Genomic DNA, 61284 nt, shown 5'->3' with positions numbered 1-61284 from the left:
CCCGCAGCAAAGCATCACTTGTGCACTTGGCAGAAGCAGAGGATCAAAATTGAGCCAACGGGCGTGTGCAGAGGTCAGATAGACAGAGCAATGCTCACAGACCAAGTACAAAAGTAGGCCTATAAATATAAAATAACTACAGATTTTACACGAGTGCCCTCAGTAAATGTTTTCCTGACTATTAAAATTGAAATATTTGAATATATTGTTTGCGGTAATATTTTTCAAAATATTTTGTTTCTTCACATTTTAGAAGATTTTCTCAAGTACACCCTGGAGATGGCTTTTTCACCTCCTCTCCTACACCCACTCCTGCCTGTGTGTGCACCTTTGCTGTGACTTCTGTTGCAGAGACAGCTTCCCCACTCTCATTTATGGCACAATTGAGTGGGAAAAGTCGCTAAATGCTACCAAAGCAATAGCAATAATCGGTGACAAAACTCCACAAAGGCACTGAAAAGTAGATGCATTTGTCGCTTGCCTCTACCAAATAAAGTCGCTGGAGGGGTCTGAACTCAATCCAAAGTCACCCAATTGGAAACACTGGTGACCGTTGGTCAGACTGAGGCATGCTCATGTTTTAAATGTTGATAACGTGTATAATTGCACCGGAGTCAGAACCTATAATGGCATTTTAAGTCAGAACCGTCCAGAGTAGTGATGCTAGTCGGGCGGGCGGGTGCGGGCAGCGATCGGTTGAAGAGCATGCATTTAGTTTTACTAGCATTTAAGAGCAGTTGGAGGCCACGGAAGAAGTGTTGTATGGCATTGAAGCTCGTTTGGAGGTTTGTTAACACAGTGTCCAAAGAAGTGCCAGACGTATACAGAATGGTGTCTTCTGCGTAGAGGTGGATCAAAGAATCACCCGCAGCAAGAGCGACATCATTGACATATACAGAGAAAAGAGTCGGCCCGAGAATTGAACCCTGTGGCACTCCCATAGAGACTGCTAGAGGTCCGGACAACAGGCCCTACAATTTGACACACTAAACTCTACCTGAGAAGTAGTTAGTGAACCAGGCGAGGCAGTCATTAGAGAAACCAAGGCTGTTGAGTCTGCCGATAAGAATACGGTGATTGACAGAGTCGAAAGCCTTGGCCAGGTCGATGAAGACGGCTGCACAGTACTGTCTTTTATCGATGGCGATTATGATATCGTTTAGGACCTTGAGTGTGGCTGAGGTGCACCTGTGACCAGCACAGAAACCGGATTGCATAGCAGAGAAGGTACAGTGGGATTCTAAATGGTCGGTGATCTGTTTGTTAACTTGGCTTTCGAAGACTTTAGAAAGGCAGAATAGGATGGATGTAGGTCTGTAACAGTTTGGGTCTAGAGGGTCTCCTCCTTTGAAGAGGGGGATGACCGCGGCCGCTTTCCAATGTTTAGTAATCTCAGAAGAGCAGTTTCGCTAGCCAACAGGCAACAGCACTTCTACAATAACAGTATTAGTAAAGAGAGTACAGTATGAAGATGGGCTAAAACTGCTTTTCCAATAGAAATCCCTGATCACACTTGTGGGCGATATCATGTCAATGTTGGCTAGCTAATGCTCAAAACAACTGGGAACTTGGAAATCTCAGACTTCAGTGCCTTCAAGATAACTGGGAACTCGGATATAAAAAATAAAAAAAACCCTCCGACTGGGGAAAATAGTTTTAAAAGGTCATCAAACTCGGGAACTCTGGCCTCTTTTTAGAGCTCGTACTTTCCCGACCTGATGATCACTGACATCATGATTGACCACGTATTTTTCAGAGTTCCCAGTGGTCTAGAACACACCATAAGCTCAAGTGTGGAAATACGTCATTGTGTCTAACAGTAGTGTAGCCCTGAGCTGCACATGTGCAGGCCGTCAAATCAAAGGCACTCCTTCAATATAAAGTTGTTTTTGACGTGTCAGTTTGTCACATTCGCAAGGTTGGAGTAATAACATGTTCAACTACATAAGACATTGGCTCGAATATAGGTTGTGCCTTTAGATTCAGAGAAAATTAACAACTAAGGAAGAATTCTTCCCTTCTCTCATTGACTTCTCAAACCTTGGCCTGGTTCCCGAAAGGCTTGCGTTGTTCAGTGTTATAAAGTACTTAATTAAGTAAAAAGTCATTTTTTGGTGGTGTCTGTACTTTACTATTTATATTTTTGACAACTTTTACTTTTACTCCACTACATTCCTTAAGAAAATAATGTACTTATTACTCCATACATTTTCCCTGACAAAAGTAGTTGTTACATTTCAAATGCTTAGTAGGACAAGAAATTTGTCCAATTTGTTCAAATTTGTCCAATTCACACACTCACACGCATCCCTGGTCATCCCTACTGCCTTTGATCTGGCAGACTCACTAAGTACAAATGTTTTGTTTGTAAAATATGTCTAAGTGTTGGAGTGTGCCCTGGCTACTTGTACATTTATTTTTGTATTAATAAAATCATTCCATAATATAAGGATTTTGAAATTATTTATACTTTAGAATGCTATTTGGCCCTAAACACTGAGTGCACAGTGGCAGAATACCTGACCACTGTGACTGACACAAAAATAAGGAAAGCTTTGACTATGTACAGACTCTGAACATAGCCTTGCTATTGAGAAAGACTGCCATAGGCAGACCTGGCTGTCAAGTAAGTCAGTAGCTAAATTTGGTGAAAACTGAGGTGCACTTCATAACACTTCATAACCTCCTGCATAACCTCCTGCCAAATGTATGACCATATTAAAGACATATTTCCTTCTGATTATACAGACCCAACAAATCCAATTTTGACAAACTCTCATATCAATTGGGGGAAATACCCGTGTGCAATCACAGCAGACCTGTTGCCACAATAAAAGGGCAACCAGTGAAGAACAAACAGCATTGTAAATACAACCCATATTTATGTTTTTTTATTTTCCCTTTTGTACTCAAACTATTTGCACATCGTTACAACACTGTATATAGACATAATATGACATCTTTATTCTTTTGGAACTTTTGTGAGTGTAACGCTGTTACATTTTTATTGATAATTTCACTTTTGTTTATTATCTATTTCCCTTGCTTTGCCAATGTAAACATGTTTCCCATGACCCTAAAGCCCCTTATATTGATTTAATTGATAATCGGAGATTTCCGAGTTCCCAATTGTTTTGAAGACTAATGTGGTTAGCTGATACGTAAAATAACTATCCAAGCGTCGTAGCTAAGATATGGCATGTAACAGCAACGCCTGGGCAGAGGAACGCAGTTTGGTTTTGACCTTCCAAAGATGGCGTATTTATAATTTCGGCCTTTGCAATTGACGCAATGACGTCCCCCACCGTACAATCAATTCGCGTATGAAAACAATAAACAACCCTGAAAAACGGTGAAACGCGAGATATGCAAGAGGACCTGTCGCCAAGTTTAGACAGAAATACCGTTAAAAGAGGAACTGAAAAAACAAGTATAACGTCTTGTAAAACGACGTTGGACTCATCGGTCCTGATACAAAGGATTTCCGAGAGAAGGGTTTCCCCCTTCCTTAGCCCCCTACTAGGCTCTAACGTTAGCTAGCTAGCCAGTCCTGTAGCTCGTACTTCGTTAGTACACTTTGTTTGATTTGTTATGCAGTTGTCGGAGGACTATTTTCGCATTCGTTTTCCTCCATCGCCTCATCGCTCCCTCACCCTGAACTCGCTGGCCCTATGTCTCGCTGGCTTTTCCCCTGGTCAGGCTCAATCAAGAAGCGGGCCTGTCGGTACCTCTTACAGCATTACCTCGGTCACTTCTTTCAAGAACGACTGAGTTTGGAACAGCTGAGTTTGGACCTGTACAATGGTAGTGGTGTCATCAAAGAAATCAACATCGATGTTTGGGTGAGTTAGTCAATGTAGTAAGGCAGTTTAACTGTCAAGGAACAACGGGTCCCTTTTGTGTGTTCCCATGCACTCCGACCCTCAACTTTTTTGCAGTTTCAAGACTTGAGTATAACAACAATATCAACGCCTCTCGTGAGTTCAAGGAACAGCAGTTTCGATAAATATTTTTGTCAGCATCTGATTGGAAAATAACTCTCCTCATCCAGTGTCCCTGCAGTTCAGTTGACATATACTGTATATGACTTAGCTCTCGCCAACTCACTCACTTTCAATCTGCACATCAGACAAAACCATTGCCTGACGCCATTTCCACCAGCTGTTTATTGTAGGACAAGGTGTTTCTTTTTCCAACATCTTCCACTCATCTCTATTCATATCTCATCGCCCATTTCCTTCCTTCCCTCCCCCCAGGCGGTCAACGAGCTCTTGGAGTCTCTTGGGGCTCCACTTGAGATTGTGGATGGGTTTGTGAGCAGCATAGAGGTGACAATTCCCTGGTCAGCTCTTGTCACTGACCACTGCACCCTCGTCATCTCAGGCCTTCAGATAACATGCAGACCCAAGTACAGGACCAGTAAGTCTCAGTCTGACAGCCAGTCTTACCTTGTTATTGATCCAGCTCCTGTTCCTGTCACTGCCTCAGGCCTATCAGGTTCAGGAAGGAAGTTGTGGTAACCATTGATTAGCTAGCTACCTTTTAGAATGTCATTGTCAACTAAGACAAATACAGTTGTCTAGTACTAGCTAACTCTTTGTTGTAAACCAATGTCAGAGCTCAAGAGAAGATGCGTTGCACTATCCCAGGCCCAACATTTTTCAGAGCCAGCTACAAACCAATTAACAAAATGACTGTTGCTCAGTCATACAGTACAGTATGTCCATGAGTCATCACTTAGCATTGATTACAGTCACTGAATTATGCCTTGTTTTTTTTCCGTTTACGTGTAGGTGGGGGTTTGGACTCCCAGGGCTGGTCCACATGCATGACCTCCAGCATGCAGCTGGCCCAGGAGTGCCTAAAGGACCCCCCTGAGGCGTCCGAGGAGCCGCCCGCTCCACTGGAGGGCTTGGAGATGTTTGCACAAACTATTGAGACTGGTGAGTCAATGTGTAGGCCTTGTTTGCACGTGTGCATGGCAGTGAAAAGCACTGTGCCTTTTTGAAGATGACCTATTTGTTCAGTTGTTTTCAAACTGCTGAGTCAGTTGTGTACCATCAAGTCCAAGCTTGTGAAATAAGGACTCATATCACATCACTGGTGTCCCTTGTTAGTGTCTTTGTGACCAATATGCTTAGTGATAATGGATGTCCCTTTTTGTGTTGTGTTGCAGTCCTGCGTCGGATAAAAGTCACCCTCCTGGACACCATCGTCCGAATCGAGCACCAGCCCCTGGACATGGAGACGGGCATTGCCTTAGAGGTGCACATTAAACGGTATGTTGGTTCTCACCACACTGACACTCACACTTCCTGTGGTGGTCTGTTCACCTTTGACCGGTTTAGAAGTCAGGATGGAAAGGAGATAAGGAAACACTTGATTCAAACTTGCAATGCCAAACAGTCACTGGATTTGTCTGTACATCCAAAGAGAACCTTTGAACCTCGGAGAAGCTTCACTATCTTTGGTAGAGCCTGTATGGTGAATGTGTGTGTGGTGGGTGATTTGGCTGAGGTTGAAGGTTATATAGCGTTATTGTGCTGAGTGCTCATCTCTGCCCCCGGTGGCTGTGTGGTGCGCTGTAGGCTGGAGTACTGTGACGAGGCGGTAAGGGACCCCAGCCAGACGGTGCCTGTGGACATCCACCAGCCCCCTGCCTTCCTGCACAAGATCCTCCAGCTCAGCTCTGTTCAACTGCTGTACGAGACCACCGGAGGGCCCCAGGTAGCATACAGTTTCACATTGACCATGGCACTTATCAACCCCCTCATGTACACTGTCACTCTCACGTGCATATACTCACATTGGGTCCCAATATAACACACAGCTCTTATAGAGACTAAATATTAACTTAGAAACGACTCACATACACTCATACAGTATTTCCTCTCGCTCTCCTTCTAGTGTGAGAGGTAATATGAGACTTGGGGCTGACAGACTATCCAGCAGTGGTGCTAAGGGTTAACCCTGGTAATCTTTCTCTCCTCAGGGTCCTTTAAGAGCTGACACCCCTGGCTCAGCCTCAGCCAGCGACGAGGAGGAGGAGGAGACTGACCCTCCAGCTGCCCCCACCTCCCTCCCTCCGGCCACCCAACGGCCCCTCCTCATCGGCAGCTGCTCTGGCTTCATGGAGACCATGGTCAAGATCAAACAGAACGACATGCTGCCTGGACCTAAGGTGTGTGTGTGTCTGTCTGTCAGTGTGTTTGCATTGGGTTTGGTTCACTTCCTTCCTGTGTGCTTAACCTAGTTTTTAAGAACACAGTTTTGCTTTTGTCTTGTTCTGTCTCTGTTATTACAGCGAATTGTCTCTCCTTATCTTTCAGTTGGAGCTGGATGGGAAGGTGGGCTGCCTCCACCTGCTGCTCTCTCCAGACCAGATCACTCACCTGACCGACCTTCTGTCTGCCCTCTGCATCGACACAGGTGAGGAAAGACTGTGGTTTACTTGTACCTCCCCACCTGCATTCCACCTACACTGAGTATACAAAACCTTAGGAACTGTTATTTTCATGACATAGCTCTCACCTGAATTGACATGGTCAGTCTATGAGCCCTTATTGATGCCCCTTGTTAAATCCACTTCAAGCAGTGTAGATGAAGGGGAGGAGACCGGTTAAAGAAGGATTTTTAAGCCTTGAGACAATTGAGACAGGGATTGTGTATGTGCCATTCAGACGGTGAATGGGCAAGGTAAAATATTTGAAGTGTCTTTGAACTGGGTTTGGTAGTAGGTGCCAGACGCAGCGATTTGTGTCAAGAACTGCAACGCTGCTGGGTTTTTCATGCTCAACAGTTTCCATGTGTATCAAAGAATGGTCCACAACCCAAATGACATCCAGCCAACTTGACACAACTGTGAGAAGCATTGGAGTCAACATGGGCCAACATCCCTGTGGAACACTTTCGACACCTTGTAGAGTCCATGCTCTGATGAATAGAGCATGGCCTCTACAACGAGGGGGGGGTGAAACATAATATTAGGAAGGTGTTCTTAATGTTTTATACAGTTAGTGTATGTGTCTTAGTTCCACATCCTAATGTCATTGACAGTGAAACAAAACTGCCTTTTAACCATGCACATCTTCATCCACACTGTGTACTGCAGAGTCTGTATGATTCCTTCCTGTCTATCCTACCAGAGCCTGTATGATTCCTTCCTGTCTATCCTACCACAGCCTGTATGATTCCTTCCTGTCTATCCTACCACAGCCTGTATGATTTCTTCCTGTCTATCCTACCACAGCCTGTATGATTCCTTCCTGTCTATCCTACCACAGCCTGTATGATTCCTTCCTGTCTATCCTACCACAGCCTGTATGATTCCTTCCTGTCTATCCTACCACAGCCTGTATGATTCCTTCCTGTCTATCCTACCACAGCCTGTATGATTCCTTCCTGTCTATCCTACCACAGCCTGTATGATTCCTTCCTGTCTATCCTACCAGAGCCTGTATGATTCCTTCCTGTCTATCCTACCAGAGCCTGTATGATTCCTCCCTGTCTATCCTACCAGAGCCTGTATGATTCGTCCCTGTCTATCCTACCAGAGCCTGTTTGATTCCTTCCTGTCTATCCTACCAGAGCCTGTATGATTCCTTCCTGTCTATCCTACCAGAGCCTGTATGATTCCTTCCTGTCTATCCTACCAGAGCCCGTATGATTCCTTCCTGTCTATCCTACCAGAGCCCGTATGATTCCTTCCTGTCTATCCCACCAGAGCCTGTATGATTCCTTCCTGTCTATCCCATCAGAGCCTGTATGATTCCTTCCTGTCTATCCTACCAGAGCCTGTATGATTCCTTCCTGTCTATCCTACCAGAGCCTGTATGATTCCTCCCTGTCTATCCTACCAGAGCCTGTATGATTCCTCCCTGTCTATCCTACCACAGCCTGTATGATTCCTTCCTGTCTATCCTACCACAGCCTGTATGATTCCTTCCTGTCTATCCTACCACAGCCTGTATGATTCCTTCCTGTCTATCCTACCACAGCCTGTATGATTCCTTCCTGTCTATCCTACCACAGCCTGTATGATTCCTTCCTGTCTATCCTACCACAGCCTGTATGATTCCTTCCTGTCTATCCTACCACAGCCTGTATGATTCCTTCCTGTCTATCCTACCACAGCCTGTATGATTCCTTCCTGTCTATCCTACCACAGCCTGTATGATTCCTTCCTGTCTATCCTACCACAGCCTGTATGATTCCTTCCTGTCTATCCTACCACAGCCTGTTTGATTCATCCCTGTCTATCCTACCAGAGCCTGTATGATTCCTTCCTGTCTATCCTACCAGAGCCTGTATGATTCCTTCCTGTCTATCCCACCAGAGCCTGTATGATTCCTTCCTGTCAATCCTACCAGAGCCTGTATGATTCCTCCCTGTCTATCCTACCAGAGCCTGTATGATTCCTCCCTGTCTATCCTACCAGAGCCTGTATGATTCCTCCCTGTCTATCCTACCAGAGCCTGTATGATTCCTCCCTGTCTATCCTACCAGAGCCTGTATGATTCCTCCCTGTCTATCCTACCAGAGCCTGTATGATTCCTCCCTGTCTATCCTACCAGAGCCTGTATGATTCCTCCCTGTCTATCCTACCAGAGCCTGTATGATTCCTCCCTGTCTATCCTACCAGAGCCTGTATGATTCCTCCCTGTCTATCCTACCAGAGCCTGTATGATTCCTCCCTGTCTATCCTACCAGAGCCTGTATGATTCCTCCCTGTCTATCCTACCAGAGCCTGTATGATTCCTCCCTGTCTATCCTACCAGAGCCTGTATGATTCCTCCCTGTCTATCCTACCAGAGCCTGTATGATTCCTCCCTGTCTATCCTACCAGAGCCTGAAGCCAGTGGTGCTGGGGTTCACAGCCGTCCCCTGGACTCTGAGGACCTGCGTCTGATAGAGGAGGACTTGAGCAAACAGTTGAGCTCCAGCCCCGGAGATAGAGATCCGGACTGGGATGAAGAGCCTGACATGGAGCCCTACCTCACCGGTCTGGAGAACGGGGGTACGTGGGTTAGTGGAGGGAAGCTATAGTTGGAATGCAATATGGAGGCTAGTGAATTTGAGGTCACATTAGCTTTTGTTTGCTGATGCATAATTTGCGCTCTTGGCATTTCTGTGAGAGATTAGTTGAACTAGACATGTGAAGCATAATGCACATTTTCTCTGTTTACACTCTCTGTCTTTCAGATATGTTCTTCTCCATGGGTCCTGGTATGACTAGCAGTGCGACGTCAGCGCTCTCTGGCAGCTCTCTCTCCGACAGCATGGCGTCGTCTACACACAGCCAGGCTAGCTACGCCCAGGGCCTTCCACAGGGTCCCAGGTGTTATCCTGTACCAGGATCACTATCCAGCCTGCCCCAGTGTAGCAGAATACCAGGTAACTCTCACAGCATCTTACTACATTGTTTTGTACACATTTCACAGATAACAAAAACTATATTATACAACCTATCTTCCTGATTCATCTTATTAACCCCTCCTCGTCCAGGGCGAAGTAGCCAATCTGAGCCCCTGAAACCAGAGGCATTGCTCCGCCTCTCGCTTGGCGGGCTCACCCTAACCCTACTGGAGCAGGAACCACACCCCGGGCCGGACGGAGTGTCCTCATTGACCCAGGTGTCTCAGGTGTTCTTCCGGGAGCTGGCCTTCTTCAAAGACAGCATGTTCAGCGAGAGAGACTTCCACCACCTCAGAGCTAGCTTCGCTAAAGCATGCCCGCACTCACACTTAAGGTACAAACACACAATAGTCTCTTCAACATTGACCATCACTCCTCAGATATACCAACAAACCTGCCTGCCCTACATACCCTTAAATAGTCATTTGCTCTATCTCTCAGGATGACTGGAGCAGCGGTACAGGTGGCGTGTGAGATGCGCAGTGCGGGTCGCCACTCCCGTGCTGTGACCTCTGACCTATCCTTCAGTAGGCTAGAGCTGCTTGAGTGTGTCTGGGAGCCAGGAAAGCCCCAATACACTGAGGTAGGACAGGGGCTGTTATTTGAGATCATCTGAGTATTTCTACACACCATTCAACAGAACAGTGTGCTACAGCATGGGCTAGCATTGCCAGGATATAACTCCTCACTCCTCTTTCCTCCTCCTCTAGTTGCTCCAGTTCCAGCGTGCTGGGATGTTCACAGTGGGAGATATAGCCAGACCCTGTGCACAGCTACACTACAGTCTCACAGAGAAACACCTGCGCAAGGTTAACCATGACAGTGTCCATGTTGTGTGTTGGCGTCATGTTCAAAAGCTAATATATCATTAATTCAGTCTGTTTTGGTTTCCTCCGTTAACCTGCTACCCCCTCCTCCTGATATGTCAATGTCTCTGTATTGCAGGGGAGGCAGCGTGTGCAGCGTAGAGACAGTGTAGTGAGGGTAGAGTTGGGAGAGCTGAGTGCTGAGTTGGACCTGGACATACTGAGTCGACTGGAGCCTCTGAGCAGAGCCTGCAGCCACTGTCCCACACAGACCGGAGGAGGACTCGTCCACACACAGGTAAACACTTAGCAAGCCACCAGCCACTAAGAGGACCCGTCCACACACAGGTAAACACTTAGCCAGCCACTAAGAGGACCCGTCCACACACAGGTAAACACTTAGCCAGCCACTAAGAGGACCCGTCCACACACAGGTAAACACTTAGCCAGCCACTAAGAGGACCCGTCCACACACAGGTAAACACTTAGCCAGCCACTAAGAGGACCCGTCCACACACAGGTAAACACTTAGCCAGCCACTAAGAGGACCCGTCCACACACAGGTAAACACTTAGCCAGCCACTAAGAGGACCCGTCCACACACAGGTAAACACTTAGCAGGCCACCAGCCACTAAGAGGACCCGTCCACACACAGGTAAACACTTAGCCAGCCACTAAGAGGACCCGTCCACACACAGGTAAACACTTAGCAAGCCACCAGCCACTAAGAGGACCCGTCCACACACAGGTAAACACTTAGCAAGCCACCAGCCACTAAGAAGACCCGTCCACACACAGGTAAACACTTAGCCAGCCACTAAGAGGACCCGTCCACACACAGGTAAACACTTAGCAAGCCACCAGCCACTAAGAGGACCCGTCCACACACAGGTAAACACTTAGCCAGCCACTAAGAGGACCTGTCCACACACAGGTAAACACTTAGCAGGCCACCAGCCACTAAGAGGACCCGTCAGAAAGCCACTAGCCACTAAGAGGACCTGTCCACACACAGGTAAACACTTAGCAGGCCACCAGCCACTAAGAGGACCCGTCCACACACAGGTAAACACTTAGCAAGCCACCAGCCACTAAGAAGACCCGTCCACACACAGGTAAACACTTAGCCAGCCACTAAGAGGACCCGTCCACACACAGGTAAACACTTAGCCAGCCACTAAGAGGACCTGTCCACACACAGGTAAACACTTAGCAAGCCACCAGCCACTAAGAGGACCCGTCCACACACAGGTAAACACTTAGCAAGCCACCAGCCACTAAGAGGACCCGTCCACACACAGGTAAACACTTAGCAGGCCACCAGCCACTAAGAGGACCCGTCAGAAAGCCACTAGCCACTAAGATGAGCCATTTGATAATGGTTGATAAGGATTTTGATATGCCTGCCTCACAATTGAAGTTAAATTGCAGGTTTTCTTTGTTTACATTTTTTATTGGAATATTCTCCCCTCTTTTTCCTCCAACTCTTCTCCCATCCCTCTCTCAGACCCAGAGCAGTGAGCTGCACTCCTCTCTCTCCCTCCTCTCGCCCCACGCCATCCTTAAGCTCCGCTTCCCCATCCCGGACCTCCGGCCGCTCCCCTTCCGACGCCCGCCTTCCCAGAAAGCCATGCGGCAGGAGACCCTGGTACTGGAGCTGTGTGACCTGGATATCTGCTCCCAGGAGGGCCTTGACCTCCAGCCAGATCACCATGCACCCCCTGTCCCCTCCCACAGCTCCCTCACACAGCTATTGGAGGCCAGCTTCAGTGACATGCACGGTGAGGAACACACACACACAGTCGAATATACATACACACACAGTAACGGTCACATTTTGAGCAATTGTTTGTTCATTGTCTCTCTCAGGAACGTATGAGGGCTGGGAGGGAGGCTCCTTCCCCTGTATCAGAGTCAAGAAGAGTCAAGACTCCATGGCCAAGTGAGTGTGTTTCTGGAACATTTGTTTTAGGAGAGTTTGTTTCACTTGCTGTGTCACTTGAATTGAATGTCTTTCATCAAAAACCTACTGTACACCAATTCCACAGCTGTATAGTATACATCTCCCTGTCTTTCTTTGTCTACCTCCCTCCCTCTCTCCAGACTGTCAGTGCGTGTGAGTGGAGGAGAGGGTCTGGGGTCAGCGTTAGGGGGGGTAGGGGTGGGTCTGATGAGGGACCTGGGCTCCATGTCGTTTGAGAACCCCTGTGAACTCCGAGAGAAGACCAGCTCTCCCTTCTCCTCCAACCGCACCATGTTCGAGACTGAGGAGGTACCGCACCATCCCATCACAAACACCTCTCTCACCCCTGGCCATTTCTCTCTCACCCCTGGCCATTTCTCTCTCACCCCTGGCCATTTCTCTCTCACCCCTGGCCATTTTGTCTCTCACCCCTGGCCATTTCTCTCTCACCCCTGGCCATCCCCCTCTCTCACAACTGGCCATCCCCCTCTCTCACAACTGGCCATCCCCCTCTCTCACAACTGGCCATCCCCCTCTCTCACAACTGGCCATCCCCCTCTCTCACAACTGGCCATCCCCCTCTCTCACAACTGGCCATCCCCCTCTCTCACAACTGGCCATCCCCCTCTCTCACAACTGGCCATCCCCCTCTCTCACAACTGGCCATCCCCCTCTCTCACAACTGGCCATCCCCCTCTCTCACAACTGGCCATCCCCCTCTCTCACAACTGGCCATCCCCCTCTCTCACAACTGGCCATCCCCCTCTCTCACAACTGGCCATCCCCCTCTCTCACAACTGGCCATCCCCCTCTCTCACAACTGGCCATCCCACTCTCTCACAACTGGCCATCCCCCTCTCTCACCCCTGGCCATCCCTTTGCATGTAAATCTCTCATGGCTTAAAGTGGAAGAGATTGACTTCATCCATACTTGTTTTTGTAAAAAGTGTTGACAAGCTGAATGCACCGAGCTGTATGCTTAAACTACTAGCACACAGCTCGGACACTCATGCATACCCCACAAGAAATGCCAACAAAAGTCTCTTCACTGTAATACATAGAGCCATGGCTACATTGAACTTTTCCACATCAGGTACTTTTCCACAACTATTTCACATCAGGTAACTAATATAAGCAGTAGAATCATATTTTTTAAAAACTGATAAAAATACACCTTATGGAACAGCAGTGTCTGTGAAGAGACATGCACACACACACACACACACACACACACACACACACACACACACACACACGTAACAGTACCAGTCAAATGTTTGGACACACCTACTCATTCAAGGGTTTTTCTTTATTTTTAGTTGTAAAATAATAGTGAAGACATCAACATTATGAAATAACAAATATGGAATCATCATATAAACATGTATGGAAATATGGAATCATATATGGAATCATCATATAAACATGTATGGAAATATGGAATCATATATGGAATCATCATATAAACATGTATGGAAATATGGAATCATATATGGAATCATCATATAAACATGTATGGAAATATGGAATCATGTAGTAATCAAAATATATTTTTGATTCTTCAAAGTAGCCACCCTTTGCCTTGATGACAGCTTTGCAAACTTGGCATTCGCTCAACCAGCTTCACCTGGAACGCTTTCCCAACAGTTTAGAAGGAGTGCCCACGTGCTGAAGACATGTTGGCTGCTTTTCCTTCACTCTGCGGTCCAACTCATCCCAAACCATCTCAATTGGGTTGAGGTCAGTGATTGTGGAGGCCAGGTCATCTGATGCAGCACTCCATCACTCTCCTTCTTGGTCAAGTAGCCCTTACACAGCCTGGAGGTGTGTTGTGCAAACCAGATGGGATGGTGTATCACTGCAGAATGCTGTGGTAGCCATGCTGGTTAAGTGTGTCTTGAATTCTTAAATAAATCACCGACAGTGTCACAAGCAAAGCCCCCACACACCACCACCTCCATGCTTCACAGTGGGAACCACACATGCAGAGATCATCCGTTCACCTACTCTGCATCTCACAAAGACACTGCGGTTGGAACCAAAAACCAAAAAGGACAGATTTCCATCGGTCTAATATCCATTGTTCATGTTTCTTGGCCCAAGCAAGTTTCTTCTTATTATTGGTGTCCTTTAGTAGTGGTTTCTTTGCAGCAGTTCAACCATGAAGGCCTGATTCACGCAGTCTCCTCTGAACAGTTGTGTTTGTTGCTACATTTACTTGAACTGTAATCTGAGGTGAGGTTAACTCTAATGAACTTATCCTCTGCAGAAGAGGTAACTCTAGGTCTTCATTTTCTGTGGCTCTTGATGTTTTTTGCAACTGCACTTGAAGAAACTTTCAAAGTTCTTGAGATTTTCCTGAATTGACTGACCTTCATGTCTTAAAGTAATGATGGACTGTTGTTTCTCTTTGCTTATTTGAGCTGTTGTTGCCATAATATGGACTTGGTCTTTTACCAAATAGGGCTATCTTCTGTATACCACCCCTAGGGTTGCACATTTTGGGGAATATTCAGAGATGGAAACTTTCTGTGGGAATATATGGGAGTTAATATGACCTTTTACCTTTTACCTTATCATAAGTAGATATAATTGCAAATGATTATCCTTCCAATATATATATATTTTTTAAATATTTAAGTTACAAATTGAACTTTTAATTAAAGAGTTGACTCTTCGAATGGGAGGATTTCACTGAACAACTAAAATGAATATTGAACAATCCCCAGTGATCCATCGCATCTCTCAAAAAGTCCCTTTCCAACCCTGTTGAGGATGGCTCGTTGTCAGGCTCAAAAAGCCTCAGGTTTGCCCATATGGCCACCAATTTTTCAACCCTTGTATTGGTCAGCCTGATGAGTGTGTGTGTGTGTGTTCCCAAACAAGGACCAGTTGTGCTCTGAGGTGGCTGATGTTGGTGGGATTTGGAGGATGATGGAGGCAACAGGGGAAAGAGCCTCAGATCCACAAAGTCCCTTCCACCAGGTGGCTGATGAGATATGTTGGCACGACTGCCATATTGCATCTCCATCCCAAGGCCCTTGCTTGAAAGTGTACTTCGCCAGACTGCCAAGAACCTTGCCCTCATCCAGGCCAAGGTGGCGAGACATGGTAGTGATGACACCATAGGCCTTGTAGATCTCTGCACCAGACAGGATGCTCTTGCCAGCATACTTGGGGTCCAACATGTACACTGTGGCATGGATGGGCTTCAGGCAGAAGTCCTCACGCTTTTTGATGTATTTCAGAACTGCAGTTTCCTCTGCTTGGAGCAACAGTGAAGTGGGCAGGGCAGTACAAATTTCTTCTCACATCTTCAAGCAGAGTCTGAACATCAGACAGGATGGCATCAATCTGTGCAATTAAAAAAATTAAAATAATGTTTAAACCTTTAATCAACTAGGCAAGTCAGTCAAGAACAAATTCTTATTTTCAATGATGGCCTAGGAACAGTGGGTTAACTGCCTTGTTCAGGGGCAGAACAACAGATTTTTACAGCGTCAGCTCGGGGATTCCAACACTAACCACTAGGCTACCCTGCCGCCCCAATGGCCACTGCTATAGGTTTCAGGCTGCTTACCACTCTCTCCCAAAATACATCATCCAGGAGGATCCTCTTGATGGCACTGTCCATATCAGCAGACTGTGATATGGCCATTTCTTGGAGAGACTCCTTCCCCTCCAGGAGACTGTCAAACATGACAACACCACTCCAACGGGTGTTGCTGGGCAGCTTCAATGTGGTGCTCTTATTCTTCTCACTTTGGTGAGGTAGATTTCTGCTGTAACTTGATGGCCCTTCACATACCTAACCATTTCCTTGGCTCTCTTGTAGAGTGTATCCATTGCATGAGCAGCACAGCCAATGGGTGTGATGTGAGGGTAGGACTCCTCCACTTTAGACCAAGCAGCCTTCATGTTCGCAGCATTGTCTGTCACCAGTGCAAATAACTTCTGTGGTCCAAGGTCATTGATGACTGCCTTCAGCTCATCTGCAATGTAGAGACCAGTGTGTCTGTTGTCCCTTGTGTCTGTGCTCTTTTAGAATACTGGTTGAGTGGTGGAGAGGATGTAGTTAATTATTCCTTGCCTGACCATCCCGCTCTCACTCAATCACCTGACCATCCCGCTCTCTCACATAATCGCACACTTCCTGAAGATATTGGGGTTTTATTTGACCCATTTTCCGAAAGTCGCAGTCTAATCTTTTCTCATTCTCCCTCTCCTCCTCATCCTTCTGTCTACTTTCATTGCCCCCCCCCCTCTCAGATGGTAATCCCAGCAGACCCAGAGGGGATGCAACAGTTCCAGTCTCAGTGTGTGTCTCAGTGTCAGTGTGTAGTAGACGTCTTTCTGCCCCTGGCCTACATCTTCCTGCCCAGCAAACAGGCCTTCCAGAGCATCTACAACAGGTCTGTGGGTCTCTTTTTCTGCTAGTTTGCTTATTTGTACAAAAAAAGTCAATGTACAGTTGAAGTCGGAAGTTTACATACATAGGTTGAAGTCATTAAAACATGTTTTTCAACCACTCCACAAATTTCTTGTTAACAAACTATAGTTTTGGCAAGATGGTTAGGACATCTACTTCATGCATGACAAGTAATTTTTCCAACAATTCTTTAGACAGATTATTTCACTTATAATTCACTACATCACAATTCCACTGGGTCAGAAGTTTACATACAGTAAGTTGACTGTGCCTTTAAACAGCTTGGAAAATTCCAGAAAATTATGTCATGGCTATAGAAGCTTCTGATAGGCTAATTGACATAATTTGAGTCAATTGGAGGTGTACCTGTGGATGTATTTCAAGGCCTACCTTCAATCTCAGTGCCTCTTTGCTTGACATCATGGGAAAATCAAAAGAAATAAGCCAAGACCTCAGATAAAAAGTCTGGTTCATCCTTGGGAGCAATTTCCAAACACCTGAAGGTACCACGTTCATCTGTACGAACAATAGTACGCAAGTATAACCACCATGGGACCACACAGCCGTCATACCGCTCAGGAAGGAGACGCGTTCTGTCTCCTAGAGTTGAATGTACTTTGGTGGGGAAAGTTCAAATCAATCCCAGAACAACAGCAAAGGACCTTGTGAAGATGCTGGAGGAAACGGGTACAAAAGTATCTATATCCACAGTAAAACGAGTCCTATATTGACATAACCTGAAAGGCCTCTCAGCAAGGAAGAAGCCACTGCTCCAAAACTGCCATAAAAAAAGCCAGACTACGGTTTGCAACTGCACATGGGGACAAAGATTGTACTTTTTGGAGAAATGTCCTCTGGTCTGATGAAACAAAAATAGAACTGTTTGGCCATAATGACCATCGTTATGTTTGGATGAAAAGGGGGAGGCTTGCAAGCCGAAGAACACCATCCCAACCGTGAAGCACAGAGGTGGCAGCATCACATTGTGGGGGTGCTTTGCTGCAGGAGGGACTGGTGCACTTTACAAAATAGATGGCACCATGAGGGAGTAAAATGATGTGGATATATTGAAGCAACATCTCAAGACATCAGCCAGGAAGTTAAAGCTTGGTCGCAAATGGATCTTCCAAATGGATATTCTCTCTACTAATTATTCTGACATTTCACATTCTTAAAATAAAGTGGTGATCCTAACTGACCTAAGACAGGGAATTTCTACTGGGATTAAATGTCAGGAATTGTGAAAAACAGAGTTTAAATTTATTTGGCTAAGGAGTATGTAAACTTCCTACTTCAACTGTATGCACTCACTACTGTAAATCTCTCTGGAGAAGAGTGGTCTGCTAAATGACTAACGAGCCAATGTGAACATTTTACAATCTCTCATTCTCTTTTTCTGTCCTTTCCCTCTGTCCTCCTCTCTCCATCCCTGTAGGATCAATAATGACCTGTTAATGTGGGAAGCCCCTCCCCCCTTAGGTTCTAAGAGCGACCACAGCCCCCTACACCGTCGCCAAGACGATGACAACTTCCAGCTTTGCAAGTCTGCCTTCAGACTAGGTGAGACCCCCATACTGAGACTTGTAAACCACTTCAGACTGGTCAGACACTCATTCAGAATTGGGTAATCCCTGGGTAGCAACTTGTTGACATCTTTAGTTTATTTAAATCTCTGATTTTAAGATGGCTTGCCAAGTAGTATGAGTTGAGCATCTCTTTAGTCAGCACACCTGCAGACCATCTGAAATGTGTTGCTGCTCAGTAGTTCTATAACTGTGATGTTTCTGGTCTCTCAGACTCGGATTCCGAGGAAGAAGATGCTCAGTTCTACACAGCCGGTGAATCAACCAGACGTAGGCAGTTAGAGTCCCGCCCTAACCACACCCTCAGCCTGCTCTCTCTCACCATTGTCATAGGAAAGGGCCGCCTCCAAGCATTGACGGACAGCAAGGTGAGCCATTGATGAACCAGCTACATCTTACAATGGTTAACTAGGGATAGAGACTGGAGAGATTTTGGATCCTGGTTCAGTTCCTGACTGGACCTTACATAATGAGCGATATTAGAGCAAACATAAATGTAATTTGAATTTGAATTACAAAAATTGAATGATTGAATGTATATATACTATGACGCTTCTAAAGAAGACACTTGCTTAAATACATTGTTTTCTGTTTCTCCTCTCCTACAGGGAGAGACGGGAAGTCTGGAGGACCGTCATCATGGTGAGCTCCTATTGGACCTGGAAGGGGGGAAGATGTTCAGTGTGGTGCAGCATCAGAACAACCCCCATCTCAGCTTCCTGTGCCTGGAGAGCAGGAGGGTGGATCTCTACCACAAAGGTGAATGGAATGACCGTGTGATATCAGGCTTTAGGTCTGGTAGTACCTACCTAATCATGTGTAGTAGTGTGATAGTCCATGTTATCATGTAGATTTTAGTCATGAGCTAATCTCTTCTAAATGACTGACAGCCCTTTCCTTTCTAGCCACCAACCCTTTTCCTACCTCTCACAGCTGTAGTGAAGGACTCCCCTGTCCCCGGGCGGTTGGAAATGCCCAGCTTCACTCCCCCAGGGCATCTAGACCTTACCATTTACCCCACAGAGGTGGGGCTGAGCAGTGTGAGTGGCAGGGAGACTGAGGTCCAGATGTTATCCACAGCCATCAAAATCACCCTGGACCCGCAGAAGAATGTCAAGGTAACACGCATATCTTCTCAATTATTCTTTGAATTAAATATCACCTTTTGATTGTGCTTGTAGGTTAGCTGTGCTTATGATGAAGAAAGCTTAAGAAATATAATTAACTTAATTCTCTGTTTGTATGTTTTACAGGAGTTTCTGGTTGCCCTTCGTCTCCATGGTGCCACTATGCGACATCGCATGGCACAGACCAATCACAGCTGGCACGAACAGGTATGGGGGATCCTAATAAATACTAAATCTGAGATGCTTCAGGCACCTTACATGATTTGACTGTTTGGGTGTGTGTTTGGTTCGTGAGTCTTGTTGATTAGTCTGTTTTTCTTCATGACAGCTGGTTGATTTTTTGGATGTCATTGATGACCCGATCCTGGGCTACACATCTCCTGTAGTTATTACCGTCCTACACACACACCTGGCTACCTGCGTTGTGGACTACAGGTACACACACACTCACACACACCAGATTTACGTATGTGGACAAAGGAAGATAATACATTATTAACATAAAATTATTTTTCACTTCTCCCTTCTCTCCCCTTTGTCTCTTTCGGTCTTTCAGGCCCCTGTATCTTCCATTGAGGGTGTTGTTCACAGCAGAATCCTTCTCTCTCTCCAGTAACATCATAGTAGACACTGCCACCTTTCACCTCAGGTACAGTAACAGTGAACCTCAAAATATGTTCTTCCTTTAGTTCATTAATGGCCAACTGGTGGCCCCCCTTTTTGTAAGCCCAATTAAAATAAATAATCTATATTTTTTGGAACTCAGTCGGGGTCTCAACCTACTGTTGAGAGTTAGAATAATAGAATACACAAGGCGCAATTTCTAAATTTGGTTGTGCATCAGCAGTCACTTAATTAGGCCATCAGTTAGTCTAGCAGCCAGCTATCTAAACTTGGAGTAAGCATGCTTGAATTACTGATCGGGTTGTTACCCATTGATCATCAGTTAGTAGCAAAAATGGTATTGCTAGCCCGAGGTAGAGTACTTGATGAAAAGCTGTAGACCACGCCATCTACCAAGAGTTTATCCAAAGTTTTCCTATCTGTCTATTTACCACCACAAACCGATGCTGGCACTAAGACCGCACTCAACGAGCTGTATTCAGCCATAAGCACACAAGAACATGCTCATCCAGAAGCGGCGCTCCTAGTGGCCAGGGACTTTAAACCTCTAGTGACACCCCATCCCGTGAACGGGACCGTTGTCATCATCTGACACTAATTAGCATAACGCAACGGACATAAATCTTCCTAGAAAATATTCCTATTCATGAAAATCACAAGTGAAATATATTGGAACACAGCTTAGCCTTTTGTTAATCACCCTGTCATCTCAGATTTTCAAAATATGCTTTACAGCCAAAGCTAGACAAGCATTTGTGTAAGTTTATCATAGACCAGCATAGCATTATGTCCTGCTAGCAGCAGGCAACCTTGTCACGGAAATCAGAAAAGCAATCAAATTAAATCGTTTACCTTTGATGAACTTCGGATGTTTTCACTCACGAGACTCCCAGATAGCCAAAGATTATTTTTGTAGGTGAAATAGCTCCGTTTGTTCTACACGTTTGGCTGAGAAATCGACCGGAGATTGCGGTCACGACAACGCAATTAGCTCCATAATATCGACAGAAACATGGCAAACGTTGTTTAGAATCAATCCTCAAGGTGTTTTTCAAATATCTATTCGATAATATATCAACCGGGACAGTTGGTTTCTCAGTAGAAGCGATTGGAATAATGGCTACTTTACGCAAGATTTTCTCCGGGAGCATCATGTGACCACTTGCGCAATGTAGCCCCTTACGGGTATTCTTCAACATAAATGCGTAAAACTACGTCACAATGCTGTAGACACCTTGGGGAATACGTAGAAAGCGTAAGCTGGTTGATAGCACATTCACAGCTCAATAGGGACTCATTGGAACGCAGAGCTTTCAAAATATGGGGCACTTCCGGATTGGATTTTTCTCAGGCTTTCGCCTGCAACATCAGTTCTGTTATACTCACAGACAATATCTTTACAGTTTTGGAAATGATAGTGTTTTCTATCCAAAGCTGTCAATTATATGCATATTCTAGCATCTTGTCCTGACAAAATATCTCGTTTAAAACGGGAACGTTTAAAAAAAATAATAATGAAAATACTGCCCCTAGAGTCGCAACAGGTTAATGCAGGCAAACTTATATTAGTTTTACCTCATTTCTACCAGCATGTCACGTGTAGCCAGAGGGTGGAAAAAAACTCTTGACCATCTTTACTCCACAAACAGACGCAAACAAAGCTCTCTCTCACCCTCCATTAGGAAAATCTGACCATAATTCTATCCTCCTGATTCCTGCTTACAAGCAAAAACTAAAGCAGGAAGTACCAGTGACTCGCTCAATACGGACGTTGTCAGATGACAGATGCTACGCTACAGGACTGTTTTAATATGTTCCGGGATTCATCCAATGGCATTGAGTATACCACCTCAGTCACTGGCTTCATCAATAAGTGCATCGACAGTGATCATACGTACATATCCCAACCAGAATTAATGGGTTACAGGCAACATCCGCAACGAATTAAAGGCTAGAGCTGCCGCTTTCAATGACTGAGACACTAATCCGGATGCTTATAAGAAATCCCGCGATGCCCTCAGACGAACCATCAAACAGGCATAGCGTCAATACAGGACTAAGATTGAATCCTACTACACCGGCTCTGATGCTCGCCTGATGTGGCAAGGCCACAAGTTTCCCAGTGACGCAAGCCTACCAGACAAGCTAAATTACTTTTTATGCTCGCTTCGAGGCAAGCAACACTAAAGCATTCATGAGAGCATCAGCTGTTCCGGATGACTGTGTGATAACGCTCTCCGTAGCCGATGTGAGCAAGACTTTTTAAACAGGTTAACATTCACAAGGCTGCAGGGCCAGACGGAATACCGGGACGTGTACTCAGACGTGCGCGGACCAATTGGTGTCTTCACTGATATTTTCAACCTCTCCCTGACCGAGTCTGTAATACCTACATGTTTCAAGCAGACCACCATAGTCCCTGTGCCCAAGAGAACTAAGGTAAACTCCTCCCTCTGCAACTGGATCCTGGACTTCCTGACGGGCCGCCCCCAGGTGGTAAGGGTAGGCAACAACACATCTGCGCGCGCTGATCCTCTACACGGGGTCCTCTCAGGAGTGTGTGCTTAGTTCCCTCCTGTACACCCTGTTTACCCACGACTGCGTGGCCAAGCACAATTCCAATGCCATCTTTGTTTGCTGACGACACAACAGTGGTAATCCTGATCACCGACAATGATGAGACGGCCTATAGGGAGGAGGTCTAAGACCTGGCAGTGTGGTGCCAGGAGAACAACCTCTCCTTCAACTTGAGCAAGTCAAAGGAGCTGATCGTGGACTACAGGAAAAGGAGGGCCGAACATGCCCCCATTCACATCGACAGGGCTGTAGTGGGGCAGGTCAAGAGTTTCAAGTTCGTGGTCCAAACACCAAGACAGTCATGAAGACGGCACGACAACACATTTGCCCCCTCAGGAGAAAAAAAATGATTTGGCATGGGTCCCCAGATCCTCAAAGTTCTACAGCTGCACCATCGAGAGCATCTGACAGGTTGCATCACCTGGTATGGCAACTGCTCGGCATCTGACCGTAAGGCGTTACAGAGGGTAGTGCATACGTCCCAGTACATAACTGGGGCCAAGCACAGGACCTATATACAAGGCGGTGTCAGAGGAAGGCCCAAAATATTGTCAAAGACCCAAGTCGTAGACTGTTCTCTTTGCTACCGCACGGCAAGCGTTAACAGAGCGTCAATTCTAGGTCCAAAAGGCTCCTTAACAACAGCTACTCCCAAGCCATAAGTCTCCTGAACAGCTAATCAAATGGCTACCCGGACTATTTACATTACACTGCTGCTACTCACTGTTTTTATTATCTATGCAAAGTCACTTTACTCCTACCTACATGTACAAATGACCTCGACTGACCTGTACCCCCGCACATTGACTCGGTATCGGTAGCCCCTGTATATAGCCTCGATATTTTATTATGTTACTTTTTATTTCTTTTTTTCTTTAGTTTTTCTTGAACTGCATTATTGGTTAAGGGCAAGTAAGCATTTCACAGTACTTAGCGCATGTGACAAAATAATGTTTGATTAGAAATGTGTAGAATTGCAGGACGGGGACGGGGACTGGGACGGGGACTGGGACGGGGGGGGTTAGGAATAACCTAATAGTTGGCTATTGAAGTTTGATGGTATTTCCTCCTCAGGTTTATCCTGGATGATTCTGCCTTGTTTCTCTCTGATAAGTGTGAAAGTGACGTAGTGGACCTGAGACGAGGTATGACTCATAATTAACTGTACCGTGTGTGCGTGTGTACATCTACATCTGACTGTGTTTGCAGTTCTAATGCTCTCTCTTTCTCTCTCTCGCTCTTTCTCTCCTCAGACTATGTGTGTGTTCTGGATATTGATCTGCTAGAGCTGGCCATCACCACATGGAAAGGAAGTGATATTGGGAAACTGGTAAGTTCTTAGCCTGACAATTTTATGTGATTACACATCTGTCGGTGTGTTTGAACTCAAATCTAAGTTCTCTTTAGTTCTTCTTACCTCTTCTCCTCGCCAGCGAGATGACGCTCGACGGAGAAGGGTGACAACTTACGAGTTCTAACCGAACTTTGCTAATTAGTTACTTTTATTTTGTTGATCTTTTTTGTACAAAAAGTTCATACTATCACATATCAAATGTTAATATTTACATACACATATTTAGCAGATGTTCTTGCGGGTGTACCGAAATGCTTGTGGACATCAGATCGACAGTTAGTAACCTCGATTTCGACTTCAAATATAACTTCAACTACCACAGCAGTTCCACTGTTTATACCAGACCCTGTTCCATGAGCCACCAAAACAATGCAGGAGTCCTGGTGAAATTAAGGTGAAGAGAGAACCGAATGGCGCTCCCCTCCATTCTATTGGCAAATGTCCAGTCACTCGAGAATAAGACGTATGAGCTTTTTTTCGAGAGTCTCCTGTCAGAGCGGAGAGTCTCCTGTCAGAGCGGAGAGTCTCCTGTCAGAGCGGAGAGTCTCCTGTCAGAGCGGAGAGTCTCCTGTCAGAGCGGAGAGTCTCCTGTCAGAGCGGAGAGTCTCCTGTCAGAGCGGAGAGTCTCCTGTCAGAGCGGAGAGTCTCCTGTCAGAGAGACTTGAAAAGCTGCAATATTATGTCTTACTGAAACGTAGCTGGAAGATGATGCAATGCACGTAGTACTCTGTGGATTCTCCATGCAGCGGAAGAGTTCTCATTCGTAATTACCACGGCTGTTGACATCATGCCCCAAGCAAACACCCCTCTGGCCCTCAACAAACTGTATGGGGCCATAAACAAGAAACACTGCCTCTGGGTGAGCGGTTTCTTGTTTGTTTATGGCCCCATACAGTTTGTTGAGGGCCAGATGGGTGTTTGCTTGGGGCATGATGTCGACAGCCGTGGTAATTACGAATGAGACCTCTCTTTTAGAATTAAACTTTAAACTTTTTACTTCGCTTCTACCAACGTCTCCTGTGTCACTAGGGGCGCTAAAACTCCAGACCACTTTTATTCTACCCAGAGAAAGGCATACATGACCCTCCCTCGTCATCCCTTTGGTAAATCTGACCATGACTCCATTCCAGTGATATCAGTGATGCGCTCAATATAGAAGTGATTGGATAGCATTGAGGAGTTTACAACAACAGTCACAGGCTACATCAATAAGTGCAAAGACGATGTCGTCCCCACAGTGACTATAAGAACTTATCCAAACCAAAAACTATGGAATACAGGGCCTCCCGGGTGGCGCAGTGGTGTAAGGCACTGCATCGCAGTGCTAGCTGTGCCACCAGAGATTCTGCGTTCGAGCCCAGGCTCTGTCACAGCCGGCAACGCACAATTGGCCCAGCTTGTTCCGTGTTAGGGACGTTTTGGCTGGCAGGGATATCCTTGTCTCATCGCGCACTAGCGACTCCTGTGGCGGGCTGGGTGCAGTGCACGCTGACCAGGTTGCCAGGTGTACGGTGTTTCCTCCGACACATTGGTGCGGCTGGCTTCCGGGTTGGATGTGTGTTGTGTCAAGAAGCAGTGCGGTTGGGTTGTTTCGGAGGACGTGGGTTGTGTTTCGACCTTCTCCTCACCCGAGTCCGTGCGGGAGTTGCAGCGATGGATACCACGAAATTGGAGAGATAAAAGTGGTAAAAAAAAGAAATGAAAATACTACTGCGACGCAAACAACAACAGAGTTACACATGGATTAAACAAACGGACAGTCAATAACACAATAGAAAAATACAGTGTGTGCAAATGAGGTAATATTAGGGAGGTAAGGCAATTAATAGGCCGTAATGGCGAAGTAATTACAATTTAGCAATTCAAAACTGGTGTGATAGATGTGCAAGTAGAGATACTGGGGTGCAAAGGAGGAAAAAATAATAACAATATGCGGATGAGGTAGTTGGATGGGCTATTTACAGGTGCAATGATATGTGAGCTGTATGGGGCCATTAAATGTACAGTAGGAGGAAGGTGGAACCCGATTACACCGGGTCTGATGCTCATCGTATGTGGCAGGGTTTGCAGACAATAACGGATTACAAAGGCAGACCCACCCATGAGATGTCCTGTGATTTTATTTTTGATTTAACCTTTATTTAACTAGGCAAGTCAGATAAGAACAAATTCTTATTTATGATCACGGCCTACCGGGGAACAGTGGGTTAACTGCCTTGTTCAGAATGACAGATTTTTACCTTGTCAGCTCGGGGATTCAATCCAGCAACCTTTCGGTTACTGGGCCAACGCTCTAACCACTTGCTCGCTTCGAGGAATACAACACTGGGTCTCGCTGCCGGGCAAGATGGAATACGAGGTCGCGTTGTCAAAGCATGAGCAGACCAGCTGGCAAGTGATTCATGGACATTTATTTAGAGCAATTTTTTTTGTCTTTATTTTTTAACTCCTTTCTCGTGATATCCAATTGCGATCCAATTCCAATCTTGTCTCATCGCTGCAAGTCCCCAACGGTCTCGGGAAAGGCGAATGTCGAGTCATGCATCCTCAGAAACATGACCAGCCAAACCGCGCTTCTTAACACCCGCCCACTTAACTCTGAAGCCAGCTGCACCAAGGAGTCAGCCTGCAGGCGCCCGGCCTTGGCCCTGGATGAGAGCAGTGGTGCAGTTGTTGATATTCTTACGAGACATAACCCCAGACTTTGAAATTACAGAGGAGCTTGCTTCAGTGCAGTCAATGAAGAGCACAACCACAGGGAAAGATTCATTGGAGGAGGTTAATAAGTGTGTGCACCAAAGCTGGGATTGAGTTTTGAAAAGTTATCCAGTGTGACCACTGATGGGTGCCCAAACGTGACAGGAAAAAACATTGTCCTTTTGAAAAGGATACAATATCAAGTAGATGAGCTGAACCAGGATCAGCAAATTATTTTCCTCCATTGCATTATTCATGAGGAGGTTCTCTGTAAATGTGTTCTGAAAATGAGCCATGTTGTGGATACAGTCACTAAAGTGGTAAACTTCATAAGAGAAATCTTTAAACCACAGGCAGTTTGTCTCTTCTAACAGTGAGACCGAGTAGGGGAGATCTGCATGACCCGACAACACAAACGTGAGATGGCGAAGGTGCTTAAAAGGGTGTGGGACCTGAAGTCGGAGATTGCTGAGTTTTTGAAAATGAAATAAAAAAACATTTGGATTTCCCTCGACTGCAAGATAATGGTTGGCTGATTTTTCCTTCTCTGTGGACATCATGGCCCTCATGAATTAACTGAATTCCAAACTACAAGGGAAGGGCCTTTTTTGCACATCAAATGTACAGCCTTGTCAAAGCCTCCAAGGGAAAATTACTCCTCCTGACCGACCTGCCAAGTAGAAGCCAACAATCTCTCCCACCTTCCGACACTACTAGTCTGTTCCCTATCAGATGACCTTCCGACACTACTAGTCTGTTCCCTATCAGATGACCAGCGGGAGAAGTATACATCACTGCTGCGTGCTTTGAACTGTGAGTTTTCTCGTAATTTTAAGGATTTCAAAGTGTTGGAAAATGACATCCTCTCCTTTCACCTCCAATGTGGATAACGCTCCCACTGACCTGCAACTCGAGCTTCTCGATCTTCAGTCTGATGCTTGGAGAACTACTCAAAACAATGTCACTGCCGAGGTTCTATGCATCTCTCGATGAACCAAACTTTCCAAAGATTATGTTCAGAAGATGTTTGGTTCAACCTATGTATGTGAACAGACATTTTCAGTGATGAAATCTAAGTCAAGGCACAGATCATCTCTTATTGACTCTCGCCTCTCAGCAATCCTGCGCATAGCGACATCAGAAACTATACTTTCACTGCTCTAGTCAATGCCCATCAGACTTCACTCCTCACACCGATTGAGTAGTTTAAATATAATGTTGAGCTCTCTCTCTTTCTTGTCTTTCTGTACATACCCGTTAACAAGAGTTCTGTCCGTGGTGGTGAATGCACAGTGTACTTTTCCTTCAATGCAGTTCATTGCATGTTTAATAATGAAAATACCTACCAAAAGGAGGACATGGATATGGTTTATTTCTGTGCATGTTAAAAAATGTAAAATAAGTAGCATATCTGGACATGATTTACAGTAGATATATCTGTCAACATAGTCATGCATATGATGTATAATCCTGTAATATGATTCTGGCCCTCCATGGAAAATAATTGCCCAGGCCTGCCCTAGACCCACTCCAATTCGCATACTGCCCCAACAGATCCTCAGATGATGCAATCTCAATTGCACTTCACACTGCCCTCTCCCACCTTGACAAGAGGGGAAGTAACTGTGAGAATCCAGTTCATAGACTACAGCTCAGCATTCAACACTATAATCCCCTCCAAGCTCATCACCAAGCTAGGGATCCTGGAACTGAACCCCTCCCTCTGCAACTGGATCCTGGACTTCCCGATGGGCCAACCTCAGGTGTTGAGGGTAGGCAACAATACCTCTGCCACGCTGACCCTCAACACGGAGGCCCCTCAGGGGTGTGTACTTAGTCCCCTTCTGTACTCCCTGTTCACCCATGACTGTGTGGCTACTTTTTACTCCATACATTTTCCCTGACACCCAAAGTACTCGTTACATTTTGAATGCTTAGCAGGACAGGGAAATGGTCCAATACACATACTTATTACTGCTTCTGGAGGACTTACCAAACACACATGCTTTGTTTGTAAATTACGTCTGTGTGCTGTAGTGTGCTGTCTGGTTTGCTTAATATAAGCAATTTGAAACTATTAATACTTTTACTTTTGATACTTAAGTATATTTAAAACAAAATTATTTTACTTTTACTCAAGTAGTAATTTACTGGGGGACTTTTACTTGAGTCAATTTCTTTTAAGGGATCTTTACTTTTACTCAATTATGACAATTGGGTACTTTTTCCACAACTGCGTGTAAAAAAGTATTTCAAGGTAAAGTGTCCACCAGTTGTTTTTGGCGCATGCGACAAAAATTGTTATTTGATTTCTATTCCAATCTCCTCACCTTCTTTCGGTCTCTTCCCCTAGTCCCAACCTCTGTTTGAGCTGCGTTGCTCCAACAACGTGGTCCACCTCCACACCTGTGCTGACTCCTGTGCTGCCCTGGTCAACATGCTGCAGTACCTGGTGTCCCAGGGAGACCTGCACCCGCCCCCCCGACACACATCACCCACTGAGATCGCTGGACAGAAACTGCCGGTAAGACAGACAGGCCAGTAGACCAATAGACTAGTAAACTAGTATAATATTACCTTCTTTAAGGTCTGGAACAGATTTTGTATGAACAAATGAAGAAAATGAAACTGTGTAGCGACTGGAAAGGAGCCTATCTGAACCTCTCAACTATCTGTTTTCTGTCTATATGTGACTTGTTTTAGTTGTCAGAAAGTCCCGCCTCCTTGCCACCCTGCCTTCCAGCTGAGACTGCTGAGATCAACCAGTATGATCTCCTTGATGCTTTGATTGACACAGAGAGGAGCCATCCAGATGAGGATATGGACTCAGGTAAAACGGAGTATTAAATGATAGTGTAGTTCAATATCTCCAATTATAAATCCCTTCTGTACATTTGATAGATGAAATGGATGCCATTAGCTATTCCTGTGTGTGTTTCCTATTTCTAGTGCATATTAATTTTCACTGTAAAAATGGAGTCTTCTAAATTAACATTTCTATGTCTAGGATCTCCCACTGTCCCGCGGGGCTCACCTGTTTCAGTCTACCTGTTTCCTGGGGAGGACCCTAAGCTCCGCCCACCAGTTGTCATTGAGGGGGAGGAGTCAAAGCTTGACAGACTGGTAGCGACGGCCACTGAGGTGCAGGTGGATATGATGTCAGAGGAGGGCTCTGATGGTTCAGAGGACAACGAGGACTTCTGTATCCTAGAGGCTCCTGGGATGGGTATACCTGTGAGTCTGTTTCTTTATTTCATTATGTCTCTATACACTCTGTACTCTCTCGCTCTGTACTCTCTCGTTCTACTCTCTCTATACTCTTTCTCTATACTCTCTCTATTCCCCCTCTATACTCTCACTCTATATATGTGTGTGTGTGTAAACAACAATTGTTTAGACAGATTATTTCACTTAAAATTCACTATCACAATTCCAGTGGGTCAGAAATTTACATACATACACTAAGTTGACTGTGCCTTTAAACAGCTTGGACAATTCCAGAAAATTATCTCATGGCTTTGGTAGCTTCTGATAGGCTAATTGACATCATTTGAGTCAATTGGAGTTGTACCTGTGGATGTATTTCAAGGCCTACCTTCAATCCCAGTGCCTCTTTGCTTGACATCATGGGAAAAGCAAAAGAAATCAGCCAAGACCTCAGAAAAAAAATTGTAGACCTCCACAAGTCTGGTTCATCCTTGGAAGCAATTTCCAAACGCCTGAAGGTACCACGTTCATCTGTACAAACAATAGTACGCAAGTGTAAACCATGGGACCACGCAGCCGTCATACCGCTCGGGAAGGAGACGCATTCTGTCTCCTAGAAATGAATGTACTTTGGTGCGAAAAGTGCAAATCAATCCCAGAACAACAGCAAAGGACCTTCTGAAAATGCTGAAGGAAACAGGTACAAACGTTTCAATATCCACAGTAAAACAAGTCCTATATCGACAGAACCTGAAAGGCCGCTCAGCAAGGAAGAAGCCACTGCTCCAAAACTGCCATAAAAAAGCCAGACTACGGTTTGCAACTGCACATGGGGACAAAGATCGTACTTTTTGGAGAGATGTCCTCTGGTCTGATTAAACAAAAATAGAACTGTTCGGCAATAATGACTATCGTTATGTTTGGAGGAAAAAAGTGGGAGGATTGCAAGCCAAAGAAAACCATCCCAACTGTGAAGCACAGAGGTGGCAGCATCATGTTGTGGGGGTGCTTTGCTGCAGGAGGGACTGGTGCACTTTACAAAATAGATGGCATCATGAGGGAGTATGATGTGGATATATTGAAGTAACATCTCAAGACATCAGTCAGGAAGTTAAAGCTTGGTCGCAAATGGTTCTTCCAAATGGACAATGACCCCAAGCATACTTCCAAAGTTGTCAATTTCTTAACGACAACAAATTCAAGGTATTGGAGTGGCCACCACAAAGCCCTGACCTCAATCCTATTGAACATTTGTTGGCAGAACTGAAAAAGTGTGTGTGAGCAAGGAGGCCTACAAACCTGACTCAGTTACACCAGCTCTGTCAGGAGGAATGGGCCAAAATTCACCCAATGTATTGTGGGAAGCTTGTGGGAGGCTACTCGAAAGTTAAACAATTTAAAGGCAATGCTACCAAATACAAATTAAGTGTATTTAATGCCATGTCTTTGGCATCATTAATTTGATGACTGTTATTTTATCAAATCAATTCTCTAATTATTATTACGTGATTAAACTAATCATGTAAATGTAATTAACTAGGAAGTTGGGGCACCAAGGAAAATCTTCAGATTACAAAGTTAGAATTTTCCTAATATAACTCTTCAGATATTTTAATATATGATCAATTAGTCTTCTAATTATTATTCTTTACGTTACGTTAGTCTCATTCCAAACATCGTAAATGGTTGGTTATCTGCACGAACCCAGCCTTTACTATGAATCATCCATGCACAAATTGTCTTAATCATTTATTTACTAACTAAATTATGACAGAAATGCATAAACAAACAAACAGTGGATATGGTTACAAGGAAATGATAGGAGAGGTTCCCTAGTGGGCTAAGCCGATATAACGGCTTGGTGGACAAGACAAATGCAGTCACTACACAGTTGATAATTATATTAATTTAAATTCTAATCCTTTGCTCATGAAAGCTCACTCATTCGGGAATAATTGCAATCAATATATATTTACGCCCAGTGTGTCGTTGTGATCTCTGTTGGAATCGTCCGTCTTTCTGTTGGAAAGTTTATCTGCGCGTCTCTCTCTCTGCTTTCCTAGTCTTTTGTGGTTAGAATGTATACTTCACAGTACCATTCTTCCAAGATGGCGTAGCAGTCAGGTGTCTTTGTCCTGTCCCTTGTATATATCTTTATACATATTTTTCTTCGCATATCTTTAAAAAATATTTAAATGAAATAAAACCAACTTCTAAATACTCTCCTGCAACCCGCCTCACCCAATGTGGCGTGGATCTGCTTTTTTCGAAAGTATTTTTATTTACTTCGGATCTGGAGTCTCTCAACTGAAGCTAGCCAGCTATCAGTTAGCAAACCATTGCTAGCGGTCATTAGCTAACCTTTTGCTCGGAAAGCTCTCGCCAGTTCGAACAACGTGACTCAAACCAGAGCATAACGGACCTATTTCTCCCCATATCCCGGATTCCTACCGCAAACACTTAACATTTTCATCTGGATCTTCGCAACTAGCTAACCGCAATCCCGGGTGACCACTCCGGAGCAAGCACCAATTAGCCTGAAGCTAGCCCGGCCAGGGCTCCTGTGCTACCACCGAAGCCCATTCCTGGGCTACAATATCCGGTCCCCTTCTACTGCCGGTACGGGGCACGGAACCCCGCCGATCCTCTACGACTGGAATACCAACATAATCTGCCTGAGGATTCCAACAGGCCCCTCAGTCGCGACGCCCGCTGAAGGCCCATTCTACTAACCTGCTAGGCCTGCTATCTACTTAGAGCTACTTGGAACCCCACTAATCCACGACTGGTCTATCGCCGTCACCGCACAAAGAGGCAAAAACAGACTTACCCCCATTGCGATGTCCCGCAAAGGCTAACTTGCCTGCCCCGGTCTGCTAACTGCTTGCTTGCCTGCCCCGGTCTGCTAACTGCTTGCTTGCCTGCCCCGGTCTGCTAACTGCTAGCTTGCTTGCCCCGGTCTGCTAACTGCTAGCTTGCTTGCCCCGGTCTGCTAACTGCTAGCTTGCCTGCCCCGGTCTGCTAACTGCTAGCTTCTTTAGCCCCGGCCTACTAATTGTTAGCGTGTTCGCATCGGCCTGCTAACTGTCTGAATCGCCGTGTCCCCAGTCAGCCCAACCACTCACTGGACCCATATGTTCACTTGGCTACGCATGCCTCTCTCTAATATCAATATGCCTTGTCCATTACTGTCCTGGTTAGTGATTACTGTCTTATTTGCCTGTAGATCCTCTAGCCCTGCTCAATATGCCTTAACCAACCATGTTGTTCCACCTCCTACATATGCAATGACATCAACTGGTTTAAACATATTTAGAGACTATATCTCTCTCATCATTACTCAATGCCTAGGTTTACCTCCAATGTACTCACATCCCACCTTACCTTTGTCTGTACACTATGCCTTGAATCCATGCTATCGTGCCCAGAAACCTGCTCCTTTTACCCTCTGTTCCAAACGTGCTAGACGGCCAGTTCTCCTCTGTTACTCTGGTGATGTAGAGGTTAATTCAGGTCCTGCAGTGCCTAGCTCCACTCCCACTCCCCAGGTGCTCCCATTTGTTGACTTCTGTAACTGTAAAAGCCTTGGTTTCATGCATGTTAACATTAGAAGCCTACTCCCTAAGTTTGTATTACTCACTGCTTTAGCACACTCTGCCAACCCGGATGTCTTAGCTGTGTCTGAATCCTGGCTTAGGAAAACCACCAAAAACCCTGAAATCGCTAACTATAACATTTTCTGCCAAGATAGAACTGCCAAAGGTGGCGGTGTTGCAATCTTCTGCAAAGATATACAGAACTCTGCAGGCTTACTATCAAAGTCTGTACCCCAAACAATTTGAGATTCTACTTCTAAAAATTCACCTTTCCATAAGCAAGTCTCTCACTGTTGCCGCTTGCTATAGACCTCCCTCTGCCCCTAGCTGTGCCCTCGATACCATATGTGAATTGATTGCCCCCCATCTATCTTCTGAGCTCGTGCTACTAGATGACCTAAACTGGGACATGCTTAACACCCCGGCCATCCTACAATCCAAGTTGGATGACCTCAATCTCACACAAATGATCAATTAACCTACCAGGTACAACTCCAAATCCGTAAACAACACAGGCCAAATCCGTAAGCACGTCATCCTAACTAACTCGCCCTCCAAATACACATCTGCTGTTTTCAATCAAGATCTCAGCGATCACTTTATAACTTTAGTCCGTCCCCTCGCCCCTACCTGGGCTCGAACCAGGGACCCTCTGCACACAGACAACAGTCACCCACGAAGCATCGTTACCCATCGCTCCACAAAAGCCGCGGCCCTTGCAGAGCAAGGGGAACCACTACGTCAATGTCTCAGAGCATGTGACGTCACCGATTGAAACGCTATTAGCGTGCAACACCGCTAACTAGCTAGCCATTTCACATCGGTTACACTTGCATCCGTAATGGGTCTGCGACCAAACGACCACCCCTCATCACTGTCAAACGCTCCCTAAAACACTTCTGCGAGCAGGCCTTTCTAATTCACCTGGCTGGGGTATCCTGGAATGAACATTGACCTCATCCCATCAGTAGATGATGCCTTGCTATTCTTTAAAAGTGCTTTCCTCACCATCTTAAATAAGCATGCCCCATTCAAAAAATGTAGAACTAGGAACAGATATAGTCCTTGGTTCACTCCAGACCTGTCTGCCCTTGACCAGCACAAAAACATCCTGTGGCGTTCTGCATTCGCATCGAATAGCCCCTGTGACATGCAACTTTTCAGGGAAGTTAGGAACAAATATACACAGGCAGTTGGGAAAGCTAAGGCTAGCTTTTTCAAACAGAAATTTGCATCCTGCAGCACAAACTCAAAAAAGTTCTGGGATACTAAAGTCCATGGAGAGTAAGAGCACCTCCTCCCAGCTGCCCACTGCTCTGAGGCTAGGAAACACTGTCACCACCAATAAATCCACAAAAATTGAGAATTTCAATAAGCATTTCTCTACAACTGGCCATGCTTTCCACCAGGCTACCCCTATCCTGGTCAACTGCCCGGCACCCTCCACAGCAACCCGCCAAAGCCCCCACCATTTCTCCTTCACCCAAATCCAGATAGCTGATGTTCTGAAAGAGCTGCAAAATCTGGACCTCTACAAATGAGCCGGGCTAGACAATCTGGGACCTCTCTTTCTAAAATTATCTGCAGAAATTGTTACAACCCCTATTACTAGCCTGTTCAACCTCTCTTTCATATCGTCTGAGATTCCCAAAGATTGGAAAGCTGCCGCGGTCATCCCCCTCTTCAAAGGGGGTGACTCTAGACCCAAACTGCTACAGACCTATATCTATCCTACCCTGTTTTTCTAAGGTCTTCGAAAGCCAAGTTAACAAACAGATTACCGACCATTTCGAATCCCACCGTACCTTCTCCGCTATGCAATCTGGTTTCAGAGCTGGTCATGGGTGCACCTCAGCCACGCTCAAGGTCCTAATCGACATCATAACCGCCATCGATAAGAGACATTACTGTGCAGCCGTATTCATCGACCTGGCCAAGGCTTTCGACTCAATCACCACATTCTTATTGGCAGACTTGACAGCCTTGGTTTCTCAAATGATTGTCTCGCTTGGTTTACCAACTACTTCTCTGATAGAGTTCAGTATGTCAAATCAGAGGGCCTGTTGTCCGGACCTCTGGCAGTCTCTATGGTGGTACCACAGGGTTCAATACTCGGGCCGACTCTTTTCTCTGTATACATCAATGATGTCGCTCTTGCTGCTGTTGATTCTCTGATACACCTCTACGCAGACTTCACCATTCTGTATACTTCTGGCCCCTCTCTGGACCCTGTGTTAACTAACCTCCAGACGAGCTTCAATGCCATACAACTCTCCTTCCGGCATCATCCAGCATCACTACTCTGGACGGCTTTGACTTAGAATACGTGGACAACTACAAATACCTAGGTGTCTGGTTAGACTAAACTCTCCTTCCAGACTCACATTAAGCATCTGCAATCCAAAATTAAATCTAGAATCGGCATCCAATTTCGCAACAAAGCATCCTTCACTCATGCTGTCAAACATACCCTCGTAAAACTGACCATCCTACCGATCCTCGAATTCGGTGATGTCATCTATAAAATAGCCTACCACACTCTACTCAACAGACTGGATGCAGTCTATCACAGTGCCATTCGTTTTGTCACCAAAGCCCCATACACTACCCACCATTGCGACCTGTACGCTCTCGTTGGTTGGCCCTCGCTTCATACTCGTTGCCAAACCCACTGGCTACAGGTTATCTATAAGTCTCTGCTAGGTAAATCCCCGCCTTATCTCAGCTTACTGGTCACCATAGCAGCACCCACTCGTAACACGCGCTCCAGCAGGTATATCTCACTGGTCACCCCCAAAGCCAATTCCTCCTTTGGTTGTCTTTCCTTCCAGTTCTCTGCTGCCAATGACTGGAACGAACTGCAAAAATCTCTGAAGCTGGAGACTCATATCTCCCTCACTAGCTTTAAGCATCAGCTGTCAGAGCAGCTCACATATCACTGCACCTGTACATAGATTGGCTGTTTACAGATGGGCTATCTACCTATCTCATCCCCATACTGTATTTATTTATTTATTTATTTATCTTGCTCCTTTGCACTCCAGTATATCTACTTGCACATTCATCTTCTGCACATCTATCATTCCAGTGTTTAATTGCTATATTGTAATTATATTTTTATTGCCTTAACTCTCTTATCTTACCTCATTTGCACTCACTGTATATATACTTTTTTGTTTTCTTTTGTTCTACTGTATTATTGACTGTATATACCTACCATACCTTACCTTACCTTACCTTACCTTACCTTACCTTACCTTACCTTACCTTACCTTACCTTACCTTACCTTACCTTACCTTACCTTACCTTACCTTACCTTACCTTACCTTACCTTACCTTACCTTACCTTACCTTACCTTACCTTACCCCACCCCACCCCACCCCACCCCACCCGTACCTCTCAGAGTTACACATGGAATAAACATACCCCACTCTTCCACCAAGGCACCTGCAAGTTCCCAGACATTTCTGGGGGGAATGGCCCTAGCACTCACCCTTCGATCCAACAGTTCCCAGACGTGCTCAATGGGATTTCGATCTGGGCTTTTCGCTGGCCATGGCAGAACATTGACATTCCTGTCTTGCAGGAAATCACACACAGAAAGAGCAGTATGGCTGGTGGCATTGTCATGCTGGAGGGTCATGTCAAGATGAGCCCGCAGGAAGGGTACCACATTAGGGGGGAGGATGTCTTTCCTGTAACGCACAGCTTTAAGATTGCCTGCAATGACAACAAGCTCAGTCTGATGACGTTGTGACACACTTTCCCAGACCATGACGTACCCTCCATCTCCAAATCAATCCCGCTCCAGAGTACAGGCCTCGGTGTAATACTCATTCCTTCAACGATAAACGCAAATCCGACCATCACCCCTGGTGAGACAAAACAGCGACTCGTCAGTGAAGAGCACTTTTTACCGGTCCTGACTGGTCCAGCGACGGTGGGTTTGTGCCCATAGGCCACGTTGTTACTGGTGTTGTCTGATGAGGACCTGCCTTACAACAGGCCTACAAGCCTTCAGTCCAGCCTCTCTCAGCCTATTGTGGACAATCTGAGCACTGATGGAGGGATTGTGTGTTCCTGGTGTAACTCGGGTAGTTGTTGCTATCCTGTACCTGTCCCGCAGGTGTGATGTTCGGATGTACCAATCCTGTGCAGGTGTTGTTACACGTGGTCTGCCACTGCGAGGACGATCAGCTCTCCCTCCTGTCTCCCTGTAGCGCTGTCTTAGGCGTCTCACAGTACAGACATTGCAATGTATTGCCCTGGCCACATCTGCAGTCCTCATGCCTCCTTGCAGCATGCCTAAGGCACGTACACGCAGGGACCCTGGGCATCTTTCTTTTGGTGTTTTTGAGAGTCAGTAGAAAGGCCTCTTTTTAGTGTCCTAAGTTTTCATAACTGTGACCTTAATTGCCTACCGTCTGTAAGCTGTTAGTGTCTTAACGACCGTTCCACAGGTGCATGTTCATTAATTGTTTATGGTTCATTGAATAAGCATGGGAAACGGTGTTTAAACCCTTTACAATGAAGATCTGTGAAGTTATTTGGATTTTTACAAATTATCTTTGAAAGACAGGGTGCTGAACATTTTATTTTTTTGCTGAGTTTACAATGTAGAAAATAGTAAAAAATAAACCATTTGAATAAGTAGGTGGGTCCAAACTTTTGACTGATACTGTATATACTCTCTCTATATATATATATACAGTGAGGTAAAGTATTTGATCCCCTGCTGATTTTGTACGTTTGCCCACAAAGAAATGATCAGTCTATAATTTTAATGGTAGGTTTATTTGAACAGTGAGAGACAGAATAACAACAACAAAATCCAGAAAAACACGTCAAAAATGTTATAAATTGATTTGCATTTTAATGAGGGAAATAAGTATTTGACCCCCTCTCAGTCAGAAAGATTTCTGGCTCCCAGGTGTCTTTTATACAAGTAACGAGCTGAGATTAGGAGCACACTCTTAAAGGGAGTGCTACTAATCTCAGTTTGTTACCTGTATAAAAAACACCTGTCCACAGAAGCAATCACTCAGATTCCAAACTCTCCACCATGGCCAAGACCAAAGAGCTCTCCAAGGATGTCAGGGACAAGATTGTTGACCTACACAAGGCTGGAATGGGCTTCAAGACCATCGCCAAGCAGCTTGGTGAGAAGGTGACAACAGTTGGTGCGATTATTCGCAAATGGAAGAAACACAAAAGAACTGTCAATCTCCCTCGGCCTGGGGCTCCATGCAAGATCTCACCTCGTGGAGTTGCAATGATCATGAAAATGGTGAAGAATCAGCCCAGAACTACACGGGAGGATCTTGTCAATGATCTCAAGGCAGCTGGGACCATAGTCACCAAGGCAACAATTGGTAACACACTACGTCGTGAAAGCACATATACATGCCCGTCTGAAGTTTGCCAATGAACATCTGATTCAGAGGACAACTGGGTGAAAGTGTTGTGGTCAGATGAGACCAAAATGGTGCTCTTTGGCATTAACTCGCCGTGTTTGGAGGAGGAATGATGCCTATGACCCCAATAACATCATCCCCACCGTCAAACATGGAGGTGGAAACATTATGCTTTGGGGGTGTTTTTCTGCTAAGGGGACAGAACAACTTCACCGCATCAAAGGGACGATGGACCATCAAATCTTGGGTGAGAACCTCCTTCCCTCAGCCAGGGCATTGAAAATGGGTCATGGATTGGTATTCCAGCATGACAATGACCCAAAACACACAGCCAAGGCAACAAAGGAGTGGCTCAAGAAGAAGCACATTAAGGTCCTGGAGTGGCCTAGCCAGTCTCCAGACCTTAATCCCATAGAAAATCTGTGGAGGGAGCTGAAGGTTCGAGTTGCCAAACGTCAGCCTCGAAACCTTAATGACTTGGAGAAGATCTGCAAAGAGGAGTGGGACAAAATCCCTCCTGAGGTGTGTGCAAACCTGGTGGCCAACTACAAGAAACGTCTGACCTCTTGTGATTGCCAACAAGGGTTTTGCCACCAAGTACGAAGTCATGTTTTGCAGAAGAGTCAAATACTTATTTCCCTCATTAAAATGCAAATCAATTTATAACGTTTTTGACATACATTTTTCTGATTTTTTTTGTTCTGTCTCTCACTGATCAAATTAACCTACCATTAAAATTATAGACTGATCATTTCTTTGTCAGTGGGCAAACGTACAAAATCAGCAGGGGATCAAATACTTTTTTCCCTCACTGTAGATATACTCTCTTTCCCTCTACAAACTCTCTTCTTTATCTCCCTCTACTCTCTATATGCTCTTTTTTATATGCACTCTCCCTCTATACTCTCTACACTCTCTCCTAATACCCTCCCTCTATACTCTTTCTTTGTACTCTTTCTCTACTGTCTCTATACTTTCTCTACACTCTCCTACACTCTCCCCCTCTACCTCTCTACACTCTCTCTACTCTCTATACTCACTTTTTCTTTATACTCTCTCTATACCCTCTTTATACTCTTTCTATATTCTCTCTATACTCTCTCTCTACTCTTGCTTTTTTATTTGATATTTTTCCTTCCTCTGTATCTCACTTAACTTCCTGTCCCAGTGTTCCTATTAGTCATAGTTCACATGGAATTTAATTGTGACATTAAGTACTAAACCTGTTAATTAATTCACCCCCTCCCCAGCCCAGAGACGGGGAGCCTCTTGTGACAGTGCTAGCTGAGGGTCCTATCAGGGTTAGGGAGGGCCACTTCTCCCGGCCGCGGGGCAGCTCTGACCTGCTGCGGGCCCCCAGCCGCTTCCCTGTCCCCGAGAGCAGGGTGGTGCTACGAGAGGTGTCTGTTGTCTGGCATCTGTACGGAGGGAGAGACTTCGGGGGCAAGGCCATGTCTACACACACTCAGCATGGAAACAGGTCCCTATGCACACATGTACACACAACCCAGCAACAGGCACTTGAATTTGGAAGATTTCTCTCTTACTGATCATCAAGCTCCTTTCTCCCTCCCTCTCTATCTCCCTCTCCTCTCCTCCTCTACCCTCTCGCTCTCTAGGGGTCGCTCTGCCCCCTCTGGGATGCGTGGATCCCCGTCCCGCTCCACTGCCCCGTCCCGGCCTCAGAACTCGTGGCGCTGGGCTGGAGGCGGTGGACGACAACACAACTTGCTCATGGAGATCCAGCTCACCAAGGTAGGGAGAGTATGTACTCTACATAACCGAAAGTATGTAGACACCTGCTCATCGAACATCTCGTTCTAAAATCATGGGCATTAATATGAAGTTGGTCTATAACAGCCTCCACTCTTCTGGGAAGACTTTCCACTAGATGTTGGAACATTTCTGCGGGGACTTTCTTCCATTCAGCCACGAGCATTAGTGAGGTCGGGCACTGATGTTGGGCGATTAGGCCTGGCTCGCAGTCAGCGTTACAATTAATCCCAAAGGTGTTTGTTGAGGTCAGGGCTCTGTGCCGGCCAGTCAAGTTCTTCCACACCAATCTCGACAAACCATTTCTGTACAGACCTCACTTTGTTCACGGGGGCATTGTCACGCTGAAACAGGAAAGGGCCTGCCTCAACCTGTTGCCACAAAGTTGGAAGCACAGAATCGTCTTGAATGTCATTGTATGCTGTAGCATTAAGATTTCCCTTCACTGGAACTAAGGGTTCTAGGCTGAACCATGAAAACAGCCCCAAACTATTATTCCTCCTGCACCAAACTTTGCAGTTGGCACTATTCATTTGGGCAGGTAGTGTTTCCCTGGCATTCACCAAACCCAGATTCATCCCAACGTGATTCATCACTCCAGAGAACGCGTTTCCACTGCTCGAGAATCCAATGGCGGCGAGCTTTAGCACTGTGCATGGTGTTCTGTGAGCTTATGTGGCCTACCACTTCGCGGTTGAGCCGTTGTTGCTCCTAGACATTTCCACTTCACAATAACAGCACTTACAGTTGACTTGGGCAGTTCTAGCAGGGCAAAAAATTTGCTGAACTGACTTGTTGGAAAGCTGGCATCCTATGACAGTGCCAGGTTGAAGTCACTGAGCTCTTCAGTAAGGCCATTCTACTGCCAATGTTTGAGTATGGAGATTGCATGGCTGTCTGCACGATTTTATACACCTGTCAACAACAGGTGTGGCTCAAATAGCCGAGTCCACTCATTTGATGGGGTGTCCACATACTTGTGTGTGTATATAGTGTAGATATATCTTGAAAAATACAGCCAGAATGATGCTGTGTTTTGCATCATACCAGCTGTATTTCTGTATTCTGAAAATTATAAATCTTAAACTTGATTGCAGACATGCAAAACATTTTGGGACTATATAAACAATGGACTAACGAAACAAATACCAAAATGTTTTTTAGGGTGTAGTTTTCCTTTAACCATACTCTGAGTGTGTGGTAATAAAGACATAAGACCTGAATGTGACAGAGGTGATAGAACATTTATGCCACTGTAGTGGTTGGGGGTTAACTAACCATGTTGTAGTGGTTGGGGGTTAACTAACCGTGTTGTAGTGGTTGGGGGTTAACTAACCGTGTTGTAGTGGTTGGGGGTTAACTAACCGTGTTGTAGTGGTTGGGGGTTAACTAACCGTGTTGTAGCGGTTGGGGGTTAACTAACCGTGTTGTAGCGGTTGGGGGTTAACTAACCGTGTTGTAGCGGTTGGGGGTTAACTAACCATGTTGTAGCGGTTGGGGGTTAACTAACAGTGTTGTAGCGGTTGGGGGTTAACTAACCGTGTTGTGGCGGTTGGGGGTTAGCTAACCGTGTTAGATCTAGCAGGGCAGAAATTTGACAAACTGACTTGTTGGAAAAGTGGCATCAAATGAAATGTATTTATAAAGCCCTTCCTACATCAGCTGATATCTCAAAGTGCTGTACAGAAACCCAGCCTAAAACCCCAAACAGCAACAATGCAGGTGTAGAAGCACCTGCATCCTATGACGGTGCCACCTTGAGAGTCACTGAGCTTTTCAGTAAGGATGACGGTGCCACCTTGAAAGTCACTGAGCTTTTCAGTAAGGATGACGGTGCCACCTTGAAAGTCACTGAGCTTTTCAGTAAGGATGACGGTGCCACCTTGAGTCACTGAGCTTTTCAGTAAGGATGACGGTGCCACCTTGAGTCACTGAGCTTTTCAGTAAGGCCATTCTACTGCCAATGTTTGTTCATGGAGATTGCATGGCTGTGTGCTCGATTTTATACACCTGTCAGCAACGGGTGTGGCTGAAATAGCCGAATCCACTAATTTGAAATTATGTCCTGTATATACAAAAGTATGTGTGTGCAAGGTGTGTCCGTCCTTACAATACTTGCCTTTGATTCTTTTCTCCGTACAAACTAGAAAGCTAATTCATTTTCCCCATCATAAGGATATGTTCAGTTCAAGTGTAGCATAAGTGTCAACCAGTCCTTTGGTGGAGGCAGCAAAAAGCTACATAACAAAAAGCTCCACTAGTTGTTTACAACCATTTAGTTAAATATGTCATTCCTGTTCCAGGTGAGCTTCCAACACGAGTCCTACCCAGTGGTGGTGTCTGCGTCTGGTCCGGCTCTGGAGGGAGAGGGGCCTGGGGTCGGGGCTGTGGGGGAGCAGCCTCTGTCCCGCCAGGTGTTCATTGTTCAGGAGCTGGAGGTACGCGACCGCCTGGCTTCGTCCCAGCTTAACAAGTTCCTTTACCTGTACACCAGCGAGAGCATGCCACGCAGGACACACTCCAACATGGTGAGAGAAGAGGCTTTTTAAAGCAATTTATCATTATTTCCTTTCCTTTGTGAAAATCTGTTTTTATTAATGATTCTCATTTCCAAGGGAATTCTAAAGTTTTCTATGAGATTGGTTTGTTGTAATCCTATCTAATGTGTTGTCTATGTCTGTGTGTCCCAGTTAACAGTGAAGGCCCTGCAGGTGTGTCCAGACTCTGGTGTAGGTGGTCCAGAGTCTTGTTTAAGAGTGAGCCTCCTCCCCCTCCGACTCAACATCGACCAGGATGCCTTGTTCTTCCTGAAGGATTTCTTCAGTAGTCTGGCTGCTGGAGTTAACCCCTACCTGCCTGTGGACCCTGTAGCTGAGAGTGAGCACCTTCACTGTGTTCTCTGTACGCTACATAATAAGTAGAGTCACATGGATCAGGAAGAAAATCATACATAGCATACATGGTGCTCTGTGTCATGTATCTCCTCCTCACCCACTTGATACTTTCTCCTGTTTTCTTCATTTTCTCTTTTCTCTCTTTCCTCTCACAGTGAAGACAGACCCTTCCCAGAAGCCCGCTGAGGATGGTGTCAGTGGCACGGAGACCACTGCTGGTCTGGGTCCTGACCTCACCACTTCTGTAGAAACCACCTATAGCGAGCAGAGCTCCTCGTCCGCTGGCTCCACCTCTTCCACTGATCAGCCAATCTACTTCCGGTAATTTACTTCATCCTCCCAAAGAGTAAATCTACAATCTATTTAGAATGTGTGGACATTATGTATACGTTGTCTTTCCTTCTCTTTGGAAGGGAGTTCCGTTTCACCTCTGAAGTGCCCATCTGGCTGGACTACCAGGGCAAGCATGTGGTCATTGAGCAGGTGAAAGGACAAAGAACATTTAACTACGAACACAGTGAACTCATCTCTGTGGTTATATTTTGTTATGTCACACACGTGACATTTGCTATGTGATTGTTTCCTAGGGGACGTTTGCTGGGATTCTTATTGGTCTGGCCCAGCTGAACTGCTCTGAGCTGAAGCTGAAGAGACTCTGCTGCCGACACGGGTACAACAACACAAACTCTGTTTCTCTGTAGTCTGAAGCAAGTGTCTTTTTCATAACGCCTTTCTCTAATATCTCTTCCTTACAGACTTCTAGGCGTAGATAAGGTGATTCAGTACGCTGTCACTGAGTGGCTGACAGACATCAGGAAGAACCAGCTGCCGGGCATTCTGGGAGGTCTAGGCCCCATGCACTCTGTAGTTCAGCTGTGTAAGTACAGGACAGGACGTCACTTGTTTGGTGATCTTTGTTTCTTGGCTTCTTTGATATTGTCCCTTTAGTAGTTCCTGAGTGATAAGCATAGTAATAGAATTGTTCTCTTGCAGTGTGGTTATAGCTAGCATACTCTCACGACCTCATTTAGTGTTGATCTCATTTGTTTTTTGTGTAACTTTCTTTCTCTAGTCCATGGAGTGAGGGACTTGTTCTGGATGCCCATAGAGCAGTACAGGCGGGACGGCCGCATTATCCGGGGCCTCCAGCGGGGGGCAGCGTCCTTCGGCACCTCCACTGCTTCTGCTGCTCTGGAGCTCAGCAACAGACTGGTGCAGGCCATACAGGTACTACTGACCTCTGAACTCTAACCACAGACAGATCAGCTGGCTACAGACTGTTGAAACAATGCATCCTATGTACCACACCCTATACACTAACCTTACAGTCACATGTCATAGATTGTGGCCAAAAGGTTAGCATACCTACCTCCTGTAGGAAAGAACTGAATGACTAGTAGGAACCGTATGGGTAGAAGCCACTGGGACCAGTAATACAGATTCCTCCATTGCTATGATGTGCCTTGCTCTCCTGAAGTGTTGTAATATTCCTGTGGTTTCTCCTCTAGGCCACAGCGGAGACAGTGTACGACATCCTGTCCCCAACGCCCCCCCTGAACCGTTACATCACAGAGGGCCGACCGCCCTCCAACCGGTCCCGCCGCGCCCACCAGCCTGCCGACCTCAGAGAGGGCGTAGCTAAGGCCTATGACACCGTCAGAGAAGTACGTGTTCTACTGATCAACAAATCAATCAATAAAAGTTAATTTAAGTCAACCGCTTTAGGATAATAGCAACAACAAAAGGCTTAGCAACTTTCATTTGAACACACAAACTTATCCTCTGTCTGCCTGTTTCCAAGGGCATGATGGACACAGCTCAGACGCTATGTGATGTGGCGTCTCGCGGGCATGAGCAGAAAGGCCTGCCTGGTGCTGTGGGCGGAGTCCTGCGGCAGATCCCGCCCACCGTGGTCCGTCCCCTAATAGTGGCCTCTGAAGCAACGTCCAACCTACTGGGGGGCATCCGGAACCAGATCAAGCCAGATGCACGGAAGGAGGACTTCTTAAAATGGCGCTCTGAAGAAGGCCAAGAATGATGATTCTGGGGGATGAAAGGTTAAAGATATGGGGGTGAAATTGTTATGTGTCTGAACAGATGAAAGGAGTGAATGTGTGAAAACGTGAGTTTTAATTTTTAAAAAGAACTACTGCAGAGTGATTGACACCCAGTATTTTATGTGGTTCCATATGGATCAAGATAAAAACAATTGTATCTCTTTCTTCAATGCAATCAAATAGAGCTCAGTTCAGTTCACTATCCTTGCAGCAGTGTGTCCATGATGAGGATACTCTACCTTTCTTAGTATGTCAACATATCACTGTCACTCTGGGTTGTCTTCATCTTTAGATGTCAACATATCACTGTCACTCTGGGTTGTCTTCATCTTTAGATGTCAACATATCACTGTCACTCTGGGTTGTCTTCATCTTTAGATGTCAACATGTCACTGTCACTCTGGGTTGTCTTCATCTTTAGATGTCAACTCTGTCAAAGGACAAACAGAGCTCTAGTCTAGCATAAGGTCTGTTGTAGTAGTAGGTGGGATTAAACATGTTCATCAGTAGCTCTCGCAATCTTCTGTCGATCAGACTATGGGCCAGTTTCCCAGTTTGAGATTACACCTATTCCTGGACTAAGAAGCACCTTGAATGGCGATCCTTAATTGAGCATGCATTTTAGGAGTAGGCTTAATCTGAGTCTGGGAAATCATTCTATTGAGCCCAAATCAGTGTCCACATGGATTGGTTGGTAATATCCGTCTCTCCTGTAGTCATGGAGACTGAAAGACTGATCTAGTGGCCTTAGCTGAGATCCTTACAGATAGCTGAGATCCTTACAGAGAGCTGTTAATCAAAACCTAAAAAACAATTCTGGGATTGTTCCATCCTAGCCAGCACACATCCCCAGCGTTGTTTGTGCCATACGTTTGTTCAATGATGGGTTCCCTGGCCTCTCCTTCTTTGGTTTTAAACCAGTGTGTTTTTAGTTTTATCACCTTCCTGAAACCTATACTCATCTCTCTGTATGCGTACTTGTTCATAGTTGACCTGTGTTAACAATGACCTGGGCTTGGCTGTGTTAACAATGACCTGGGCCTGGCTGTGTTAACAATGACCTGGGCTTGGCTGTGTTAACAATGACCTGGGCTTGGCTGTGTTAACAATGACCTGGGCCTGGCTGTGTTAACAATGACCTGGGCCTGGCTGTGTTAACAATGACCTGGGCCTGGCTGTGTTAACAATGACCTGGGCCTGGCTGTGTTAACAATGACCTGGGCCTGGCTGTGTTAACTAAATGACCCGGGCCTGGCTGTGTTAACTAAATGACCCGGGCCTGGCTGTGTTAACAATGACCTGGGCCTGGCTGTGTTAACAATGACCTGGGCCTGGCTGTGTTAACAATGACCTGGGCCTGGCTGTGTTAACTAAATGACCCGGGCCTTGCTGTGTTAACTAAATGACCCGGGCCTGGCTGTGTTAACTAAATGACCCGGGCCTGGTTGTGTTAACTAAATGACCTGGGCCTGGCTGTGTTAACTAAATGACCCGGGCCTGGCTGTGTTAACTAAATGACCCGGGCCTTGCTGTGTTAACTAAATGACCCGGGCCTGGCTGTGTTAACTAAATGACCCGGGCCTGGTTGTGTTAACTAAATGACCTGGGCCTGGCTGTGTTAACTAAATGACCCGGGCCTGGCTGTGTTAACTAAATGACCTGGGCCTGGCTGTGTTAACTAAATGACCCGAGCCTGGCTGTGTTAACTAAATGACCCGAGCCTGGCTGTGTTAACTAAATGACCCGGGCCTGGCTGTGTTAACTAAATGCAGTCATGGGAGAATTTGGACGATGAACTGAATGAACTAGAGAAACGTACTTTCCTCTCTGTCAAATGGCTTCGCTTGAGTTTAATGCTTGCCAGCGCTTGGTCATCTGATTTGTACTTGCAGTATGTTAACTGTTTCTTTTGTCAGCGCAAGGAGGTCGCCCTCAGGGCCTTGGACCTTATCGCCAGTCTGGTTTCTTCCTCTCAACAGAACAATTGCTTGACTCGTCTCATTAGTTGCCTTCCTCCATTTTGTATTTGTATTTTCTAATTATGGTAAACACTAGTATTATCATATTATTTTTCAAAATAAGTGTTGGTGGGATGTGTCTAGAGGGTTAAGATGGGGGGAGGAAGAGGGATTGTGGTAAAAAATGTAACATTATTTTTTGTTCAATACGTTTAAATTGTGTGTGTGTGTGTGTGTGTAATGCATGTTTGTGGGTTAGTGGTTTCTTGTGAGGGTGACCCGTGGGTTGTATTGGTCACAGGTCTGTAATTACCATTTACCTGTAAGAATGACCTGTATGGGGCCTCCCGGGTGGCGCAGTGGTAAAGGGACTGCAGCGCCAGCTGTGCCACCAGAGACTCTGGGTTCGCGCCCAGGGTCTGTCGTAACCGGCCGCGACTGGGAGGTCCGTGGGGCGACACACAATTGGCCTAGCGTCGTCCGGGTTAGGGAGGGTTTGGCCGGTAGGGATATCCTTGTCTCATCGCGCACCAGGGACTCCTGTGGCGGGCCGGGCTCAGTGCGCGCTGTGTTAAGAAGCTGTGCGGCTTGGTTGGGTATCGGAGGACGCATGACTTTCAACCTTCGTATCTCCCGAGCCCGTGCGGGTGTTGTAGCGATGAGACAAGATAGTAGCTACCAAACAATTGGATACCACGAAATTGGGGAGAAAAAGGGGTAAAATTCACAAAAAAAAAATGAAAAAAATGGATGACCTGTATAATACCAAGACAATGAGTACAGAAAAATATATACAAAAAAATAAAACTATATAAAAAAAAACGGAACTTCTCGGTTTTTGTGATTTTTGGAGGGGACAGTTTACAAAATACTGCTAGGAAGATGTTTATTTCGAGAGCTGTTTAATGATGTTTAAGATGTTTAATTCAAGAGCAGCAGTAAATAACAATAGCATGGCTATATACAGGGGGTACCGGTGTCGAGGTAACATGTACAGTTGAAGTCAGATGTTTACATACACTTAGATTGGAGTCATTAAAACTTGTTTTTCAACCACTCCACAAATTTCTTGTTAACAAACTATAGTTTTGGCAAGATGGTTAGGACATCTACTTCATGCATGACAAGTCATTTTTCCAACAATTGTTTACAGACAGATTATTTCACTTATAATTCACTACATCACAATTCCAGTGTGTCAGAAGTTTACATACAGTAAGTTGACTGTGCCTTTAAACAGCTTGGAAAATTCCAGAAAATTATGTCATGGCTATAGAAGCTTCTGATAGGCTAATTGACATAATTTGAGTCAATTGGAGGTGTACCTGTGGATGTATTTCAAGGCCTACCTTCAAACTCAGTGCCTCTTTGCTTGACATCATGGGAAAATCAAAAGGAATAAACCAAAAAGATTGTAGACATCCACAGGTCTGGTTCATCATTGGAAGCAATTTCCAAACACCTGAATGTACAACATTAATCTGTACAAACAATTGTACGCAAGTATAAACACCATGGGACCACGCAGCCGTCATACCGCTCAGGAAGGACACGCATTCTGTCTCCTAGAGATGAACGTACTTTGGTGGGAAAAGTGCAAATAAATCCCAGAACAACAGCAAAGGACTGTGTGGAGATGCTGGAGGAAACAGGTACAAAAGTATCTACATCCACAGTGAAACAAGTCCTATATCGACATAACCTGAAAGGCCGCTCAGCAAGGAAGAAGCCACGGCTCTAAAACTGCCATAAAAAAGCCAGACTACAGTTTGCAACTGCATATGGGGACAAATATCATACTTTTTGGAGAAATGTCCTCTGGTCTGATGAAACAAAAATAGAACTGTTTGGCCATAATGACCATTGTTATGTTTGGAGGAGAAAGAGGGAGGCTTGCAAGCCAAAGAACACCATCCCAACCATGAAGCATGGGAGGTGGCAGCATCATGTTGTGGGGGTGCTTTGCTGCAGGAGGGACTGGTGCACTTCACAAAATAGATGGCATCATGAGGGAGTAAAATTATGTGGATATATTGAAGCAACATCTCAAGACATCAGTCAGGAAGTTAAAGCTTGGTTGCAAATGGGTCTTCCAAATGGACAATGACCCCAAGCATACTTCCAAAGTTGTGGCAAAATGGCTTAAGGACAACAAAGTCAAGGTATTGGAGTGGCCATCACAAAGCCCTGACCTCAATCCCATAGAATATTTGTGGTCAGAAAAAGTGTGTGTGAGCAAGGAGGTCTACACACCAGTTCTGTCAGGAGGAAGGGGCCAAAATTCACTCAAATTATTGTGGGAAGCTTGTAGAAAGCTACCTGAAACATTTGACCCAAGTTAAAATCAATGCTACCAAATACTAATTGAGTGTATGTAAACTTCTGACCCACTGGGAATGTGATGAAAGAAATAAAAGCTGAAAGAAATAATTGTCTCTACTATTATTCTGACATTTCACATTCTTAAAATAAAGTGGTGATCCTAACTGACCTAAAACAGGGATTTTTTACTAGGATTAAATGTCAGGAATTGTGAAAAACTGAGTTTAAATGTATTTGGCTAAGGTGTATGTAAACTTCCGACTTCAACTGTACATGTAGGCAGAGTTATTAAAGTGACTATGCATAGATAATAACAGAGAGTGGCAGCAGTGTAGAGGTGGGGTCAATGCAAATAGTCTGGGGTGGCCATTTGATTAACTGTTCAGGCTTGGGGGTAGATGCTGTTTAGAAGCCTCTTGTACCTAGACTTGGCGCTCCGGTACCACTTGTCGTGCGGTAGCAGAGAGAACGGTCTATCACTAGGGTGGCTGGAGTCTTTGACAATTTTTAGGGCCTTCCTCTGACCGGTGATGTACTGGGCCGTACACACTACCCTCTGTAGTGCCTTGCGGTCAGAGGCCGAGCTGTTGCCATACCAGGCAGTGATGCAACCCGTCAGGATGCTCTCGATGCTGCAGCTGTAAAACCTTTTGAGGATCCATGCCAAATCTTTTCAGTCTCCTGAGGGGGAATATGTTTTGTCGTGCCATCTTCATGACTGTCTTGATGTGCTTGGACCATGTTAGTTTGTTGGTGATGTGGACGCCAAGGAACTTGACGCTCTCAAACTGCTCCACTACAGCCCCGTCGATGAGAATGTGGGCTTGCTCGGTGCTCCTTTTCCTGTAGTCCACAAGGGTGCAACGTTCTGGTTTAGAAGCACAGTTTCGACTGCTCCTACAGTTCTGCTTCAGTACTGCAGTTTACCTGACACGGCCCAGAAAGACAATGTTCATACATTGCCACATAGAGAAGTCAAATTTGAACATTCCAAATAAAACATTGTGCTCAAAACATCCATTGAATAATTCTAATAATTGTCTCTTAGGCTGATTTTGTTTTCTCCATCACTTACAGCCGAAGATACTAACATTTTATATTCATCGAACATCTGCCATGTTCTAAGATGACGTGATGTCATCACTGCTCACGATGCTCCCTGTGCACACTGAGTGCTATTGAGCGTGTAATGTTGGTCCGTATCAACCGGATATAGATATTCAATGAATCGGCGTATGCAAACATGAGTAGATCACCTTTTAAACAATGGTCAGACATCTTTGATGCAGTCTCCAGTTATTATTATACCTCAGTGGTGACAGCCTCAATGGCACTGCCCATGCTATCTCCATTGTAGTCCATTTTATTCTTCACTATTGGATGATTCCTCCTGATGACCCAGTTGGACATGACTACAACAGGAGGGATTAGCCAATGAAATTGGAAGTCCCACCCAGTTGACTTCATTGAAATGTTGGATGCCCTCAATTGTTTTGTCTATGCTAAGAAGCTCTTTTGGCCACTAGAGGCATCTATCATTCTCTATGGTCCCTTCCTGTTTTGTTCCGTTTGCTCTGTTTACTACCGTTTGGCTCTTAAACTAAGTCATTTAAAGCTACTGTATCCAACAGAGGTAGAATAGTTAACTAGTCTTACAGCTATTCTTTGGTCTATCTAATACAGATAAGTTTTACCTGAATTCTAAGTCTTGATTCTTGTTCTAGTGATTGTGGTTGTATGGCAATATTACTGTCTTATACTAATTCCTAACTGTGGTCTTTCTCCAGCTGGGTCTTTTCCAGGGCTCACCTGCAGAACTGGTCACAGACTATGAGAAGAATGAAGACTTCCTGTGTAAAATACACAGGGTTTTGCTGGAGGTGAGGTTCACCATAAATAATAACCTGATATTGGTCTTCATTACTTGAGTCATAGTTCTATCAACTCCTATTTTGGTGAATCGGCTGCACACTGCTTTTATTACAAGGGGAATATGAGGACATCTAGTGTTCAGGTTAGGTAGAGTCCCAGTCACATTCTCTCTGGCTGTTTCAGTCTGCTTGATAAATTGTAGGTTGTGTGATTGTAGGTTTCCATTCCTTTCCTATGTAAACACAGTGTATTGTGTAACCTATAACCCTATTGTCACTAGGGCTGTGACAATACCAGCAGCGCAAGATGTTTTCCATGGCAAAAATAAAAACATGAAGCAGACCAAACTCTTTGGTCCTTTAAAAACCTGCTGTATGTAAAATAGTGTGTGCTATAGCTTGGAAATAAATACATGTGACTCCAGATGACGACATAATGATGTTTGTTTCCAACATTAGGGCTGTTTTTCTAAAGAAGTTAAATCCGCTTTGTGTTTTGTTTCCTTGCCACGATACTAACGAGTATCTTCCTGGCCCTAATTGGCACACACACGCACAAAGAGTAACCACAGGTGATGTGAAGTGTATCTGTCTCTCTTCTGTCCAGGTGAAGGTGCTGGAGGGCTGTCTGCAGTGCCCAGAGTCTGGCTGTGAGTTCCCCAACATGCTGCTGAATGAGGATGAGGCATAGAGGAGAGTGGTTGGGGGGGTTGGTTACCCCCAACATGCTGCTGAATGAGGATGAGGCATAGAGGAGAGTGGTTGGGGGGGTTGGTTACCCCCAACATGGGCTCTTAGATGTACACCACGTATCCACACGGTAACCCCCCCATTTGCCCATCTCCACCATCTCACACCAACCATTCATTGTATGGGACTGCTGGCATTAGAAGTGAGGGGGAAAAAATGGAATCCTGTTAAAGACTGTATAGGAAGAAATATATGTTGAAGTGGTTATATAGTACAGTACATGTGGCAATGGGATGTGAATACACCGCTGCCCCCAGAAAACCACAGAACGGATCTGAATGCTTCTATGTTGTCCAATATCTGGGAGATGATTTTGTTTAATTTATTAATTTAATACAAAGTATAATTCCTTGGTTTCCTTGACACCCTAAAATACTTTCCCTTGTAATTAAGTTACACAGACAAATAAATCCAGGTTCAGACCTCCAATACAGTTAAACATGCATACCGGTAGTATATCCACTCATGAATGAAAGGTAATGTCAAATTGTGATAAATCACCAAACCATGTCCTTGAGTTTGTTGTCGCAGGTCAGGAGAACTGCTGAGAGCTAGATGACGTGGCAATCCATGACTATATTTTGGACTGAGGGAAAGAGAAAAAGCTCCAGCCAGGGATAAGTTGTTTTAGAGGAAGTATTTTTCTACCCACGCATTGCAATGCCACAACTAACCACTAGACCCATTTGATCCATTCACCCCCAGGTCAGACAGTCAGAAGCACTGGCTGTTGCCAAGCAACCCTAGATCCACATAGGAAAAATTTGCTCTGAGCGACTATGGGGGGGGCACACTGTCTGAAGCTTTGGGGCACAGCATTAACGTTCATGTTGAAACAACAAAGTGTTCCCAATCTTCCTATACAGTGTTATTATTTTCAGAAACCTTGCCAGGAGAGAAAAAAGCCTGTCCGCCCGCCACAAGCTTTTGGGCTGACTGCGTCTCATTCTCCCTCTCTCTCTACCTCCATCTCTACCTCCCTCTCTCTCTCTCCCTCCATCCCTCTCTTTTTATCTCTCTGTCCCCCCCCCCCCCCCCCCCCCCCTTCCCCCTCTCTCGCTCGTACCTATCCCTTCTACTTACTGCAATTACAGCCTTGGAGCCGAAACTATAATAACAGCATAATGGGATGAGGAAACTGCAATAAAAGCCTCCGCTGACAGATTAACAATCCCGGGCTTCTGAACTGTAATTAACAATGAAAGTGTCAAGAAGAGGGAGAGAGAAAGACCGAGACATGGTGGGACTGGATAACTGGGCTACTCGTTTCTTATAACTGAATGAAAACATTTCAGTAAGTTCTAGGAGTGGGACAAGTGTGTTACATTTACGTAGGACACACACTTAGGAGACATGTCACAGTTATAGAAATAACTAAAGGGAAGACAAATGAGACCATGTCAGTCAAATATGACAAGCCAAGGAATTAGCAAACTCCATTTATCACTTTTTTGCTTTTCAATAGCGACTGGGTATGAAACGGTGGTTTAATATGTTTGAACATAATACTTACCTGAGGATAGAAGGGAGGCCTGTGCAAACATTTTTGTGGTGGGGAAAATCTCCAGAAATATGTATTCGTGTGTGTACTGAATAACACACACCCATCACTGTGGTGGCACACCACCCACTAGCTCTCACATGCCACCTCTCTCTCTCACACACACACACACACACATTGCATTGCACACTGAAGTTACTGTCCCACAGCTCTGGATAATATTTTTCTTGCCAAGGAATGAAAGAATGGCATCAGACCTTTTTGCTATAGTGGACGTTTTTCCCTCTGATATCCATATAAAATAATCAAAAGGAGGATTCATTTTCTAAGGATGGGATTGTACCAAAGCTTGATAATAAAAGACAGCCGCACACTCTTGGAGCTCAGATGCAAAAATGTAATACCAACGTTTCGACAGCCAAGCTGTCTTCATCAGGGTATAATCACAAACACTGTGGGATGACTCGTTTATATAGTGTCAAAAGACACAGGTGTCTGTAATCATGGCCAGGAGTGGCCTAATATCATTGGTTAATAATCAAATATTAAAATGTCATACAAAGAACAGCATACAAAACAAATGGATAGCATACGATCATAGATTAATTTGACTATACAAGTTTACACACAATTACAATGGCAAAGTCACAATAATCACAAGAATGGCTTCAGATCAAAGTCTACGTTGAGACCAAAGGGCGCAAGGGTCTTTAGATTAAAGATCCAGGCAGCCTCTCGTTTTAACAATAAATTATCAAGGTCAACCCCTCTCCTAGGGAGGGTGACATGTTCGATGCCAATATAACGCAGAGACGAAATCGAGTGGCCTGCCTCCAAGAAGTGGGCCGCAACTGGATAAGTAAAGTTTTTACACCTAATGGTGCTACAATGGATGGCATCATGAGGATGGAAAAGGATGTGGATATATTGAAGCAATATCTCAAGACATCAGTCAGGAAGTTAAAGTTTGGTCGCAAATGTGTCTTCCAAATGGACAATGACCCCAAGCATACTTCCAAAGTTGTGTCAAAATGGCTTAAGCCCTGACCTCAATCCCATAGAACATTTGTTGGCAGAACTGAAAAAGCGTGTGCGAGCAAGGAGGCCTACAAACCTGACTCGGTTATACCAGTTCTGTCAGGAGGAATGGACCAAAATTCACCCCACTTATTGTGGGTAGCATGTGGAAGGCTGCTCGAAATGTTTGACCAAAGTTAAACAATTTAAAGGCAAAACACTCAATTAGTATTTGGTAGCATGTAAACTTCTGACCCCCTGGGAATGTGAATAAATAAATAAAAGCTGAAATACATAATTCCCTCTACTATTATTCTGACATTTCACATTCTTAAAATAAAGTGGTGATCCTAACTGACCTAAAACAGGGAATTTTTACTAGGATTAAATGTCAGGAATTGTGATAAACTGAGTTTAAATGTATTTGGCTAAGGTGTATGTAAACTTCTGACTTCAACTGTATATTTACACTGAGCTGCACTTCGATACATGGGTCAAAGATGGAAGACTGGTTTACCCAGCAGTGATTGCCATTGTCCTTTGAAGAATCTTTCTGGTCGTAGTGTTGCAGAGCGAATACCTTAAAGTACCCTGTCGTTCTTCTGAGATTAGCTGTCCTTTCCTAGGCCACGTGCGTTTACAGCTGCTGTTGATAACTCCACGTCTAGGAGGTTTCACTTCTTCTTTAGTGAAAAGTCGTTCAAAGTTCATACCAAGTTGTCATAATCAGCTAGCGCTGTATTCTGGCTGGTCAGGTCGGAATTCACCATTCCAGCGTGGTGATCATCACCTCCACGTTAAAATTCACCATTCCAGCGTGGTGATCATCACCTCCACGTTAAAATTCACCATTCCAGCGTGGTGATCATCACCTCCACGTTAAAATTCACCATTCCAGCGTGGTGATCATCACCTCCACGTTAAAATTCACCATTCCAGCGTGGTGATCATCACCTCCACGTTAAAATTCACCATTCCAGCGTGGCGATCATCACCTCCACGTTAAAATTCACCATTCCAGCGTGGCGATCATCACCTCCACGTTAAAATTCACCATTCCAGCGTGGTGATCATCACCTCCACGTTAAAATTCACCATTCCAGCGTGGTGATCATCACCTCCACGTTAAAATTCACCATTCCAGCGTGGCGATCATCACCTCCACGTTAAAATTCACCATTCCAGCGTGGCGATCATCACCTCCACGTTAAAATTCACCATTCCAGCGTGGCGATCATCACCTCCACGTTAAAATTCACCATTCCAGCGTGGCGATCATCACCTCCACGTTAAAATTCACCATTCCAGCGTGGCGATCATCACCTCCACGTTAAAATTCACCATTCCAGCGTGGTGATCATCACCTCCACGTTAAAATTCACCATTCCAGAGTGGTGATCATCACCTCCACATTAAAATTCACCATTCCAGCGTGGTGATCATCACCTCCACGTTAAAATTCACCATTCCAGCGTGGCGATCATCACCTCCACGTTAAAATTCACCATTCCAGCGTGGCGATCATCACCTCCACGTTAAAATTCACCATTCCAGCGTGGTGATCATCACCTCCACGTTAAAATTCACCATTCCAGCATGGTGATCATCACCTCCACGTTAAAATTCACCATTCCAGCGTGGTGATCATCACCTCCACGTTAAAATTCACCATTCCAGCGCGGTGATCATCACCTCCACGTTAAAATTCACCATTCCAGAGTGGTGATCATCACCTCCACGTTAAAATTCACCATTCCAGCGTGGTGATCATCACCTCCACGTTAAAATTCACCATTCCAGCGTGGTGATCATCACCTCCACGTTAAAATTCACCATTCCAGCGTGGTGATCATCACCTCCACGTTAAAATTCACCATTCCAGCGTGGTGATCATCACCTCCACGTTAAAATTCACCATTCCAGCGTGGTGATCATCACCTCCACGTTAAAATTCACCATTCCAGCGTGGTGATCATCACCTCCACGTTAAAATTCACCCTTTTAAACATTTGGACAGCAGTCCTAACTTTTCTGGAAGTAAATATGCACTGTCCCTTTCTCTCTCCCTCCTCGACCGCTCTCCCTCCTCCTCTCCCCCCACTTCCGCTCCCTTCCCTGTCCCTCCATGTCCTACTCTGTTCTTCCTCAGGTCTGGATGATGAGCTGCTTCAGCAGCAGTTGCGGGGGCCAGGGTCAGGGCTGGCTAAGGGCCAGGTAGATTTTAGTACCAAGAACCCCCACCTCATCCTCACCTTAAGGCCCAGCGACAGGGTCGACAACCCAGGCAAGATGACCCGCAAGAAGAGGGCCACCGCAGACACCACCACCTGCTCCAGGTAGGGTAAGCACCTCAGATCCAGATATCAAAAACGTAATGTTATCTACAACCATAGAAGATACTTAGAGGTTTCTCTTTATTTTGGTCTTTGATATACAGAACTACTACACATTTGTTCATAACAATATTACAATCATCAATAATGTTGCAATCAATCTATTGGAGGCTTATAGTCCTGAAATGGATAAAGTGCCTGTGTGGATCAGAATGAGAGTGTTTTCTCTCCATGTCTTCTAACTGTTTTAGGAACTCTGACGTGGACTGCTGTCTGCGATCTCTCTACATCGACTTCCGCCAGGACCTGGACTGGAAGTGGATCCACGAGCCGAAGGGCTACAAGGGCTGCCCATACCCCTGGAGCGCTGACAACCACTGCAACATGGTTAGTTAACCCCCAACCACTACAACATGGTTAGTTAATCCCCAACCACTACAACATGGTTAGTTAACCCTCAACCACTACAACATGGTTAGTTAACCCCCAACCACTACAACATGGTTAGTTAACCCCCAACCACTACAACATGGTTAGTTAACCCTCAACCACTACAACATGGTTAGTTAACCCCCAACCACTACAACATGGTTAGTTAACCCCCAACCACTACAACATGGTTAGTTAACCCTCAACCACTACAACATGGTTAGTTAACCCTCAACCACTACAACATGGTTAGTTAACCCCCAACCACTACAACATGGTTAGTTAACCCCCAACCACTACAACATGGTTAGTTAACCCTCAACCACTACAACACGGTTAGTTAACCCCCAACCACTACAACACGGTTAGTTAACCCCCAACCACTACAACATGGTTAGTTAACCCCCAACCACTACAACATGGTTAGTTAACCCCCAACCACTACAACATGGTTAGTTAACCCCCAACCACTACAACATGGTTAGTTAACCCCCAACCACTACAACATGGTTAGTTAACCCCCAACCGCTACAGCATGGTTAGTTAACCCTCAACCACTACAACATGGTTAGTTAACCCTCAACCACTACAACACGGTTAGTTAACCCCCAACCACTACAACACGGTTAGTTAACCCCCAACCACTACAACATGGTTAGTTAACCCCCAACCACTACAACATGGTTAGTTAACCCCCAACCACTACAACATGGTTAGTTAACCCTCAACCACTACAGTGGCATAAATGTTCTATCACCTCTGTCACATTCAGGTCTTATGTCTTTATTACCACACACTCAGAGTATGGTTAAAGGAAAACTCCACCCTAAAAAACATTTTGGTATTTGTTTCGTTAGTCCATTGTTTATATAGTCCCAAAATGTTTTGCATGTCTGCAATCAAGTTTAAGATTTATAACTTTCAGAACACAGAAATACAGCTGGTATGATGCAAAACACAGCATCATTCTGGCTGTATTTTTCAAGATATATATACACACACACACACACAAGTATGTGGATACCCCTTCAAATGAGTGGTTTCGGCTATTTGAGCCACACCTGTTGCTGACAGATGTATAAAATCGAGCACACAGCCATGCAATCTCCATAGACAAACATTGGCAGTAGAATGGCCTTACTGAAGAGCTCAACGTGGCACCGTCATAGGATGCCAGCTTTCCAACAAGTAGGTTCATCAAATGTTTGCCCTGCTAGAGCTGCCCCGGTCAACTGTAAGTGCTGTTATTGTGAAGTTGAAATGTCTAGGAGCAACATTGACTCACCTGCGAAGTGGTAGGCCACACAAGCTCACAGAACGGGACTGCCAAGTACTGAAGTGCATAAAAATGGTCTGTTCTCTGTTGCAAACCTCACTACCGAGTTCCAAACTGCCTCTGCAAGCAACGTCAGCACAAGAACTGTTCATCGGCAGCTTCATGAAATGGGTTTCCGTGGCCGAGCAGCCACACACAAGCCTAAGATCACCATGCACAATGCCAAGTGTCGGTTGGAGTGGTGTAAAGCTCGCCGCCATTGGACTCTGGAGCAGTGGAAACGCGTTCTCTGGAGTGTTGAATCACGCTTCACCATCTGGCAGTCCAATTGATGAATCTGGCTTTGGCAGATGACAGGAGTTTTTCATGGTTCGGGCTAGGCCCCTTAGTTCCGGTGATGGGAAATCTTAACGCTACAGCATACAATGGAAAGGAAACCACTGTAATTTGTTATTATCATTGTCACAGCTATTATCATTGTTTTTTTATGTGATATTTCATGTGGTACTTTCTCTTGCCCTCACACACAGATCCTGCTGCTGTTTAACAAGCTGAACCCTGAGGCGTCGGCATCTCCGTGCTGCGTACCTCAGGACCTGGAGCCTCTGACCATCGTTTACTTCATGGGCCGAACGCCCAAGGTAGAGCAGCTCTCCAACATGGTGGTCAAGTTCTGCAGGTGCCGCTGACGCAGGAGTCCAGCGGCGGGCCAGGAGGAGGGACTTTAACCAAAACAAACTACCACTTTTGGTCCTCAAACAAAAAGGACATACTGACCATCTCTAGATAGTCAACCCTTCATTTCACTATGACACATTTTACACAGTCTGGCACAGATGATTTGTTTTCTCACACGCATGAAACACTGAAAATCGTCGTCAGCAAAGGGTCTTTTCCCCACTTTCATAAGACTCTGATCTCTACCAAGTTGACTGAAGGGCCCAGTAACTCTGTTACTTAAGATCTGTGCATATATACTGAAGGGAGATGATTTTGATTTGAACTATGGTCTGAAAGAAAGAGAAGCAGAGGGAGAGAAGGGTCTGGGAGGGAGGGAGAGGAAGGAGTAGAAATGAGGCTGAGAGATAGAGGAGAGAGGGAAAGCGAAAGAAAGTAGGGTAGAGTGTGAGGTTGTGTGTCCAGGCAGTAGGGGCCTCCAGCCAGCTCTGCGGTCGAGGGTTGACATCTCCCGCCGTAAACAGGATGAAAAAGATTTCCAGACAGTGACCACTCACGCCAAATTTAAACCCATTTGTGGTGGGAGCAGAGGAGAGAGGGAATAAAACAGAAAGAGGCTTTGAAGGGAGAGACGTGGGCTCATAGGCCCAATTTGGAACACATCAGCTTTGTGCGGGGATAGCTATTTTGCAGCCTTAGCAAATTTGTAACAATCAGGTCTGTCGTAATTGGTCTTTTCACAGCTATAACCACACGTATCTGTCATGTACATTTACGTCTTACTTGATTGCTGTTGCATGTACAATATGTTAGATCGTCTTTGAAGTTTGGCCACGTTAATCACTTTTGATAAGAGGGCTCAACCCAAAATAAGTCCACCCTGAGGCTCAACTTATATTTGAGCGGTTGACACTGAACCTAGTGAGAAACAGAGTGGGTCGGCTGTCGGCCACCAAGTCGGTCCGTTTTATGTGCCAAACACAGAAAGGTGATGAAAATAAGATAATGCCTAGAGAGTTGGACATTGAGTTTGAAAAAGTAACCAAACTGGGCTTCCATGAATCCTCTCATCCTCCTCCCCCAGTCCCTCAGCCTTTCTGGGGAAAGGACGTGTGGCCTCTGTAGGGGGAGGAGGACATTAGGGGTGCTGCAGTGAGGTCCCGCTCCCCCCCAGCATCTGTTAGTCCTTTCCACCTAACCACCCCTTACTATATTCAACCTGCACTTATCCCACATTAACACTCTTCTGGGTGTGTGTGTGTCTGACTCAGTGACATTGAGAGCATGTGTAGTGTGTGTGTGCTTTTGTAGTTTGTTTGCTGTGTGTGTGTGCTGTACACGTACGATCTGACATCCCTTCCACCCCACGTCTCCCCAAGGCCTCTCCGTGTATTATGTCATCTCAGGTAGGTTTGATGGGACTTCCCTTTATATTCCGAGAAACAGAATGCCGTCAAAACAAAATGTATGGGTCATTCCACGAATTGAATCCCTTTTGAATCCCTTTGATATTTTAAAAAGGCCCAATGCAGCTGCTTTTCTCAATATCAAATCATTTCTGTGTAACAATTACGTACCTTATTGTGATGGTTTCTTTTTGACCATTTTGATTGACAACAAACAGCTTTTTA

At 45.3% G+C, this 61284-nt stretch overlaps 3 protein-coding genes across 3 annotated transcripts; all 3 read left to right on the top strand.

The window, feature by feature from the left end:
- The first annotated feature begins 3194 nt into the window (after positions 1-3194).
- Positions 3195-46025, top strand: LOC110504653 (autophagy-related protein 2 homolog A). Its single transcript, XM_036969695.2, has 40 exons — positions 3195-3842; positions 4257-4419; positions 4794-4943; positions 5177-5279; positions 5589-5727; positions 5993-6181; positions 6330-6429; positions 8846-9016; positions 9202-9393; positions 9505-9748; positions 9856-9997; positions 10125-10223; positions 10360-10518; positions 11729-12002; positions 12091-12163; positions 12325-12493; positions 16454-16596; positions 18049-18173; positions 18410-18564; positions 18805-18955; positions 19130-19314; positions 19450-19530; positions 19652-19758; positions 19880-19972; positions 23599-23669; positions 23778-23854; positions 28929-29099; positions 29279-29405; positions 29583-29809; positions 40045-40274; positions 40414-40549; positions 42871-43095; positions 43258-43444; positions 43617-43782; positions 43875-43944; positions 44049-44131; positions 44217-44338; positions 44534-44688; positions 44970-45125; positions 45263-46025. Exons 1-40 carry the CDS (start codon positions 3672-3674, stop codon positions 45497-45499), a joined length of 6018 nt encoding a protein of 2005 aa, XP_036825590.2. The 5' UTR covers positions 3195-3671; the 3' UTR covers positions 45500-46025.
- Positions 46026-51194: 5169 nt separating this feature from the next.
- Positions 51195-52929, top strand: LOC118946009 (uncharacterized). The gene is made up of 3 exons (XM_036969676.2): positions 51195-51431; positions 51586-51678; positions 52277-52929. Exons 1-3 carry the CDS (start codon positions 51270-51272, stop codon positions 52358-52360), a joined length of 339 nt encoding a protein of 112 aa, XP_036825571.2. The 5' UTR covers positions 51195-51269; the 3' UTR covers positions 52361-52929.
- LOC149971551 (transforming growth factor beta-3 proprotein-like) lies at positions 52468-59664 on the top strand. Its single transcript, XM_090221548.1, has 4 exons — positions 52468-52489; positions 57087-57273; positions 57522-57657; positions 59506-59664. The coding sequence occupies exons 1-4, from the start codon at positions 52468-52470 to the stop codon at positions 59662-59664; spliced, it is 504 nt and encodes a 167-aa protein (XP_090077674.1).
- Positions 59665-61284: the final 1620 nt, after the last annotated feature.

Source organism: Oncorhynchus mykiss, chromosome 25, assembly GCF_057628025.1.
Source record: "Oncorhynchus mykiss isolate SJ-2025 chromosome 25, ASM5762802v1, whole genome shotgun sequence".
NCBI classification, from domain to species: Eukaryota; Metazoa; Chordata; class Actinopteri; order Salmoniformes; family Salmonidae; genus Oncorhynchus; species Oncorhynchus mykiss.
Note: the sequence above shows the minus strand (reverse complement) of the source record. Positions and strands in the feature narration are given on the sequence as shown.

What these genes read in the sequence shown, in the direction of transcription:
- LOC118946009 (XM_036969676.2), top strand. Translation starts at nt 51,270, where the DNA reads ATGTTGGATGCCCTCAATTGTTTTGTCTATGCTAAGAAGCTCTTTTGG. An exon ending in AGCTACTGTATCCAACAGAG is followed by an intron (nt 51,432 to 51,585) that starts GTAGAATAGTTA and finishes GTCTTTCTCCAG; the next exon opens with CTGGGTCTTTTCCAGGGCTC. An exon ending in TACACAGGGTTTTGCTGGAG is followed by an intron (nt 51,679 to 52,276) that starts GTGAGGTTCACC and finishes TCTTCTGTCCAG; the next exon opens with GTGAAGGTGCTGGAGGGCTG.
- LOC149971551 (XM_090221548.1), top strand. Translation starts at nt 52,468, where the DNA reads ATGTACACCACGTATCCACACG. An exon ending in GTACACCACGTATCCACACG is followed by an intron (nt 52,490 to 57,086) that starts GTAACCCCCCCA and finishes GTTCTTCCTCAG; the next exon opens with GTCTGGATGATGAGCTGCTT. An exon ending in GACACCACCACCTGCTCCAG is followed by an intron (nt 57,274 to 57,521) that starts GTAGGGTAAGCA and finishes TAACTGTTTTAG; the next exon opens with GAACTCTGACGTGGACTGCT.
- LOC110504653 (XM_036969695.2), top strand. Translation starts at nt 3,672, where the DNA reads ATGTCTCGCTGGCTTTTCCCCTGGTCAGGCTCAATCAAGAAGCGGGCC. An exon ending in ACTGCCACCTTTCACCTCAG is followed by an intron (nt 19,973 to 23,598) that starts GTACAGTAACAG and finishes TTTCCTCCTCAG; the next exon opens with GTTTATCCTGGATGATTCTG. An exon ending in GCACTCTGTAGTTCAGCTGT is followed by an intron (nt 44,339 to 44,533) that starts GTAAGTACAGGA and finishes TTCTTTCTCTAG; the next exon opens with TCCATGGAGTGAGGGACTTG.